Source organism: Sminthopsis crassicaudata, chromosome 2 (genome assembly GCF_048593235.1).
Source record: "Sminthopsis crassicaudata isolate SCR6 chromosome 2, ASM4859323v1, whole genome shotgun sequence".
Classification (NCBI taxonomy): Eukaryota; Metazoa; Chordata; class Mammalia; order Dasyuromorphia; family Dasyuridae; genus Sminthopsis; species Sminthopsis crassicaudata.
Genome location: NC_133618.1, coordinates 510,313,699 through 510,385,787, shown reverse-complemented (window position 1 = coordinate 510,385,787; position 72,089 = coordinate 510,313,699). Strand labels below are relative to the sequence as shown.

The 72,089-nt window shown below is 34.9% G+C and overlaps 2 protein-coding genes across 2 annotated transcripts; both read left to right on the top strand.

Annotated features, from left to right (window-relative positions):
- Positions 1–28,303: 28,303 nt before the first annotated feature.
- On the top strand, positions 28,304–32,140 carry LCN9 (lipocalin 9). The gene is made up of 6 exons (XM_074285192.1): positions 28,304–28,399; positions 28,925–29,058; positions 29,469–29,542; positions 30,699–30,813; positions 31,786–31,883; positions 32,115–32,140. The coding sequence occupies exons 1-6, from the start codon at positions 28,304–28,306 to the stop codon at positions 32,138–32,140; spliced, it is 543 nt and encodes a 180-aa protein (XP_074141293.1).
- A 9,362-nt stretch (positions 32,141–41,502) lies between these two features.
- LOC141553653 (uncharacterized) lies at positions 41,503–70,701 on the top strand. Its single transcript, XM_074285191.1, has 8 exons — positions 41,503–41,595; positions 42,537–42,628; positions 45,203–45,389; positions 51,714–51,857; positions 52,519–52,652; positions 54,789–54,997; positions 68,239–68,345; positions 70,114–70,701. Exons 1-8 carry the CDS (start codon positions 41,579–41,581, stop codon positions 70,178–70,180), a joined length of 957 nt encoding a protein of 318 aa, XP_074141292.1. The 5' UTR covers positions 41,503–41,578; the 3' UTR covers positions 70,181–70,701.
- The last annotated feature ends 1,388 nt before the right edge of the window (positions 70,702–72,089 follow it).

Genomic DNA, 72,089 nt, shown 5'->3' with positions numbered 1-72,089 from the left:
TTTTATCTATAAAATGAGCTGGGGAAGGAAATGGCAAATTATCCCAGTATCTTTGCCAAAAAAATCCCAAAATGTGGTTATAAAGAGTAAAACATAACTGAAACGACCAAACAACAACTACTAAGCTAAACAGAATTGTGAATTTAGTCTAATTTGAGAAGTACAAAGCAAAATAATCCCATTATTGTAAGGCCTAAAAAAATATGGGTAAATTTTGTGAGTGGTTTGGATTCTAGATTGAAATTTAAATTATTTCTATAGAAATGAAAGTGTTCTTATTTTATTTTTTTGTTATTCTAAACTTGACAAATACTGGCCAACTTGAACATTTCCACATATAAAAAGTAGAAAAAGTGAATTGCATTTGAAAATCTGAATTCAAATAACATCTAATTTTGTTTCCTTTTTAAAGATATATAACAAAATCAGTTTCAAAGATTACTGTTTGTGTTGCCCTCTAAAGCTATATATATATATATTTTTTTTCCCCTCTTCTTTTAAAAGCTTCATTGATGCTCCTTTCCATTTGTCTTTTTTAATCATTACCATAGCCTCAGTGTTCCCACTTATTTTTTCATACTCACAAAATTTAAACCATCTCTTGTAATAAACAAATATAAGTAAAAAAGTAAATCCACATGTTGCCATATGTGAAAATGTGTGTCATAATCTCCACTTTGTTTCTAATGTTTTGTATTGAGATGGGAAGCATGTTTCATTATCAGTTTCCTGAAATAATCCCCAAAATTCCTCAGAATTCTCAAGTTTTTCATAGTTTCTTTTCTTTATAATAATATATATCATAATACTTCAATTACTCCCCTGGTTCTCACTTTCATTCCTAGGTTTCTCTAAACCAATTCTTTTTTTTTTTTCATTTTGTACTAATATTCCATTACCTTCAAAATTTGCCAAGCCTTTTTCTAACTGATTAGACCCTTGCTTAGTTGTCACTTCTTTCTAGGAAAAAAAAATGAAGCTACAAATATTTTGTACATATGGGTCCTTCCCATTTTTCTTATAATTTTGGACTATATAAATCATAGTAGTATTTGTGGATATACTTAATGACTTTTGGAGCACAAAACTAAATTATTTTTTATTTTAAATTATTTGTTATTTTAATCATCTTTGTCAATCTGATGTGTAGAAATGGAACCTCAAAGATGTTTTAATTTTAATTTTCCTTATTAGTGATGATTTGGAGCATTTTTCTATAAAATTCTTGATGGCTTTTATTTCTTCTTTAAAGAATTGCCTAGTTAAGTCCTTTGATCATTTATCAATTGGGAATGACTCTTGTTCTTACACATTTAATTCCTTCTTATTCTATATTGGATATTAGCCCTTTGCAAAATAACTTTGCTGCAAAACTTTTTTCTTCTTCAGTTAAAGTTTTTTGCTGCATTGATTTTGTTTGAGAAAAAGCTAAAGTTTATATAATCAAATTTCAACATTTTCCATCTGATGATACTTTGTGTAGTTAAGAACTCTTCTGTTAGATGTGTTTTTAAATTTTAATCCACTACAAAAGCATAAGATTACAATACTAACATTTATTTCCAGGAAAAATGGCAAATGTGTTCGGCTCTTCCTGGCAGGTTACAAGTAAGACAAAGAGAATCGATATGTATCAACATGTAAGTATAAATAAGAATATATGATCTTTTCTAAAAATCTCTTACTGTCTCTGATTCTCAGCTTTTCCATACATAAAAGAAGTTTTTTAGATTAAATGACCTCTGAGATTCCTTCTAATATTAATATTCTGTGATTCTGGAGGGATAGAAATAGGGATGACTTTGAAAAGGGATTATGATCAGAAGAGTTGTTTGACAGGAATATCAGAGGAGTGATGAGGCAAAACTATCTAGGAAAGACCTTTTGCAAAGAAATAGCTCCAAACACTCTACTAGCCTTTTCTCTTATTTCAATGCTATAAAGAATTCTAACCTTTGTGCACTGGTGATTTTCATAGACTCGGGGGCAAACATTTTCTACTTCACCCATGTGAAGCCCGATGAATATATTATGGTGACCTTATATAATTACAAAGAGAATATTGTAACTTTATTATTAGTGCTCTATAGTATGTATTCTATGCTCCTTTCTCCAATACTCCTCTTCCTTATTCCAAAAGAAAAGGTGAGTAATAAAAGAAAAGAAAGCAGATAGATTTGGAAGTGTCCAAAAGTACATCCAGTATCATATTCAATGTTTAAGATTAGGAGAAACATCTCCTAGGACAGGAAGCTGGTAGATCTGATAACTTTGCCTTCTAAAGGCAGTTCTGAGCCTTGTATGTCCCATGTGTCTTTTCAAAAAGACCCTGCCCTACCTAAATGAAAGAAAACAAAGAGACAGGTTATCAATTATCTCATTTTGTGGCATAAGGAAAAATATTCATTTCTTCATTCATCAACAAATTTCACAAATATTTTTAAGACTTTGCAATGTATTATTACATTCTTAGACACTAAGTTATATAAAAAAATTTCCCTCATGGATATCAGTCCACAAAGGATGCCAAGACATAACAACCACTGAGATGTCTTAAGAAAATATAGAAGGCTAGTTGTCTGGACATGGAGAAGGTGGAAAATCTGGGAAATTCAGGTGCCATATTCCCAGGGATTAGCTATATGATGTCTTATGTCTGGGCAGAAAGGAGGGGAAAATATCTTCTATTGGGTATGGAGATCAGGTAAGGATAAACTGAGGTCAGCCCCAGAATGAACAATGAAAGATAACATATGAACAAAGTGTTGGGAGAGGAGAGTTCAGAAAAAAAAAAAAAGAAAGATCATCTGATCATCTCTATTTGAGGACATCAGATTAGTCTTTATTGGGGAGACAGGACTTGAAGATAGAGTTGATAGAGGTGATATGGTCAGAGATTATAGGAAAAACATTATAAGGGAAGGAATAATAAACTAAGTGGAAATTTTTTAAAATCTCTTCCACAACCATGCTGCTCTTAATGCATTATTGACATTTCAAAAGCAATGAATTTTCTGCCAGTGATTAGTCAGATTTCACACTACCTCTCCTCCCATTTCCTAGCCTCATTTCCATCAAGGGAAGAACTGATGTTCCCTCCTTCAGAAAATTAGGAAGTTGGACTAGATGATCACTAAGATGCCTTATGGTTCTAATGTTATGACCATTGCAATACAGTGAATTCTCTTCTAATGAACTGGGATGAGGAGTGAGCTATAGGTTTTCTCTTGGAGTAATTTCCCCTTTTCCTCTTCTTGGGGTCAGCTAGAAGATTAGTCTGACCTCCAGTCTCTCCTGATCTTATCTCCAGAACCAATAGAAGATATTATCCCTCCTCCTTTTTATCAAAGGATAAGAGACCATATTAATTTGTCCCTGGGTGTGTGACAGCTGAATTACTTAAATTATCCACTTTCCCCATGTCCAGCCAGTCAGCCCATCCCCTTTATATTATTTAGTGAGAGAGATTTAGCATACATTTCAATTTTCATCTTACCTACAGCCCACCACCTAGATGTGAGAGAAGAAATCAAAAAGAAATTTGAGGAACTTTGTTTAAACAATAAACTTAATGAGGAAAATATTGCATACTTCATCAGATATGGTAAGTCTCTAAATTTGTATCTCTTCCTTCTTTTAAACTGTAACTGGAAAAATTCTATGGGATTAAAAGAGTTTCAACTTAGTTTCCCTTATCCTAAAACAGAGAATTATATTTTTTCTCCTCTTGGATGGTGACAAAAATAGGCAATATAGTCTTAAAATCTGAGATTATTAGTACTCTGCTCTATTTCCACAGATCAATGTGAGAAACTCGCCCCATAAGGAAGCTCCCACTGGCCTGCAGGTCTGTTACAGTTAAACATGGAACTATTTCTTGAAATTGTGGCTCTTTGGAGATCTAGAGATAAGAGCCCTGAGATTCAACTGTGTAAATTGGTATCAATGTGAATCAGTATGAGACTTCACTAAGTCTCAGGAACTATGAGATCTTAGCTGTGTTTGGGTTCTATCTATCTTGAAATATTCCTCCAAAGCAAATGTTTAAAGTGAAAAAATCAGAAAGAGTAACATTTCTTCCCTTCAGGGATATATTTTAATCGTCCCCTCTTAATAATAACCATCCTTCTTGCTCCTTTCTTGTTACCCTCTCCTTTTGGATTGTCCCTTCCTCTTTATTTTCTTTTCTCCAAAAAAATTGTGGTATGGCAGACTGTTGAGACTGTCAAGTGGGCTGATGGGGATTTGGGTAAGATTGTTGAGGAGCTTTAGAGCTAGGAACTGTGAAGAGGATATTGGAGCTCAGGGAAGAGAATTGGGTCTAAATTTGGAATTTTAAGAGTCAATTACCATTACCAATTACAATTTACCATACTAGCATACATAACATGCACTTATCATATTTCCAATTATCATTAACATTACCATTTCCATTTATCTTCCTGAAGATACTTAACACAATTTCTCAATTTGGGGGAATGATGGAATATGGATCTTTATTCTATTGGCTTTCTACTCTCATCATTATCCTCCATCATCAGTGAAATTCATGTTAACCACCACCAAACCCATATGACAATGCTTTCTGACAATAATTCCCTTCTCTATCTCTTCCTAGGAACTTTCTCCTGGGCCGAAGTCATATCCAGCATATGAATTCCTCACCTAGCTCTCAAATACTTTCACTTCTTTTTCATGAATAATCCTATAATTACATTGTATAATCAGTTCTCCATCATTGTCCCATTAGATCACCCAACATGAATGATCCATGTCTTTCTGGGATGCTCAATTGCTTCCCTAAAAGAAGTGGTCACTCAGATAACCAAAGTTCTGTTGAATTTCCAGTTTCTCTGATCTCCAAGGGAATGCTTACCTTTCTGCTCATATTTCCTACCAAAGACAGGATCTTAAAAGAGAAGTTCCTTGCAAATGTCCAATAAATGATTTATCTTGTGCAACAGAGTTCTATGTCCATTTTAAAAGCTATAGGAAGGTAATGTCAGGGCAGAAAGAGGAGGAGTCTTTATTCTTTGGGAACACCTAGTTACCTCAATTCACTTTTAAAAGCCTGAAAACATGAAGAGAAACTCCTCAGGTATTTTTGTACTATGTTGAAAGAATCATTCCTCAGTTTTAACAGTGAAAAGGTCTTTCCTGGAGGGTTTAAGGTCACAGAGGGACAACTTCAGAAACTTTTTGTCCCATAGCTCCAGCCCTTAGCTTCTATTTCTGCTTTATAACGGGTGACAGTTTTTCTTAACACTGACTTTTCAGCAAATTCTTCAACCTAGCAACTAAATGAAAATATGCCTCCATTATATATTCTTTCCTGGATATAAATGATAAGATCCCATTTCCCAAAAAAAAAGAAGAAATGGGGTTAAATAGGAATAAGAAGTCTAAATCTTTAAGATCAATGATATTATTCCCCAATGGACTAGTTAGTCAAAACATATGAAGAATGGTACTAAAAAGAGTTGTAAGCTGTTTTTAAAAAGCATAAAATATTGACCTAAATAAATAATATTAAGGGAAATGAAAACAAAAGCAATCCTCAACAACCCAACTCACAACTAACAAATTAACAAAGATGACAAATGATGAAAATAATCAATGTTAAAGGGGAGTAGAAAGAATGGCATACTGATATTCTATTGGTAGAGTTGTAAAGTGGTCCAACCATTCTGGAGATCATATTGAAATTATGCTGAATGATTTTATGTCAATATCCTTTGACCCAGAAGTCCCACTACTAGAGATATCACCCCTCCCCACCCCTCCAGAAGATAAAAGACATAAAAGTTCCATATACATGAAAATACTTAGGGCAGACTTTTTTCTTAGTAACAAAGAAGTGGGAACAAAATTGATTCTCATCAATTAAAGAATGTTTAAACAAATTATGAAACAAGGAATTCAATTAAATATTGTTGTGCTATAAGAAATAATGTGCATAAAGAAATCAGAAACACCTGAGAAAACTTTTATGGATTGATGCAGAATAATAAAAATAGAATTAGGAAGTCAATATAGGCAATTATCACAACAATGTAAATAAGAAAAAATTAATGAAACTGACTCCTCTATAATTATAATGAACAAATTTATTTGAGAAGGAAAAAAATGAGCAAAAACCAGAAAAGATCCCTAACCATAGAAAGTTACTATGGTAATAGGGAAGACCAAACTCAGACGAGGACAAAATGTTCACAGAGAAAATATTAAAGAAGATATTGGTCTCAAGCCAAAAATGCTTCTTGGAAGGGCTCATAAAAGATTTTAAAAGGTAAATAACAGAGGTAAAAGAAAAAAATGAGAAAAGAAATGACAGGTATGCAAAAGAGAGAAAAAGCTTAGAAAAGGAAAGAAAAAAATTGAAGAAAACAATTCCTTAAAAAATACAATTGGAAAATTAAAAAAAAAAAAAGAAATCCACTGAAGAAATCAATTTTTTAAAAATTACAATAGGCCAAATGTGAAAAAAAATCCAATGAAGAAAACAACTCATGGAAAAGTAGAATTAATTAAATGGAAAAACATTTACAAAAGGTAACTGAAGAAAATCACACATTGAAAATTAGAATGGGGCAAATGGAAGCTAATGATTCTGATTCTGATGTGATATCAAAGAAAAAGACATTAAGAGGGAGAATAAGGATTATACTGGGAGAAGAGGAAAGAAGAGATATAATGGGACAAATTATATCATATGAAGAGGCATAAAAGACCTATTATAGTAGAGGGAAAGAAGGGAGAAGGATGAGCATTGTCTAAAGTTTTGGCTCAAAGAATGAATAACTTTTTTCCTTTTTGTTATTAAAGTTTTTTATTATCAAAACATATGCATAGATAATTTTCAACATTCATTCTTGCAAAATCTTGTGTTTCAAAATTTTCCCTCCCTTCCCCCCACTCTCTCCCCTAGACAGCAAACACTTCAACATATATTAAATATGTTCAATTTTTCTATACTTATTTCCACAATTATCATGCTATACAAGAAAAATCAGATGAAAAAGCAAAAAAAAAAAAAAAAAAAAAAAGAGAGAAAGAAAACAAAATGCAAGTAAATAACAACAAAAAAGGTGAAAACACAATGTTGTGATCCACACCCAGTCCCCACAGTCCTCTCTCTGGGTGCAGACGGCTCTCTTCATCACCACAAAACCATTGGAACTGGCCTAAATTACCTCATTTTTAAAAAATTTTTATAATTATAACATTATCTTTGACAGTACATATGCATAGGTAATTTTTTTTTACAACATTATCCCTTGTATTCCCTTCTGTTCCAAGTTTTTCCCCTCCTTCCCTCCACCCCCTCCCCTAGATGGCAGGCATTCCCATACATATTAAATATCTTATAGTATATCCTAGGTATTACCTCATTGTTAAAAAAGAGCCACATCTATCAGAATGGATCATCATATAAATCTTGTTGTTGTCATGTGCAATGATCTCCTAGTTCTACTCACTTCACTTAGTATCAGATCATATAAGTTTCTCCAAACCTCTCTGAAATCATCCTGCTGATTGTTTCTTACAGAACAATAATATTCCATAACATTCATATACCATAACTTATTCAGCCATGGAATAAATGATTTAATCATTTAATTGGGTATGGAAATTTATTTTACCCTATAAATAAGTAGGAAGAAAAAGGGGAAAGAAAAGGAAGGGAGTGAATAGAAGGGAAGGCAGAAACACTAGGAGAAAGGTTAAAAGAAGGGGGAATAGGTGAAAGAATGGAGGGCAGGCAGAGGGTCGGGTGGGTTAGAAACAAAATACTACTAAAGAGGGACAGGGTGGATAAAGAGAACAAAGTATACACAAGAGAGGAAAATAGAATGGAGGGAAATATAGAGCTAGTAATCTTAGCTGTGAATGTGAGTGGGATAAACTCTCCCATAAAATGGAAGCAAAAAACAGAGTGGATTAGAAAACAAAATCATACAATATGTTGATTACAAGAAACACATTTGAAATATAGAATTACATATGAAGAAAAGTAAAAAGGCTGGGGCAGAATTCATTATCCTTTAACTGAAACAAAAAAAGTAGGGGTAGCAATTCTTATCTCAGATAAAACAAAAGTAAAAATAGATCTAATTAGAAGAGATAAGGAAATAAACCACTTCTTGTTAAAGGGTACCATAAATATATACACCAAATGGCAAAGTATCAAAATTCTTAGAGAAGATATTAGCCAGTTACAGAAAGAAATAGACAGAAAAACTATATTAGTGGAAGACTTCAACCTTCCCCTTCCAAATACCAAATTACTATAAACCTTGATTACTGTATCATGTATATCTAAACTATTCCACTGATTGACCACTCTATTTCTTAGCCAGTACCAAATGGTTTTGATGACTATTGCATTATAATAAAATTTTAGATCTGATATTGCTAAGCCAAATATTCTCTGTATTTTTTTTCATTAATTTATTCCCTTGATATTCTTAACCTTTTATTCTTTCAAATGAATTTTGTTATTATTTTTTCTAGCTCTATAAAATAACTTTTGGCAATATGATTGGTATATCACTAAACAAGTAGACCAAGTTAGGTAGAATTGTCCTTTTTATTATGTTAGCTTGGCCTACCCATGAGCAACTGATATTTTTCCAGTTGTTTATATCTGACTTCATTTGTATGAGATGTGTTTTGTAATTGTGTTCATATAGTTCCTAGGTTTCTCTTTGCAGGTAGACAAATATGTTATTTGTCTACAGTTTTTTAAAATGGAATTTCTCTTTCTATCTCTTGATGTCAGTAATATAGAAATACTAATGATTTATGAGTTTATTTTATAGCCTGAAACTTTGCTTAAGCTGCTAATTGTTTTGAGAAGGTTTTAGATAATTTTCTAGGATTTTCTAAGTATATCATCATATTATCTGCAAAGAGTAATAGTTTATCTCTTCATTACGTATTCTAATTCCTATTACAATATTACAATAGTGATGATAATGGACATTCTTGTTTTACCCCTGATTTTATTGGGAATGCATTTAGCTTCTTTCCATTACAAATAATGCTTGCTAAAATAGATAAATTTGATTCTATTAAGTTAAAAAGGTTTTATACAAACAAGACCAATGCAGACAAGATTAGAAGGGAAGCAAAAAGCTGAGAAAAAATTTTTTCACACCCAAGGGCTTTGATAAAGGCCTCGATTCTAAAATATATAGGGAACTGACTCAAATTTAAGAATACAAGCCATTCTCCAATTGATAAATGATCCAAGGATATGAACAGACAATTTTCAGATAAAGAAATTAAAATCATTTCTAGTCATATGAAAAAATGCTCTAAATCACTATTGATCAGAGAAATGCAAATTAAGAAAATGCTAAGGTACCAGTACACACTTGTCAGATTGGCTATGATTACAGAAAAATATAATAATAAATGTTGGAGGGAATGTAGGAAAACTGAAACACTAATACATTGTGAGTGGAATTATGAAATGATCCAGTCTTTCTGGAAAGCAATATGGGACTATGTCCAAAGGGCTATCAAACTGTGTATACCCTTTGATTCAGTAGCATCTTAATTTGGCTTGTAGCCCAATGATATAATCAAAAAGGGAAAAGGACCCACATGTGCAAAAATGTTTTTAGCAGCCCATTTTGTAATGGCAAGGAACTGGAAACTGAGTGGATACCCATCAGCTAGAGAATGGTTGAATAATTATTGTATATGAATGCTATGGGATATTATTGGTCTATTAAGAAACTATCAGCAGGATAAGTTCAGAAAGGCTTGGAAAGACTTACATGAACTTATGCTAAGTGAAGTGAGTAGAACCAAGAGAACATTGTAAACAGCAACAACAAAATTATGCAATGCTCAATTTTGATGGACGTGGCTCTTTTCAATAATGAAATGATTCAAGGAAATTACAATAGACTTGTGATGAAAAGTGCAAGCCACATCCAGAGAGAAAACTATGGAGACTAAATGTGGATAAAAGCATAGTATCTTCACCTTTGTTGTTGCTTGCTTGCTTTTTGTTTTCTTTCTCATTTTTTTTCTTTTTTGATCTGGTTTTTCTTGTACATCATGATAATTGTGAAAATATGTATAGTAGAATTGTACATATTTATCATATATTGAGTTACTTGTTGTCTAGGGAAGAGAGTGGGTGGAAAGGGAGAGAGAAAAAATCGAACACAAGATTTTGAAAAAGTGAATGTTGAAAACTATGTACATATTTTTGAAAATAAAAAGTTATTATTTTAAAAAGCCAAATAATGCTTGCTGTTGCTTATTATTTTAAAACTCTCTTTATTCCTGTGCATTCTAATGTTTTTAATAAGAATCGGTGCTGTATTTTATCAGAGACTTTTTCTGCATCGATTGAGATTATCATATGATTTCTGTTGGTTTTGTTATTCATATGATTGATTATGACAATAGTTTTCCTGATATTTAACTGGTCCTACATTCCTGGTATAAATCCCACTAGCTCATACTATATTATTCTGCTGATAAATTGTTATAATCTCTTTGCTTTTTGCATCAATATTCATTAGGGAGATTGGTTTGTAATTTTCTTTCTCTGTTTTTGCTCTTCCTGGTTTAGATATCACTACCATATTTGTGTCATAAAAGTAATTTGACAGGATTCCTTTTCTTATTTTTCCAAAGTGTTTACATAGGATTTGAATTAATTGTTCTTTAAATGTTTGGTAGAATACACTTGTAAATTCATGTGGCCGGGCAGAGCCAAGATGGCAGAGAAGCTAGATGGAACTTTCTAAGCTCTCTAATTCCCTTTCTACCAACTATTTAATTCAACCTCAAAAACAGCACTTGACTGGTAAAACCCACGAAGATTGAAATATAAGAATTTGCCAGTGGAAGAGAATCTGGAATATCACCAGAAAAAGTTTGACCTGAGGTGGCCAGAGTAGACCAGCATAGAGCAGGGATAGAAACAGGAACAGGCCGGCCTGTGCAGTTGGAAGGCTTACATAGAGCTCTCTGCCTTAGCCTGACTGCTTTGCTTTGGTGGTGGAGTAGTGGACCAGCAGAGAAGTTGGAGCCTGGGGTAGAAGGTACTCTGAGGGATGCCAAAGCCTGAGAAGATCTGGCTGCACTCACCCAGGGCCGGAAGTGACTCAGCACAGAGCATAGCACAGCTATTTGAGGCATTTTGCAGTAAGGGGCTCATGGTGGGGGGCAGTCACATACAGCAGGGGCACAGCCTGGGGCAGCCTCTCATCTGTACAGTGAGGAGTTTGGTGGGGGATAGTGGAATTTCCCCAGCTCAACTGCACTCCCCAGGCAGAGACACTTCCAGTTCGGTAAGGGACAGGACACCTGCAAACACTCAAAGCAGGCTTTTTTTGGGGGGGGAGGGGGCAGTGATACCTTTGCTCCTTAACCTCTAGCCCCAAGGCAGTCACTAATCCTCACAGCAGGGCTCCTAGCAAGGCACTTACACAGCCCAGCCTGTGATACCCAGGTATAATCACTTCCCCAGGAGCTGTTCCCAGAGCCTTCCTGAAGCTCAGTGTTCCTTGCAGCCCATTGAGAGGGCAGATACTGTTGATAAATGCATCCTCCCTTTGCAGAGGAAGCTGGTAATCTCCTTGCCCTGAGGGCAGACCCTGAAGGATTTTTTTTTTAAATGAGCAAAAAAATGAAGAAAAGGATTAACAGCTTCTATGCAGAAAAAGAGTAGGTTTCCAACCCTAAGGAGACTAATAGCAGACAACCTGCAGACAATACTCCAAATAATGCTCTCTTAGAAGAAACTATTAAAAATCTGAAGAGAGAATTAGAAGAAAAATAGGGAAAGGAAAGAGAAGCTATGCTAGAGAATAACAATGTCCTGAAATGTGAATTAGAAGAGGTAAACAACTTCCTGAAATGGGAATTGGAAAAGGTAAAGAATTCACAGGAAGTGCAGGGAAACAGAATTAAGGAGTTGGAAAAGGTAAAGAAATCACAGGAAAGTAGGATCTGTGAATTAGAAAAGATAAAGAATTCCCAAGAAAGTAGGATTTGTAAATTGGGGAAAGAAAATAACTCACTAAAAAACAAATTTAGTGAAATGGAAAAAAATTCCATAGAGCAAAACAACTCATTTAAAAACTCAATTGGACACATACAAAAAGAAGTTTAAAAAAGCCAATGAAGAAAATAACTCATTAAAAATCAGAACTGAACAAATAGAAATGAATGATTCACTGAGACACCAAGAATCAGTCAAGCAAAACCAAAAAAAAATGAAAATCTGGAGAAAAATGTCAGCTATCTATTTGCCAAAACGACAGACCTGGAAAATAGATCTAGGAGAAACAATCTGAGGATTATTAGACTTCCCAAAAATTATTATGATTTTCATCATAAAAAGAGCCTAAGTACTATTTTACAGGAAGTCATCAAAGAGAACTGCAAAGAGGTAACACAATCAGAAGGTAAAATAGGCATCGAAAGAATTCATTGAACACCTTCTGAAAAAGACCCTAAAAAAAAAAAAAAAAAAAAAACACTCCACGGAATATTGTGGCCAAACTTCAAAACTATCAGACTAAGGAAAAAATATTACAAGCACCCAGGAAATAACAATTTAAATATCGAGGTGCCGCAATAAGGGTCACTCAAGATTTGACTGCATCCACACTAAAGGATCGAAGGGCCTGGAATCAGATATTCCGAAAGGCAAAAGAACTTGGAATGCAACTAAGAATAAACTACCCAGCTAAGCTGAGAATTTTCTTCCATGGAAGAAGATGGATATTCAATGAAACAGATGAATTTCATTTGTTTCTAAGGAAAAAAACAGATCTAAACAAAGTTTGATCTCCAACCAAGAGAAGCAGAAAAAAGGTAAAAGGATCTCTTGAGAACTATATTTCTGATATGGATATACATAAAGTCCACATGTATAATTAGATTTTACTGATATAACATAAAAAAGGGAAATAGAAATGGAAATGGGATAGTATCAGAAAAAGGAAAAGGGGAAATATAAAAAAAGGGAAACTACATCCTATGAAGAGGCAAAAAAACCTATCAGATCTGAGGGAATTTAGAGAGGGAGAGGAACATTGTGTGAATCTTACTCTAATCAGAGTTGGCTCAAAGAGAAAATAATTGACATATTTGTTTTTCAGAGAATTATCTTTAACCTCACTAAAAAGTGGGAAAGAAAAAGGGAAAAAGAAAATAATAATAATTTTATTAATAAGTAATAAGGGAAAGGTACAAAAACGGGGAAGGGATCTAAAGGGAGGAGAGAGGGATACTAAAGAGGGAGGACTGTGTGATGCAAGTGGGGCCCATAAGTTTAATACTTGGGAAGGGGTTCAGGAGGGAAAGGGGAAAAAAAGCATAATCTGGGGATAATATGATGGCAGGAAATACAGAATTAGTAATTTTAACTGTAAATGTGAATGAGATGAACTCTCCCATCAAGTGGAGGCAGATAGAAGACTGGATCAAAAGTGAGAACCCTATAATATGTTCTTTACAGGAAACACATTTAAAGCAGGGAGATACATACAGAGTAAAGGTAAAAGGTTGGAGCAGAATCTATTATGTTTCAGGTGAAGTCAAAAAAGCAGAGGTAGCTATCCTTATCTCAGATCAAGAAAAAGCAAAAATTGATCAAGAGATAAGGAAGAAAACTATAACCTGCTAAAGAGTAACATAGACAATGAAGCAATATCAATACTAAACATATATGCACCAAGTGATATACCATCTAACTTCCTAAAGGAGAAGTTAAGAGAATTGCAACAAGAAATAGACAGCAAAACTATAATAGTGGGAGATCTCAACCTTGCACTCTCAGAATTGGATAAATCAAACCACAAAACAAATAAGGAAGAAATTAAATAGGTAAATAGAATATTAGAAAAATTAGGTATGATAGATCTTTGGAGAAAACTGAGTGGTGATAGAAAGGAGTATACTTTGTTCTCAGCAATTCATGGAACCTTTACAAAAATTGACCATATATTAGGACATAAAGATGTCAAAATTAAACATAGGAAGGCAGAAATAGTAAATGCTTTCTTTTCAGATCATAATGCAATAAAACTGCATTCAACAAAAAGTTAGGAGTAAATAGACCAAAAAAGTAATTGGAAACTAAATAATCTCATCTTAAAGAATGATTGGCTGAAGGGGGGGCGGAGCCAAGATGGTGGAGAAGATACACGCAATTCTGTAAGCTCCTTTCTTCCCTCACTACCAACTAGATAAAATCAGCCTCAGAAATAGCGATGGACTGATAGAATCCACAAGGACTGGAAGCACGACTTACCAGCTGAAGAGAATCTGGAGTTTCAACAGGAAACCTGTGGAGGAGGAAGGAATTTATAACCAGAGGAGAACTAGAGATCATTATTGATCACAAAATAGAAGATTTTGATTACATCAAACTAAAAAGTTTCTGTACAAACAATACTAGTGCAAACAAGATTAGAAGGAAAGTAACAAATTGGGAAAACATTTTTAAAGTTAAAGGTTCTGACAAAGGTCTCATTTCCAAAATATATAGAGAACTGACCCTAATTTATAAGAAATCAAACCATTCTCTAATTGATAAATGGTCAAAGGATATGAACAGACAATTCTCAGATGATGAAATTGAAACTATATCCACTCATATGAAAGAGTATTCCAAATCACTACTGATCAGAGAAATGCAAATTAAGACAACTCTGAGATACCACTACACACCTGTCAGATTGGCTAAGATGACAGGAACAAATAATGATGAATTTGGAGGGGATGTGGAAAAACTGGGACACTAATACATTGTTGGTGGAGCTGTGAAAGAATCCAACCATTCTGGAGAGCAATTTGGAACTATGCCCAAAAAGTTATCAAACTGTGCATACCCTTTGATCCAGCATTGCTGCTATTGGGCTTATATTCCAAAGAAATACTGAGGAGGGGAAAGGGACCTGTATGTGCCAAAATGTTTGTGGCAGCTCTTTTCGTAGTGGCTAGAAACTGGAAGATGAATGGATGTCCATCAATTGGAGAATGGTTGGGTAAATTATGGTATATCAAAGTTATGGAATATTATTGCTCTGTAAGAAATGACCAGCAGGATGAATACAGAGAGGCTTGGAGAGGCTTGCATGAACTGATGCTGAGTGAAATGAATAGAACCAGAAGATCGCTGTACACTTCAATGTTGTATGAAGATGTATTCTGATGGAAGTGGATATCTTCAACATAAAGAAGATCCAACTCACTTCCAGTTGATCAATGATGGACAGAAATAACTACACCCAGAGAAGGAACACTGGGAAGTGAATGTAAATTGTTAGCACTACTGTCTATCTACCCAGGTTACTTATACCTTCGGAATCTAATACTTAATGTGCAACAAGAAAATGGTATTTACACACATATATTGTATCTAGGTTTTACTGTAACACATGTAAAATGTATGGGATTGCCTGCCATCGGGGGGAGGGAATGGAGGGAGGGGAGGATAATTTGGAAAAATGAATACAAGGGATAATATTATTTAAAAAATTACTCATGCATATATACTGTGAAAAAAAATTCCAAATTAAAAAAAAAAGAATGATTGGGTGAAACAGCAAATTATAGACACAATTAATAAATTCACTCGAGGATAATGACAATGATGAGACAATACACCAAAATTTGTGGGATGCAGCTAAAGCAGTATTAAGAGGAAATTTTATATCTTTAGAGGCTTACTTGAAGAAAATAGAGAAAGAGAATATCAATGAATTGGGCTTGCAACTTAAAAAGCTAGAAAAAGAAGAAATTAAAAACCCCCAATCAAATACTAAACTTGAAATTCTAAAATTAAAAGGAGAAATTAATAATATTGAAAGTAAAAAAAAACTATTGAATTAATAAATACAACTAACAGTTGGTTCTATGAAAATAAACCAATAAAATAGATAAACCTTTGGCAAATCTGATCAGAAAAAGGAAAGAGGAAAATCAAATTGTTAGTCTTAAAAATGAAAAGGGGGAACTTTACACCAATGAAGAGGAAATTAGAGCAATAATAAGGAGTTACTTTGCCCAACTTTATGCCAATAAATTTGATAACCTAAGGGAAATGGGTGACTACCTTCAAAAAGATAGGCTTCCCAGATTAACAGAGGAGGAAGTAAATTGCTTAAATAGTCCCATTTCAGAAAAAGAAATAGAACAAGCTATTAATCAACTCCCTAAGAAAAAATCCCCAGGGCCAGATGGATTTACATGTGAATTCTACCAAACATTTAAAGAACAATTAGCCCTAATGCTATATAAACTATTTGAAAAAATAGGGAATGAAAGAGTCTTACCAAATTCCTTTTATGACACAAGCAGGTAGGTTGAAAACTGAGAAAGAAAACTATAGACCAATCTCCTTAATGAATATTGATGCTAAAATCTTAAATAAGATATTAGCAAAAAGACTATAGAAAACCATCCCTAGAATAATACACCATGATCAAGTAGGATTTATACCAGGAATGCAGGGCTCATTCAATATTAGGAAAACTATTAGTATAATTGACCATATTAATAATCAAATTAACAAAAACCATATGATCATCTCAATAGATGCAGAAAAAGCATTTGATAAAACATAACCTCCATTCCTACTAAAAACACTTGAGACTATAAGAATAAAGGGACTATTCCTTAAAGTAGTCAGGAGCATATATTTAAAACCATCAGTAAGCATCATATGTAATGGGGATAAACTGGAACCTTTTCCAGTAAGATCAGGAGTGAAACAAGGTTGCCCACTATCACCATTGCTATTCAATATTGTATTAGAAATGCTAGCCTCAGCAATAAGAGTCGAGAAAGAGATTAAAGGAATTAGAGTAGATAATGAGGAAATCAAACTGTCACTCTTTGCTGATGATATGATAGTATACTTAGAGAACCCCAGAGATTCTAATAAAAAGTTGTTAGAAATAATTCACAATTTTAGCAAAGTTGCTGGATACAAAATAAATCCATATAAATCCTCAGTATTTTTATACATTACCAACAAAATCCAACAGCAAGACATACAAAAAGAAATTCCATTCAAAACAGCTGTCAAGAGTGTAAAATATTTGGGAATCCATCTACCAAAGAAAAGTCAGGAATTATGTGATCAAAATTACGAAACACTTGCCACAAAAATAAAGTCAGATTTAAATAATTAGAAAGATATTAAGTGCTCTTGGATAGGCCGAGTGAATATAATAAAGATGACAATACTCCCTAAACTAATCTATTTATTTAGTGCTATACCAATCAGACTCCTAAGAAACTGTTTTAATGAGCTAGAAAAAATAACAGCAAAATTCATATGGAAGAACAAAAGGTCGAGAATTTCAAGGGAATTAATGAAAAAAAAATCAAATGAAGGTGGTCTAGCTGTACCTGATCTAAAGCTATAATATAAAGCAGCAGTCACCAAAACCATTTGGTATTGGCTAAAAAATAGACTAATTGATCAGTGGAATAGGTTAGGTTCATAGGACAAGATAGTGAATAAAAATAGCAATTTAGTGTTTGACAAACCCAAAGATCCCAAGTTTTGGGATAAGAATTCATTATTTGACAAAAGCTGCTGGGAAAACTGGAAATTAGTATGGCAGAAATTAGCTATGGACCCATACTTAACATCATATACCAAGATAAGATCAAAATAGGTCCATGATTTAGGCATAAATAGATTAGCGGAACATAGGATAGTTTACCTCTCAGACTTGTGGAGGAGGAAGGAATTTGTGACTAAAGGAGAACTAGAGATCATTATTGATCACAAAATAGAAAATTTTTATTACATCAAATTAAAAAGCTTTTATACAAACAAAACTAATGCAAACAAGATTAGAAGGAAAGTAACAAATTGGGAAAATATTTTTAAAGTTAAAGGTTCTGATAAAGGCCTCATTTCCAAAATATATAGAGAACTGACTCTAATTTATAAGAAATCAAACCATTCTCCAATTGATAAATGGTCAAAGGATATGAACAGACAATTTTCAGATGATGAAATTGAAACTATTTCCACTCATATGAAAGAGTATTCCAAATCACTACTGATCAGAGAAATACAAATTAAGACAGCTCTGAGATACCACTACACACCTGTCACAATGGCTAAGATGACAGGAGAAAATAATGAAATGAGTGTGGCAATGGAGAACAAAGAATATTCCAACTCTTCTACTTCAACCAGTAATCTGAAGAGAATCAATGCAAGAGCTGCCAGAACTGAAAAAGGAAGCCAGGGAGACTGTGTCATCTGAGGTAAGTCAAATTTCAGTAATAACTAAAATATGGAAAGAGTGGAAGAGTAGGATAAAGGGTAGCTTATTGCATATGGAACAGATTCTGTACATTACAGTTGGTAGAAAAGGTTAGGAGCAAGCAGGAGGTAGAAGTTTCCTTGTGCTAGCCTAGATGGAAATTCTTTCTTTGGGGCAAATGGAAGATACCTAGCTTCCCTCTTGCCACCTTCCCTCAAAGAACATGCTGCACCCAGCAGGAAATGGAAAGCACAAGGAACAGTCAGAATAATTTTTGACTCTTCTCACCTGCGGAGGCTGGTATGAGGTAGCACCTCTATTGTGCAACATTAATTTCCTTCTGTTTCAACTTCCTTTCCTCCTCAGCATATTGCCCTCTCCTAAAACTCCTTTAAGATTATTAAAATGGAACATAACTATCCAAAGATCTTCAAACATTTTAACTCTTCTTGGTAACCCTTAAAAATTTCAGAATTCTGAAAAAGAATTTTTTCATTATCTCCTATTAACATATAAATAATTAATCTCCACCTACTCCCCCTCAATTATATAAATATATTTACTTTTTTAAAGTTATTTTGACACCTGCATTTTCTTTATCTACTCAGATCTGATTTATTCATCAAAAATGTTCAGAAATCCTCTATTTTTAAGGGCCTATTTTTTTCTCCCTATAGAATTAAACTTGGTTTTGCTATGTAGAATTATATGTAGGGGAAATGGTAGAATGGAAAGTGCCAAGAAAATTATTAGTGGAAAGGTACCTTGAAATGTTCCTGGCACTGCTTTATTTAATCCTTTTGGCCAATACAATCAGAAGAACAGCAAAGTTATATAAATGTTATAAAGATCCTCGGATGAGAACATATGACCTAAGTAGATTTAAAGCTGAGAAAATATTTTATGTTAAAGAGGAACTTTTGTAACAAAGCAAGAGCTTTGAAAACCTAAGACTTTCCTGCTCCAGTATAAGTTCTTACATTTGTGTTCCAAGATTATGTAATTAAAGACAATTTAGGACATTTGATTGAACAGAGAAACATTGGGTAAGACTGAGGAGCTGGAAAGAAAGTAGTTCTAAGAGGTTCTTAAGGTTGGGGTGAGGAGCAGGGTGAGAGACTAAGCAAGGATCTGGTAGAGAAAGAAAAGCAACAAAAGAATTAGGCATAAGAGTCTCTCATGGCTTCCACTTTTGCTACCATATAGGTCACCATATAAACTTACATATACAAGAATTTTGTCAGACTGCCCTAGCCAGCAAGAGACATCATACTTCTTGGTGATTTTTTTCTAAGATGCATCTTATAATCTTTATGCATAGATTTGGCCAAGTTACTCTTCTGTTCAAATACCTTTAACAAATTTTTATTGCCTACTCTGTAAAGTTCAAACTCCTATATTGGACACTCATGATCTTCCACAATCCAACATCACCCTACCTAACTGCCATCACTGACTTGCTTAGGCCCTAAGCTCTGGTTCTATCTATATTACATTGCCATCCCACTCCCTGCACTTCTCACAACTCTCTTTTTCCTATGTGGGAACTAGGCTGAGAAAGACAGCTAATATTTATTAAGCACTTACTGTATACAAGACACTAAAATTGGTACTGAAATTAAAAAGACAAAGGCAAAACAATTCCTGCCTTCAAGAAATTTGAATTCTAGTCAAGTATGCATTATGAATTAACCAAATATTATCAATCAATTAATTAATCAATATCATATAAATATAAACTTCTGTTTAGTAGTTTAAAGTTCTTCATTAATTGGCCTCAACTTACTGCAATTACTTCTTTTATATACACTACAATCCAGCCAAATTGACCTTACTATATAAGAATACAGGGCACTCCATCTCCTGTCTCTATGCCTTTGCATTGACTGCTTCCTTTGTGTGTGTGTGTGTGTATGTGTGTGTGTTCGTGTGTGTGTTTGCATGTGCACGCATGCCCATGTTTGTAAATTCTTAATCATGGAGATTAACAATTGCTACAAATCGATCTTGATTAATTATTTTGTCAGTTGTCTTGATTTAAGAAAGTAATAAAGTGTTACTAGTGCAGATTAAATTTAAAATTTCATTGAACATACTCCCCTTCCCCCCATTCCTTCAAAGTCTGTTTAAGCATTTTCCAGTACACTTCTGGATCTAACTAGCAGGGCCTGATCCCTCCTCCCTCCCTCTCTCCCTCTCTCCCTCTCTCTCTCTCTCTCTCTCTCTCTCTCTCTCTCTCTCTCTCTCTCTCTCTCTCTCTCTCTCTTACAAAATAATTAATCAATATCGATTTGTAGCAATTGTTAATCTCCATGATAGAAAAGCTCATACTGAAAATTTAACAATCAGCAATCATGAACCATTTCGAGTTGGCTCCAGCATGTTCCTATTTAGAACTGTTGGCTAAACATAACTAAGTACCTAAGGATACTGAGCAAAATAAGAATTTAACTAGGGGAGAGCAGGCATTCAAAGTTGTAAAATTGGAAGACAGAAAGAGAATCAGTAAACAACAAAGTTGCAACATGCAAAACAGATAATGCTCAAATTCAATATGCCCTATTTTAACAATTGCCTGCACAACCCATAGGGTAATGTCACATCCAGTATTTGAAGACAAAAAAATTTTATTTAAGGATTTATTACTCCTCTGTCCTGGTCATTTGGTCCAATCATTCTGGATGGTATAATCAGGATATAGGACAAGAAAAGCAGAGCAAAGCACAAGGAGTCTGTCCGCTGACGTATACTGTTATCAGGTCCAGTTTTGCATCATATATTCTTGACCTATGTTTGATAACTGACCAGGCAAGTATGTGTTGTCCATGTAGGTAAATGTGTTCCCATGGATCTGCCCAGGTGTGTCTCATAGGAAGGCATGAATAGATATCTTCATAGTCTCCTTCACTCACTCTTCTCCAAGAGACTTTGATTTATTCCAGAAGGAGAACAGGAGATTAATGAGGCTGGCCACTCTACTCTCCTCACATAAAGAGTGCTGGATTAGAATTATATATTCATTCCCTAAATACTGTTAGTTTAGGAGAAATATTTTTCAGTTTCAGGTCACTCTTTTCAGCATTATTCCTTTAGAAGAAAGATAGTGTTCTAAGTTTTATAGCCAAAGTCTTGACTATCTTACCATCAAATGCCAGTTACACAAAGACACATAATCAATAGCAAATAACCCTGATTATACAAAAATCATAGAAGCTATATAGAGTAGAATGTTCAAGACAATACAGAGAGTAAAGAAGTTCTCTCAGGTCAATAAAAAGAAAAGGAAAGAGAGAAAAAGTGAGAGAGAGAAAAAAAGAAGAGAAGAGAAGAGAAGAGAAGAGAAGAGAAGAGAAGAGAAGAGAAGAGAAGAGAAGAGAAGAGAAGAGAAGAGAAGAGAAGAGAAGAGAAGAGAAGAGAAGAGAAGAGAAGAGAAGAAAGGAGACAGACAGACACAGAGAGAGAGACAGAGAAACAAAAAGACATACAGAGAAGGGGAGGGAGAGAAGGAAAAGGAGGAGGAGGAAGGAAGGGAGGGAGGAAGGGAAGAAAGGAAGAAGGAAAGGAAGGAGGGGGAGAGAGAGAGAGAGCATGACAAATTGTGAACAAGGTCATATTAGAGATTTTAAAGGGGGAGGGAAAGTGTGTCATCTCCTTTAAATGCCAGCTTCTTCCAGGAGTCTTTCATCCCTTTCTTCTGGAACCTCTCCCTGAAGAAATTCTGGAACAACATATTTTTTAGATTGAAGCTGTAAGTCAGAAGAAAAATTAACTCTTCTATTTCAAGCTCTTACCAACTTGGCCCCTCATGTAGGCATGGAGCATTGAGTAATGAATTTCTACAGTGATGAGAGTCTTATACTATTTGGTGTTCAAATCTCTGCTTACATTTGTAAATAATAGATAGATAAATAAAGAATATTTGTTTGTATAATAATAAAATATTTTAACAGCTGACATTTACATAGAATTTATTATTTGCCAGACACTATGCATACGTGTTGTATAAATATTATTTCATTTGTATGTATGTATGTATTATATATGTATACTTTTCAGTAGTTAGCAAAGTGCCTAGCATTTAGTAAAGGGCTTTAGAATGAGTGAATTTATTAACTAATATTGATTATGAGCTAGACACTATAATAACTAGAGACCTAGGGACAAATGTGACACTGTCCTTAAAAATCTCCTCAAGGAGCTTATATTTTATAGGGGACAACAACACATATATATATAAGTACATAAAAATAAGTGTTTAGGTATATATATAAGCACTTATCTTGTGTGTTTATACATCACACATATACATGTATAGTATTTGTGTGTTATATGTACATGTGTCTTGTGCATATGTGTGTTATTATATGTACACATGTGTATATATTATATTATATGTATGTTGAATACACACGTGTATGAATAGGAAGAAGTTCATCCTAACTTTCCCACAGCTACTCCAAAAAAGATCAATAAAAACCACCAGACCAAGTAGTGATTGAGAGGTTTCAGAATCAATGTGTAAAGCAAATATAGGTGAAATCTCTTATACACAAATTCATAATAATCTGAAGTATCTAACCCTATGCCCATGTTGCAAAGCATGTGGAAGTTCCATTAGCTATGACTTACCAGGAATACTCCCCCTCCATGACACGCAAGAATCTTAGTTACCTCCTCCAGAAAACTGAGGGCTTGAACAAGATGATCCTCAAAGTCTCTTATTGGCTATGTTGTTGCTACTGATTCTATGCAATAATTTCTTCCTAATGACAAAAAAATGGGAAGAGATAGGGAAGGCCAAGGAAGCAAGATGAATTGTTAGGTATTTTTACATTCTATCCTATCATTGTCACACAGAAGATATGGACCGATTCCTGCCCTAACCTTAAGCCTTCATCTCCATAACCAGTTAGAAAACTCGTTTCATCTTTTCTGACTGTATTATAAATGCTAAACCAATCCCAGGGCACATGGCAGCTCCCAGCCACATCATCATTTATTCTGTCATACACTTATCCATGTATTATATTTTCATCCTTGACTCTAGGCTAGGCCAAAGTAGAGAAGGGGGGAATCAAGCAAAAAATTTTGGACCATAGTAAAAGCCTAAGACTTAACAAGGAAAGCCTTACTAACATGCCACAGGTGAATTACAACTCTTCCTTCTCTCCAAGTTCTTTCTAGGAATAGAGTTCCATGGGACAGAAACATAAACACAACTATCTCCATTCCTCTTTGTCTTAAGTGGAAAGAATTTTCCTCTGTAATGATGGCAAATTCTATTCATCAGATCACACTTTGTCTCCACATATGTATATAAGTAAATGAAAAAGTTAGAGAGGACCCAATGGCTTTCAACTGTGTGATATTGAACCTTGAGACTATTCCTAGAGATCCTTACCTCTTTAAAAATCCAAGATTAATTGTCCTGGTGTACAGCTATATAAGTAATAGATAAGAATCAAGAAGCTGTGAGTCTTTAGCATTTTGGGAGGTTCCAGTTAAACCATTTTCAAATAGTCTTGCAAAGCAAGTACTTCAAGTGGGGGGAGTTAGCTTAGGGCAATTTTAATTTTTCTTTTATTCTACAAACCATCCTCCAGTGTCCCTTTCCTTCTCCCTTTCTTGATATAGTCCTTTTTTCTTTTCTTATCTTCTTCTAACAGTTAATTTGTAAAGGTTGAGATGGAGAGTACAATGGACTCAGGTGAAAGATTTAAGAAAATGTCTGGAAGGGCTAAGTAATGGGCCTATGGAATTTAAATTATATAGATAATGGGATGGATAAGAGTTTAGAAGGAGATCCAGTGTAAAAGATCAAATGGGAGAATGTATGAAAGAATAAGGAATAGAGAAGGGGATGAGGTTGAAGAATCATAGAATTTGAAAGTTGAAAAGTATATTGGCAGCTATGAACCAAACCATAAAAGGAAAGCATCCTCATAATAAGAACCTCATTAAGTGATCATGCAGACTGCTTGAAGACTCCAAAAAGGGGAATATGAAGAGTGTCATGAGATAGGAATTGTATGAAGATATAGAGAAATTGGAAGGGGGAGCTAGGTAGTGCAGTATATAGAACACTGGGGCTGGAATATGGAAAACCTGAGTTCAAATCCAGCCTTAAATTTCAATTACAAAGAAATTCCAGTTACAAAGAAGGAAATTTGTATTTATGTAAAACATTTGTATCTGATGTTCTATAACCAAATGATTATGCTTAAAGTGGGAGTTGAGAATCCTTATAAGAAGAGGTTGAAGGAGTTCAAGAAATTACTGCTCAGGCTCTAAGAATATGTTACTTAAAAAAATGAAACTTCATTATAAAAAGAAGAAAGTAAAAAAGATCTAAAGGGATCAATGAAAGACTTGACCTTTAATAAAAAGTTGGGAAGAGATAGATTAAAAAATAGATTGAAGGTTAGAATAGTGAATATTAGAAAGGGGAATAACAATCGGAGAGGATCATAAACTGCAGGGTGACTGAGCTATTTCTACACACATTATGCCAATAGTTTGTCAGAAAATCTTCTACCAAATCAGGAAAGGTTTCATATTCATTACTAGGACATTTACTGACTACTATTGCCCAAGTTTCTATATAGTTATCTAGTTCTAGGGCAATCTTTTTTATCCATGTCCTGCTATTCCTTAGTCAATCTTTGTCCTACTTTCCCTAATACCATGTAGGAAACAGATAAAGGAGACTTCAAGGTCATTGATACTTTTATACCAAGCTAGATATTAGATGTGAGGAAATAAATTTTGTATTTAATTTTTTTTTAAGTAATGGAGTTGAAAAGGAAAATATTGGATTCACCAAAGCTTTTGGGAGAACCAAATGCCATAATGGATGTAAAACACTTTGTAAATATTTAAGTGCTATAAAATGCCAGTTATTATTAACATTTTTATTATTATTATCCTTAAAGCAATATACGAATTCCAGTCACTAGTCTTCCAATCTGGCAACAACTTCATTCCTTGAGCCCTCTGCTGAGCTCTTGATACAAGGATATGTTAGTAAATGTTTAATAACTTCTGTGTAAGACAAATATATATATATACACACTTTTAAGTTTAATTGACTGTGCATGTGTGTGTATGTATGTATGTACAAGGGTAGCTGTATTATATTATGTATATATGTATACATATACAAATGAGGAAACTGAGGCAAACAGGATTAAATGACTTGCTTGGGGTCACACAGCTAGTAAATATCTGACGTCAAATTTAAAAATGAGTCTTCCTGACTCCAGGTCCAGCACTGTATCCACTATGCCACCTGGTTCCCCTGAGATATGGCAATAGAGATAGAAATGGAAATAGAGATTTTCAAAAGACCTGGATTCAAATGCTGGCTCTGCTATTTACTATCTGGATCAGTCCCTTACCTTTTCTGATCCCCAATTTCTTCACCCACAAAGTATAGCAATTAGACTAAATGTTGTCAAAGGTCCCTTCCAATTCCAAATGGTATGACTCCAGAGATGAAAGAAGTTGGCAACCTGCTATTGATCTGAATCCAGGAACAAAAGATCAATAAATCAAAGATTATCTTTCCTCTCCAGCATCTACATCATAATACCCCACATCCATCCTTATCCCCTTGTTGAGATTTCTCCTTCAAATAGTGAAGTGTGTGTCTTAAATTTATGAGGATTGGGAGAAATCAGAACTGGGGAGGAGAAGGAAGGAAAGAAGTAGCATAGATAACTAGACTCTACGACTGATTCTGATTATTCTGCTAAAAGTTTAGAAGGGGACAGAAACAACAATAATAATATTGCTTCTCTACCTTGTTGAGATTTACAAATAATTTCTTCCCTTGAGATGGCTAAAATAAATATTATTATATCTTCTTTACAGATGATGAGATGAAAGCATGATTCTTTCCAAGGATTTCCTTAGTTAATATTGGAAAGAGATCAGTCAGTTTGTACTCTGCCTAGGGCTAGCAGAAGACACAAGGAGCAGTAACATGTGTTTTTCTCAGCCAATGGCCTAAACTGTGAAGCACTTTTTTTTTTTAAGTAAGTTGATTTATCAGCACGGAACCTACTCACCAATACTTCCATGGATTTGTGATTTTAGTCAAAGGTAACACCACTTTAGAATATAACCTTGCTTGTGAAATCTTACAAGATGATAAAAAATAATGAGCATTTTAATGTCATAAAACAATGAGAAGCATTGGAGGGGAAAACAAGATTAAAGAAAGGTTGGCAAGAAATCCAACTAAACAAAGTCATCTCAAGGGTATTTGAGAATAAAAGTGGAAAGAGAACAGCAAACAAAAGAAAAATGGATTTGTCTACAATAATAAACTCTTTACCCCATCAAAGATGATGGTGCCATCATTTTGGGACTCTGATATCATGGTCCTTGATAAACTGCTGGAGCCAATAAGTATTTATTAAGCACTTACTGTATGCCAAACAGACTGCCAAGGTCTAAAAACATAAATACAAATAAATAGAAAGATAGACTTTGACATTAGGGAGCTTACATTCTAATGGAGAAAGATAACTCCTGAAAAAAAGAGAAGGGGGAAGAAAGGTGGGGGGATGTTAGAGAGAAGACAGTGGAGAGGGAAATCTAAAGATTCTAGAGTGAAGTAGAAAAAGGAATGAACCAATGGACACAGGTATGCTCAACTAGTTCAACTTAAAATGAAGATACTGTGTGGAAACAGAGGAAGTAATCACAGAGATAGTGATAGTCCTAGCTGTAAATGGCAACAGGGAACATAAAGCACTTGAACCAGGATTCAGGGAGATCTGAGTTCAAATGTGACTTAGACACTTTTTAACTGTGTGATCCTGGGCAAGTTCATTAACCTCTGTCTCTCTCAGTTTCCTCATTTGTAAATAATAATTTGTAAAAAAAAATAAAATAAAATAATTTGTTAAATAAAATAAAATAACCTGCCTCTCAGGACTGTAAAGATAAGACAATATTTGCAAAATTGTTTGCAAATTGTAAATTGTAAAGCACCATATAAATTGTTCTTGTTTGTTTGCTTATTATTATTTTTCATGGGTCATAGTGGAGAAAGTCCAGAGAATCAAGAGTGAAGCTGGAATGGGATATGGAATGAACTTGCTAAAAGACCCTATATGGCAAATTGCTTTTCCTTTAAATAGACTATTTGCTTCCCAAAAAGTTATATTGGAGTTCCTTGAGTTCTTGAATATGTCCTAAGCCCATATGTCCAAGCTTTAATATTTTGTTACCCTCCTTCACTCTAGGAATAATTTCTAAAAAGTAGGAAAGAGGAGACTCCAAACTGGAAACCAGAAGCTTGGACATGACTTCATTGACATTCGCTTTCCCTGGTTCCACAAGCCTCTTCTCACTGTCGGAACAGTGGTTCTTTTATCAGGAAAGATAGATGAACCTCAGATCCAACTAGCCGGTCAAAAATTCTGGGAAGGACAAAGGAGGCAGAAGAGGGACCATGAATCTAGCCCTATTGTCTGCACACTGGGCTTGTTCTCAGGTTCTCTGATAAAGTCCAGAAAACTGAATTCATTCCCCAACTCTTAAATGATCACCTCCAGAATATCAAAGGATCTAACATTTCCATAGAAATTTCCATAGAAACTAACTCTCCCAAAGAATATAGATAATATCCTGGATCTCTGCTGGAACCAAGAGGCAAATAGATATGGCAATTGGATCATCAAGACTCTAAAGGGGATGTTTGCCTAATGCAGGAAGCAGGCCTATCATAATATGGCTCGTCATTCTTTAAAATTAGCATTTGAAAAAGGTATTATTATTAATACCAATGAAGACATAACCTCTAGTGTCCTTGGAACACTTGGCAAATAGATAATAGTTGGCTTCTTTATAGGTAATTCCAAGAGGATTTGAACTTCCTCTTTGTCAAAAATACCTCCCCACGCTAATCCTGCCTGGGCCAGAAGACAGTATAAAGACACAGAAGCTAAGTGGATGAGACACTGACTGAAACTACTATCAGAATTCTGACTGCCGTGGAAGTCCAAGAAACAACCACCATGAAGATGACTCTTCTGCTGAGTTTGGGGCTCGTTCTAATCTCTGCCCTCCATGCCCATGGCTTAGAATATGATAAAAATGCAGATTGGAAAGAGGTACCAGAGGAAATGGGGAACCTGGGTGGATTATTTCTTTACAGATAGCTAAGAAAGTAAAGCTTCTCTCATTGATTAAGACCAGGACAAGCCTTGAAGGAGAATTGGGGGGGAGGGGGAAGATTCTTTTAAGGAGATTACAGGAGAAAAAGAAGGCTCCCATATTTGACCTGGCAGTCATAATGTCATCTCCTCTATAAAGATTTCCTTAATCTCCCCATTGACAATAATCTTTCCATCCCTTGAGCTCATAGTATCTTACATTTCTTTTCTATATTTATGTTTATTATAGTCATTTATGTTACCTATCTTATTTCCTGTACTAAAGTAAGAGCTCTTTGAGGAAAGAACTGTCATCCATCTTTGTGTAACACTTCAAAACCAGACAGTCTTTACATAGTCAAGGCTTAATAAATGCTTATTGAATGATAAATAGTGAAATGTGAATGAATTCTGTATTCTAGATTTCTGCAGATTGAGGGCAAGGATAAAAAGGGAGTTTCTTTTAAACTTTTTTTCCATCAGTTTTCAGGAGATTGGCTGTCCATTTCCTTGGCTGCAACTGATGGCGACAGGATAAAAGAAGGAGGTGACATGAAGTTTTTTATAAACAAAATAAAACCGCATGAAGATAATGTTGAATTCCACCTATTTCTTAAGTAAGTAAAGGGGAAAAAATTTCAGATACTGGTCACAGACACTCTACCTGTCACAAACATATACATGTAAAAAAAAAAAAAAAAGAAAAGAAAAACAGACACAGGGAATAAGAGTCTTTGACCTATGCATTTAGGTACGTATTTGAACTAGGATACAAAGGATCTATTCTAAAGGAGCTGAAATGGCGGAAGCGGGGTTTGAGAGTAGGAATTGTACAGAATGGAGGATTTCAGGAGGCAAAGAGTAGGGAATATAAGAGACACACAAATCTCTTAATCCTTTGATGAAGTCCAGTAAAGTCAATAAGACTAGAAAGAATCCACATTCCACCAGTTAGTGGAGACTGAAGTCTAAAATTTTTTGTTCCAAAGAATTGTTTTGTTATTGTTTGTTGTTTTTTCTATTTCAGGGAAGATGAAAAGTGTGTACCATATACAATAGTTGCTAATAAAGAAGAAAACAGTAATGTGCTATATGTGCAATGTAAGTATAAAACAAACATTCTTATGGAAGTTCATCTCCTTCCAATGACAGAAAAATATTGGAATCCAATAATTAAATCTACTCCAATTTGGTTGAACTAAATCAAAAAGAAAACTCCATGAGCCTACAAGTGAGGACTTGAGAGAGTTAGCAGGCTTAATTAGAGAATTAGAATGAAATTGAGAGATCACAGAGACTGAATCTCTCCCAAAAGTACCATTCATTTCAGGAGTTTTTAAAAAGATAACATTCATTTTTCTCCAGGGCTACTACAAAAATATTACACATAGTAAGCTATAATAAATGTTTTGAATGGAATTGAAGGAAGATAGATTATTTTACTTGGGGGTGGGGAGGACAGCGTCTGTATTCCAAGAATATTGTATTATTTGAGGGAATATGGGATTGGTTATATATATTGCTTAAGAGGTTCTATGTAATGTCATAGAAAATCAGAAGACCCAGATTCTAACCCTAACTCTGCTTTGTTATATAATGGGAAAAATCTGCAGTTGAGTTTAAATGTTGTCTCTGACACTTAGTAGATACAGTCCAGTTAGAACACTGTCTCTACAGTCAAAAGACTTTGAGTTTATATGCTCCTCCTTCAGTTTCTTAGCCCTGTATCCCTGAGCAAGTCACTTAGCCTATTAAGTAGTAGATTGAAGAAGTTGGATAAGATAGCCTTGGAGATCTTTTCTGCCTCTCAAATTGTGATCCTCAGATTTCTGGTCCTCGGTTTCCCCATCCGTGAAATAGAACTAAGAACTCCTGCAGTGGTTCTCTCCTAGGACTATTAAGTGACTTTGCAAACCATGAAGCATGATGTAATTGAATTGTTATTATTTTCAATCTTAGGGAAGTCACAACTTCTGTGTCTTCAGGTTTTCCATCTACAAGATAAGGAAGGATGATACTTTCCTTACCTATCTCCCAAAATCTTGCAAAAATCAGTAGGAATAACATGGAGTTTCATAACATTTTGAAGAGTATTGTTAATCTTTATGAAAGGGTAAAGTACAATTATTACAATTGACAAGAAATTAGTTCTGGTACTGTTACCAAGCTAGCTCAGGAAGCACCATAGTATATGCCAATTCTCTTTGTTTCTTGACTCTTTGGGAATTCTGATCTTACTCTTCTGATGATTTCACAGATGAAGGGGAAAATTCGATCTACATCCATAGCCATGATGGAAATAAAGCTTTTATCTTAATTACAAAGAACATTCAAGATGGAAAAGAGACTACGATAATAGAACTTTATGGCAAGTGTGCCCCAAATGCATTCCCTACTTCCACACCATAGCCTTCCCTTGTGATCAAAAGAAAAAGTCATAATGTAGTAGAAAAAGTTTTGAATTAGACATCAGGGCACCTGATACTCTTGGTTTTAGCTCCTGCTGAGCCTCACATTTCCTGCCTGGATCAATGTTTTCCCTCCCATAGAGTAGGGATAAAGCCCCCTGGTTGTCTACCTTTAGGGGCTGTAATGATAGATTAAGGTAAAAGATATTTTTGTAAACTACTAAGTACTGTACAAATATAACCAATTGTTGCTTTGGATCTGGGAAGGAAAGGTTTTTAACAGCACAAAAACATGCAAAAAATAACAATGATAATATCATACATTTATTCATAAACTCGCTTGCAAATGTAAGTGCTTTTCTACCTCTTTGATCTCTTTTCTTCCCCTGTGCTTGGCTGTACTCTTTGTCTTTCTGTTTTTGTTTAATTTCTTCTTTCTATTTCCCTTTTTCTTCTCCCTTTCCCTCCCCTACTAACTCTTCCTCTCACAACACAAATCTGTCTCCTTGCCTAACTTACTAGATTTTTGATTCTGACAGTTTCAGCTTTACTTATCCAAAAAAATTACCCAGGGCAGAAAGCAATGGGAGGGAAATGGAACTGATTCTAGTTAGAACATTATAAGTCATTTACTCGCAGTCATACTTATTAGAAATTGTAGTCTCCTTAAGAATTGTTTAAAAGACATTATTTTATCACCTTTCTTCTCTGACTTTTACACTACTGAATCATTATAAATAACACACCCAATGCTAGGGCATATTGTAGCTCTAGCTTCCTCAAAGATGCTTCATGAGTCATTCAGATCTAAAATTACAATTCTAACTTTTTCCTCCTCTTTTCATATGGGAAGCCATCCCCTTCTGATTTATTCAAAAGGATTATTGAGATAAACTCCACAGTCACATTCTCATTCTTCACCCCAATTCTAGGAAGGACCACTGATGTAAGTGAAAAAATGATAGCAAAGTATGAAAAAGCTTGCAAACTTTCTGGAATCCCTAAGGATAATATCATTGACATGACTAAAGATGGTAAGTTTTGTTTACTTTTCTGTCCCCTTTTCTTCCTTGACTAGAAAGAGGAATTTCATAGGATAAAAATGAAAGACTGGACTAAATTGTTTCTCTTCTAGCTCAATATCTATAAGGATAAATCCTATGACAATGCAATTCAAAAGCCCTTGTCCTAACTCAGAAAGCATTGTATTCTTGTCTGAGTCGTGGTGTTTAATGATCATTCATATCTGCTGTTTTACTCCACAGATGAATGCTACAGAAATAAGGAATAGTAAAGTTATTTCCAGCCTACAGGTTTGTAATTTCTGACTTTGGGTCTGTAGAGTGGGATTTTGTGTCCTGAGGTCCAGCTTTGTGATTGGTGGATAGCTGTGAAGCATGAATGGGATACCCCATTAAATCATCCAGTGAACATCCAGGGGAGGAGTCTTTCTCACCAGGAACACTTGATGGGTTTGGGGAAAGTATTGAGTGTGTCCTGAACACTGTCCCTTACTCCTTCACTCACCTACTTCTATCCCCCAGTGTCTTCCCATTCTTTCCCCTGGTCTTTACCTTTAGTAGTAATTCAGTGCCTTATAGAGTATCCATTATGTGTCCAACAATGTATTAAAACAGCAAGATTCCTCTCCCCAAAGAGCTTATAATCTGATAAGGAAGATGAGACACAAGGAAAAAACGTAGGAGACATATAACATAGATGAATATAAGGAGACAGCATCAGCAATTACAAAGAAATATTTAGAGACCAAGAGAGTTAATCAAAGAAAGTTCCCTGGAGAAATGAAATTTGAAGGAAGAGAGGCCTATAGTTGGAGAAGGTAGTATTCAAACAAATTCAGTAGTGAGGCAGAAAAGTCAAAAGTAGCATTTTATCTCTTTATTTCAGGGCTCATTGTTTCCCTGGTCACCTCCCTGGATCACTTTTCCCACACATATGTAGGCAGACAATGTTACAGCTAAGCATACTTAGTCAAATGGAAAACTTATTGGGAGAAAGGACAGGGACAGGAGGTGGAGTTGGATAGTACAATCAGAAAAACAAGGCATTTTTTTAAAAGTAGGATCTTCCCCTTTAGGCACTTTTCCAAAGTAGAAAGGTAACAGCAAAGGCCTAAGTCTCTGGAAACCTCCCAGTTAATTGTCTCTAGAGAAAAATCAGTTGGCTAGCTTTGGAGATAATACACCTACCACCACACACACAATTTCTCCAGGTTTTTTCTGTCTGACAATGATTGACAGTCTTTGTCCTAGACTGGATTGACATAATCCTACTTAAACTCACTCCCTTAAACTCCTGTTTTGTTTTTAGTTTTTCCCTCCATACTTACCTTTTAATAGTGATCAGAGCACTGAATTTGGAGTCAAAGAGACCTTAATTCCAGTCTCACTACTAAAACTTATAAGTTATATGACCATGAACAAGTCAATTAACCTCTCTGAGCTATTTTGCCATCTAAAATACAGGCATAAAGATATATTTTGTATCAACTTCCCAGGATTGTTTTGAGGATCAAATGAGATTTTGCATGCAAAACACTTGGAAAAATTTAAATCGCCATATAAATGTCAGTTATTGTTATAACTGAGACGCCTGATGACTAATTCACTATCACTCTCCACAGTAAAACCCAAGATGTACTTCTCTGATCTGCTGGACTTCACCTTGGCTTCAGAAAAATCATCTATTAGTCCACAGATAATCAAATCATCTATATGACTTCTAGTATCTCACTCTTCTTCCTCAGTCATCCATCCTTTTGTGTCTACGCTGGTTCCTGGATGATACTTTTTCCTATATATGCTCAATAAATGATTTAATTTATTTTATGTGTGTCCTTGGAGTTTAAAAGAACTAGAAGTAAGGGGAGGTATTATAAAAGAAGGGGTATCAAAAGGTAGAAGAGTGGTTGCATTTCTCTCCTGATGTGATCACAACGGTCTATATTGCTAAGCTTTAAATATCTTGAGGTTTACAAAGCACTTTCCTTGTAAGGCAAGTAGTGAAAGTAACATCAGGTGAGGAAATTGAGGCCAAAAAAAAAAAAAAGTGTTATAGTTTATAGAGAGGAGAGGGGAGGAGAAGAGAGGGGAGGGGAGGAGAGGGAAAGAGAAAGAAGGGAAGAAAGAAAATTATCTAATGTCCAGGAGAGGGCAGCATATCCTAGCATAACCAGGAAAATTCTAAGGAAAATCAAAATCCCTTACTGGCAAGAATTAGACAAACACTTAAGTTTTTAGAGTTGAAAAGAACTTTTAAAAATCATCTAATCCAGCTTGCTGATTTTACACAAAGGGAAACTGAGAGCCAGAACTGGAAAGGGACTTCTCTAAGGAAATAAGAGTGGCAGAGAAGAAAACAAAGAGTATGGGCTTGAATGTTCTTTCTTCTACATTGAACTGGTCCTACATACTGTAACCTTTCTTAAATGAGGAGCAGAGAAAGAAAGAGAATAAATATTTATGCTTCACATAAAAGATCCAGAACACTCTTGTATTTTTGAAAGAGGACACATTAAGTACATAATTCTCAGCTGTTCCTCTTTCACAGAAATTTCTCACAAACATGTTCAAGAAGTCTGGCTCTGTGAAAGTACCTTGAAATATCCTAGAAAAATTATTGTGATAAACTCAAGGATTCTTCTTTATTCCCTGTTTCTCCTCTCCCAAATTGTACCATATCTTGAATTCTGATTATCTTATTAGACTACACAATTTGCTCATAAGAAACAATATTATTTGGGGGAAATATGATCAGAAAAGAACATATGATTTTGTCACAAAACAAGAATGACCACCCAAGTGACACATTGATATCTACAAGATTTTGGACAATCTCTGTGGTATATTAGGCCTTGATCCAAATGCCACCTGTGCAATGAAATTAATGTGTGACCATAGGAAATTAGGTATCCCTGACCTTCCATTTCTTCCCCTCTAAAATAGGCATAATAAAATTTGAACTACTTACCTCCTAGAGTTGTTGAAATAGTGCTATGGATACTTTAAAGTACTATATAAAATAAAATAAAGTACTATATAAAATAAAAGTGTTGTTATAATAAGAGAAACTGAGGAAGAATTCCAGTGCTTTGGGAGATTTTATGGAAAGAGATGGACAATAATTAGATACGCATGAGGGATTGAATCTTCATTGGTAGAGAGAATATATACCTATATCAATGATTCAATTAATCAATAACCTTTATTTTGCACCTACTATGTGCCCAATACTGTACTAATTGCTGGGGATGGAAAAAGAGGCAAAAGACAGTACGCTGTCCTCAATGAGGACATCATGAGGGAATCATCAAGCAAAAAATATATACAATCTATATATAGAAAAAATAGGAAAAAATTAAAATAGGGAAGGCAAAAGAATTAAGGGGACTTAGAAAAGCCTTTTTGTTGAAAACAGAAATTGAAATGGAACTTGAAGGCCAGGGAAGGTAGTGGGTCAAGGTGAAGAGAAAGTACATTGCAGGCATTGGGAACAATCAGTTAAAATGTTTGGAGTCAAGATATGGAGTATCTTGTTGGAGAAAACTTAAGGAGACCACTGTCACTGAAAAGAAAAGCATATGATAAAAAGAGAATAAGTATAAGAAGACTAGAAAGGTAGGAGATGGGGCTAGACTATGAAGGGATTTGAACACCAAATAGAGGTGCTCCTGGAAGCAATAGGTAGCTGCTAGAATTTATCGGAGGATGGAGAAAGAGTCACATGGACCTGTACTTTATTTTTTAAAGTTATTTTAATATTCAATTTTTTTTCATTTTGAGTTCCAATTTACCTGCCTCCAGTTGCTGCTTTTCCCACCTATTTAGAAAGTAAGCACTATGATATAAATTATACATGTGAAATCATATAAAACATTTTCACATTAGTCATGTTGCAAAAAAAAGAATAAAAATAAAGCGAAAAATTATTATGTCTATTACATAATAATTATTATTATATTATTTATTATTTAATAAGGTAAAATAATAGAGATGGCAATCTATTGAAGGAGACAGGATAGGATGAACTCCCTAGTACAATGAAGGGATGGAAATTGAGAAGATATAGGAATTCGTGCCTTTTTATTCCTTTACTCCCCAAGCATCTCTTCCTACCTAATGTTCAACAGACTTGTAGGCAATGTGGTCCAGTATCCCTAGAAGAAAAAAAATTGAAGTCTGACCTAGTTTCTACTGCTCTCAGGATGTCTTTGTTAATGTCAAGCCTTTCAGGGTCATAGTTATTCCATCTATAAAATGTCAATGACAAATCCTTCTCTGGATACTTTATAGGACAGTTAAGAAGAACATAAAGGACTTGCTTGACATTTAACTAAAACAGCTTAAATAATTGTTTTTAATTTTTTTTTCTTTTTTAAAAATATCATCTAGTATAAAGCAAAATAAAAGACCTTGAGAAAGGTGGGGAAAGGGAAAAGTTAAACACAGGAAGAAGTATGAGTCACTAAGAACACTATCTTTACTTAGGTCCGGTATTTGTTCATGCCTAAGTGTTTATATATTTCTTGGTGAATGTAGTTAATCTGAGTAAATTTGATTGCTGTGAGGAATGTCATTTCTCAACTGGAGGCCAGAACAACTCATTCATTCACTTTAAGGAGAGAAGACATAACTGATGAGCTTGAAATGTAGAAAGAATAAATCCCCATAGTAGGAGAAGGAGTGAAGTATTGAGGAACTGGGAGAATAATGATCCACATATTCTGAAACTTAAGGGCCTTTAGCTTTTCTAGCAGCTGTCCCAGGCCCAAGGCAACGGGGAAGGAAGAAGAGGCAGGTGTACACTATTTAGGGCCATGACAAGCCCTAGCATGTGAAAGATGTCTCAACATAATTTCAGGGTTTTACTGACTTTTGTTAGAAGAGAAAGATTTATATAACAAGCCTACTGATTAAAATAAAATGAAAGAAGTAAAAAGAAATCAGAAACTATCCTATCACTTTTTTCAAGATCTAAAGATCATGAAAAATATCTACTATTGAAGATCACAGATTTAGTGGTAGGCTGGACTTTAGAGAATCAATTGTCCAATTTTCAGAATGACCACTGCTTTTTACACATTACTAGCAAATCACTGTACCTACTCTCTTCCACCCAACATATACTTTATAGTTAGGGAAACCTAGAACAAGGGAAATCAAATTGCTTCCCCAAGATCACATAGGTAGTAAATAACAGGCCCAGGTTTTGGATCAAAGTCCTTGAACTTTAAGATTTCTCTATACTCAGCCGCAGTTCTTCAAAAGGGAAAAGGTTTGAAGTTTGTGGGTATGGAACAAAAAGAAGTAAGAAAAGCATCCGAAGCTTTTCTCTTCTCCAACCACAATGACTCCCCATCAGAGACATGAACAAGAGCCACCACTGGAGAAAAATTACCAATAAAATAAAATTATATTTCATCAAGAACAGCCCAGTTATTGCAAGGTGTTGAAACCTAAATCCAAAAGAGTCAGAATGATGCCCCAGGAAGATGACCAGCTTTGATGAATTATATTTACAGGAGGAACTGTATGCCCTATCATGCTGAGTCTGTTATTAATACTTATATTCCATCAGTAGGGAAGGATCATTTTCACATGATTCCCAAACTCTCCATTTTATAAATTCAGCTGTTCTAAAGTTATAGGTTTCACCCTTTATGATTGATTGTGGAAAAAAAGGAAAGAGATAAGGACATAGATGGAAAGACAAACATTGGGGAAGGAAGAAAGAGATGGGAAAATGAAGATAGAGACTAGAAAGTGAGGTTCCAAAAGAGAAGCAAAAATTGAGGTAGTCAAAAAAAATGAGAAAAACAGAAATAATGCAATTGAGCTTAAAACTAAGCTTGTTTCTTCTTTATTACAAGTGAATGCTCTAGGTGTTGAGGGACATAATTGTACTAAAAGCAAGAAACATCAATATAAATCTAAAAATAAATTGTTAGTTAAGCATTTACTTGTTCCCATTGTATACTCCAAACTCTACTTTGAAGGGTATAAGAGAAGAGAAAAACATAAGATCAAAGGTTCACAGAGAACTGAAAGGCACTTGGGAAGCCATCTGTTACTCCCTTTCACTTTATAGATAAGGAAACTAAAACCAAGGGAAGGTAAATTACTTGCACAAGTGACACAAAATGAATGTCAAAGGCAGTATTTAAATACCTGTTCTTCTGATCCAAGAGCCATTATTTTTTCCACTGGACCATAAAGCTTATACCTGACTATAAGGAGCCTAAGCTACCTTTTGGGGCTTAGTTTACCTACCTATCAAATATGGGATTGCAACTAAATGGGTACCTCCAAGACCTTTTCTGCTTAAGGTTTCTGAATCCATGCACTAGCTAGAACATTATTATATATTCTAAGCCATTTTCAGCTCCAAATAGATTCCTTTTCACTTGCTGATGCTTCTTTATAAATTCCAAGTTCATTAACAATCCATATCTTCTTCCTCTATCTCCTTCTTCCTCCTCCTCTCCTCTCCCCATTTTGAGCTCCCCAAGTTTAAGAATCTTATTTCTTGCTTCACAGAATGTCAGTCATAAGGGAAATTGAGAGGCAGTGTGACACAGAGGGTAGAGTATTGGACATAAAGTCAAGAAGAATTGAGTTCAAATCCCAAACCTGACACAATAGATCTAGTTCAAGATTAGATGCCCACAAACAGGTCTTTAAGAGAATGACTTGTAAATTATCAATCTATATCAGTGGAACGAGTTTCCATAGTGGAAACTCTATATTTTTTATTGTGCCACAGTTCCCTTTAATTGTCTTGCCTCAGTTTCCCTAATTGTCCTGCCTCAGAACAATCCCTTACTTATTCTTCCTCATTCCCCCTGGTTGTAACACCACCCTTCCCTCTTAATCATTAGAATTGATATAATTTAGGGCTGGCTATGCTAAGATTATAAACTGTATATGTTTGATCCAGATAAGGAGAAAGTCCTTCTATATTATACATCATGACCCTAGCCCTTCTTTATTTATCAGAATGTCCATTGCCTCCCCCACTTCTGTCATTGTTCTTCTTGATTCCAACTTATCAGAATGTTTGGTGCCTTCCCCTATCCTGTCAGAACTGGATCAATGGTGCTTTTACACTGCCCCTGCCTCAGTCTACCCCGGTTGCTTGGAACCACATGTATATATAAACTTCATGGGAAGCACACATTAGCTGCTAGATGCTGGATTTTTGGAAACAAAAGTCTCATTCAGCCCTAGGACCAAACCATGGAACCATTTGGTCCCAGCACAATCTCTCCCTCTCAAATAAAATATTAAAAACTCTCTAATCTCTATCTTGCCTCAGTTTCTCCAGCATTATATGATTAAAGCATACACACAAACACATACACACATAAAACACACACACACAGCCTTAGATATCTAATGCTCCTTATTTTATAAGAGGGAAACTGAGACACAAAAATATTAAGTGACTTGTACATGGTTACCTAGAGAATAACTAGTAGAGCTAGAATTCAAATCCAGATCCCCTGACTTCAAAATCAGTGATCTGTCCACTATACTATAATGCATCACCCCTGTTCTACAATACCTAATAATGCATTGAAATGGTGACTTGTACATGGGTAAATAAAGGAAAATCCCCTTTCCCAGTGGTCAAGGACATGCTCTATATCTGATCTAGCTATTAGAGAAAGAAGAGATTAGATTGCTGACATGGCTTTCTTTCCCTCCCACAGAAATGACAGAACTCCAACAGAAATTCCATCTTCTGTCTTCACAGAAACAGTCACTTCAGAGAAATTAGCAATGATTGAATTCATCAGGACTGACTGACCAAAGACAAGCAGTCTAATGATTCCTTTAAGTAGGTTGGATTTCTTTTTATTTAATCAGACTCAGATAGAATAAGAGTCTACTTTCTCAGTTCCCCTGATTCCAAGAGCCAAGCCTTTGGGTGGCACAGTGAATGGAACATTGGGCCTGAAGTCAAGAAGACCTAAGTTCGACTCCAGTCTCAGACACCTACTAGCTCTGTGTGACCCTGGGAAAGTCACCTAACTTCTGTTTGCCTCAGTGTTCTCATCTGTAAAATGGAGATACAAATAGTACTTTCCTACCAGGTTGCTGTGAGAATCAACAAGCTAAAAATTGTGAAGCACTGAACATGGTATCTAGCAAACAGTAAGCACTATATAAATGTTGTTGTTGTTACTAGCTGCATGACTCTGGGCAAATGATTTAATCTCTGTGTGTTTGTTTCCTTAACTATAAAATGGGAACAATAATAGCATCTACCTCACAGGGATGTTGGAAGGATCAACTGAGATATTTATTAAGCACTTAGCATAGTACAGAGCACAAAGCAGTTGCTTAATAACTGTTTATCCTCCCTGATTTCTCTTCGCAGTTCTGTCCTTTAGTATTATGCAGATCTATGATTGGAAAATCACAGATCCATTGGCAAGAGTCAATCGAATATAAATTCTTTTGATTGAGACTATTGTTTTCTTTGTTCCTTTAGGTGATTATGAAGGGGAAGAGAAATAGAATTTTATGGGTGTGTTCATATTTGTATTCCTTATTCTTACGCACAATGTCTAGCACATTGTGGAAATTTAATAACTGAATAAATGAACCATAATTAATCAAATCATGTATAGAGCCTGAACCCTGGAATGAAGGTTTTTAAAGCAAAATGTCTTGCTAATGTATAACAGAAAATTCTCTGGGAGAGAAAAGAGGGAGGGTTTTATTTAGAAATGAAAATCACATAAAAACAAGATATTAATAAATTTCTGAAAGAAAAAAAATTATCTTCTGAGCACTTTGAAGTGCATGATATGAATATACCTTACTTATAGTTTAGTTCATCTATAGTTTAGCAAATATTTTGATGCCCTGTCTCCCACTCTTCTTGTGGGGAATGTGGAGAGATATAATGACACAATAATGCAATCAGAGATAGAGATATGAATTAAAATAGCAATTTTACTTGGAATAATCTCAAAATCCATATCTATCTTTTGAAGTCCCTCATTTCCTATAAGAATGAATCCAGATCCCACATTCTCCATGAGAAACTTTCTCATACATCTTTGGGTGAAAGCAATCTCTTTAGAGTCATATTTCCTGTTGACCATTGCCTGAATCGTCTCTCTAAACTTTTTGAATTCTTTCCTAAGCCCAGGTCTTCTGACTGGACACCCCAAGATCTGTGCTGACCTATAACTAAAAGCTCATCACCATGTTTTATTAATCATGCAGATCCCTTCCCCAGTGATGGGAGACACGGCCCCTGAGGACCAATCTACCTTCAGTTCACACATTTACAATCACAAAAGAATAGAAAGATTGACTTGTTGTTACTAATCATCTGGGCCATTACATTATTATGAGGTGCATCCAGTTTGTGCAGGGGGGGGAGTGGATAAAGAAACCTGAAACTCCTGCGGAGCCTCAAACAGCAGTGGATCTGGTCGTAGTGGGCAAATTCCTTTCTCTAACTATTCCAGGACCTTGGGGAGTCTTCTAACTCGAAGTTGGAAGTGTGAAACAACTGGCATTCCAGCACAAACTCTTGTGGCTAGGCCCCCTCTCCAGAAGCTGGGATGGCGTTCCTATTTTGGGATTCTGTTTTCTTCTATAAAAGGCGAACAGACTCCCATCAGTAGTACTAGCCGATCCAAGCTCATTTCTTTGCTCTTTGCTGTAAGCGGTGTCTGGGAGAGCTTGAGATGGGGGTGCTAAAAGGGTGAGTACTGGAAACTTAAATGCAGATGAGAGAAAGAAATTATACCTTTATTATTCAGGCTTTAGCTCTATCCTAATCTTTCTTCTGCCTCTGCAGTGGAATAGGTGGCTCTTGGAGTCCAGACTGTTTCATATTACCTTGATATCAGATTTAGTACTAGAAGGGAACTTAAAGCTTATCTAATAAGTTGTTTAGAGACAGTGCTGCAGAGAGGTCAGAATACTAACCTTGGAGTCAGAAAGATCTCAACCCTGATATTTCCTAGCTAGATGATCATGAACAAGTCAGTGAGTTTTTGTTTTCTCAGCTGGGAAATGGGATAATGATGCCCCCATGCTCCACATCTCATGATTGTGTGTGTTTCTAATGGGATAATGTGTGGGAAGTGCTCTCCAAAATGTAAAGCACTATATATACTACTTTGATGAAACCCATCATTTTTATGTGAGAAAAGTGAAATGTGGAGTGATTTACCCTCATATAGTTAGACTTCCCCATTCCTATTGTCTTCTAATTTAAATTCAGCAACTCAATGAATCCAAAATTTCCAAGGACCTAAAAATTCTGACCCTTTTTTCTGAGGCAAAAATAGTTAAAGGGACTAGAATAATTCAAAAAGACAAGAAAAACAGAAGCTCTCTCCTATCCCTATCCTCCCCTCCCCCCCAAAAAAAATGCCTAAAGCACCTGAAAGTGCCATATGAATATAAATTACCTAAAGTCTATTTCTATAAAACTATTAGAAGCATAAATATATTAAATATTCTCTGACACAACAAATCATATAGATGATGGAACTGGATTTTTCACTCTATTTTTGCTGTGGGAGTTGTAGATGGAACCAGAGCAATTGTTCTTTCCCAGCCCCTCTCACAACAGTCAGGGGCCCACTTCATTCCATTAGACTTGTGAGAAAATGGCATGTTGTCTGTTTGCTACAGGGAGCAACAACCAGCACAAGAAACACAGCTCCCTCAGAAGATACAGCAAGGGACAACCCAGATTGGCCAACAGATGGATCTGCTGTTTGCTGGTAGGATTTTCTGTCTAATGCACATTTTAAATTGTACATAAACTTTAGAGACCTTAGAATAAGCCCACAGTCGCCAATGGGTTATTTGCAAACACCTAGATTATATATAAGAATACCGTATTTATTGTTTCTTCACTTCAAATATTTCCTTTAATAATCCAGTACAGAGATAGCAAATAGAGTAAATCCTTCTCTGTAGGTTACCCAGTAAAAATGTATAATATGATTCATCAAGCATATTTACTCCTTTGAATTTAAGTTTTCCTTAATCTTAAAGCCTTCCTTCCAAAACTACCCTCCTTGTATCATTGTTTACATGATGTTTCCCTATTAAACTATTCAGAGCTCTTACCCTTAAAATCCAACTCAAAGACCAATGCTGCTTATTGATGTGAAATCACATTCCTCATTGAACAATGGTCACATTTCTGAAGCATCTATCTTATTTCCCTTGCAACTATAGGAGTTGTCAGATTTGCTCAACCCTATTGGCTATCCTGTGAGAACCTAAAAAATTCTTAGTAAATATTCACTAAAAAGGGTGTTCTTTGGTTTTCATTTGGAGAATACTTTGAGAGGTTGACTTTTTATTGTCCCAGAAAAATTAAAACATTTGTAGGGGAATTATCCTTTAGCCATCCTTTGGACAGAAGTATTTTTCTTGATACTTAAAAAAGAAGAAGAAATTCAACTGAGCAGAAATTTTAGTTCTCATTATTGTTGTTATGGATGATTCTGATGATAATGGCAATAATAATGTTCATAATTCTATCCTAAATAGTTGAAAATTTCTTCATGAACCATTCAGAGTAGGTAACAATAATAATGATACTTGATAATAACAATAATAATGTCACATAATAATAACACCCAATAATAACAATAACAATTATACATTTATGTAGCACTTTAAGGTTCCAGAGCACTTTCCCTACAACATCATTGTTAGAAAAGTATTTGCATGTGTTACATTTCCTGTTTGACAGATAAGGAAATTGAAGTTCAGTAAGAATGTTACTTGACCATAATTGCAAGGTTTAGTATAGAAGTATCTGTTGGCAGTTAAAATAGTAGACCTCAGGAGATAAGCTTTTTGGTAAAAGGAATAAAGCTGGACTTGAAAAAGGGCGACCTAGATTCAAATTCCAAATCTAATCTAGACTATGTGTAAGTAAGGCATGATCTTTCAGAGATTATTTCCTTATCTGCAAAATAAGGGGGAAAACATTGATACCATTATCTCAGAGCATTATTTTGAGAAAGAATTTGGGAAAATATAATGGACAAAGAGAGCTATTATAATTTGGGGATATTACTTTGGCAGTTGAGTAGATGGTATAGAGAAAGAAGTGACTGGGACAGGCAGACCAAAGAAACTATTGCAATAGTCCAGTTATTAGGACGTGAAATTGGCTGGTGGTTCTGTGAAAGGAGAAAAGGAGATGGGAGAGAGAGAGATGCCATGAGGATAGAGCTGAAAGGACTCGTCTTCTGTTTTGAATATGACTTCAATACCTAAAGCCCAGCTGTCTCTGTAGAACTGAAAAGAGTGACCTCAGAGGACAATGGAGAAGTGTATGGTGATGTGAACAGGATGAACCAGAGAATGAATAAGAAATTTCAAAGGGTAGGAGTAAAGGACATCATCAGGGTTATATGTGATAGAAGATGAGCTGATTATAAGACAAGGATATAAAATATTTTTCAATGTCAGAGAAAAATGAAGGGACTTCCAGAATATTGATTGGACTCCCATGGACCAAAGCTGAGCAGCCTGGGCAGAAACGAATAAGTTGTGATCTGTATTATTGGAGGAGATATCTTCATTGATGAGATCATAGATTCATTAGAGTATTTGAATATTATCCTTTGAAACTTTTCCTGAAGATTTTTTTTCTCTTACAGTAAATTAAGTGTGAATGAATCTCTTTAATTTGGAAAGCAGACGTTTCCTCTTGTAGCATAAGAGAGAGCTCTGCATTTAGAATAAGAGGGATTGGACTCAACTCCCAGTTCTCTCCCATACTTATAAGCGACTTTAGGTATTTGTTTCCTCATAAGTCAAATGAGAAAGTTGTGCTAGATGTCCTTTTTTTTTTTTAAGTTTAGTTTATAGTCTATGATCCCATATTCTGTTTTGTTTTGTTTTAATCAGATTTTAAAAGACTTTAAAAGCTACATAGGACTTGGAGAGAAATTGGGTATAACATACCTCAACAATCAACTAATTCAGTATTAGTAAATTCTCTGTGTTTGTTTGATGGGTTAAGGAATCAGTAAAGCAATTGTTTTCCTATCTTGATACCTTTGCAAAGGTCACTCCCCTCCCACCATCATGTCTGGAATACACTCCTTCTTCAATTCTACCTCTGAATCCCTGTGTTCTTTCCAAACTCATTTGCCCTTAGGGGGAAGGGCTATTCTTTTTATCTCCATTGCCTGCAATAGAGTAAGCACTAAATAAAAATTTACTAATTGACTAAAGTAAACAATAATAGACTCTCTCATTCTACATCACCCCTTTACTTTTTTCTCCCTGTATTCCATTAATACAATTACCCTTTTTATTTCCAGTTGGAGGATGTCATTTGGCTAGTGATATCATCAGCGGAGTGGAGTGTTACAACCCACTGTCCCATGAATGGAAATTGCTGGGTCCTTCATGCAAGCACCGATGTGGTACAGGGGTGGCTGCCTTGAATGGCTGTATTTATGCAGTTGGGGGTTATGATGGAACTACTTGCCTTAGCAGTGTGGAAAGGTAATGAGCTCCTCTGTGGATGTGGAAAAAGAAGAGAAAGAAATGTGTGGATTTTGTTTTATATGTTTTTGCTAATATAGCTCATTGGTCTGTTGGTCTCTAACTCATTGTTGTCAATCTTAGCTTACAAATCAAACTCAACCCTGGCTGTCACATGTAATTTGACTAGCCAAGAGAAAACTCCCCAGCCTCAAACAGAAACCTTTCACACCAGAAAAAATGTGAAATTGACAACCTAATCTAAATTTTGAGTCACACATTCTTGAAATAGTGACACAGAAAACTCTCAAGTTATCAGGTTCTCAAGACAGGGAAGAAGACAAGTTATTCTAGCCTTTATCTACCAAAGGGTTCAAAGGTCCAATGATATACCTTCTTGAATTACTGGGAAAGAGAGTTTTGAGAGGTTCCAGAATGGAATAGAGATGGATACCAATTGTAGTTTTGTATCAGAAAGAAGTACCTGGCACAGTCAAGACAAGCAAGTTAACCATAACTGTATTTTATGCTTCTTAGCAAATGTGGGGCAGGAAGATGAAAATAAAGGGAATTAGAGGAAAGTAAGTAGGTTTAAAATAGATACTGGTCCTTTTTAATACCAACCACAATTAATTTTAAGTCTTGAAAATAAGACTATTAAAATTATTCTTCACACTAGATATATGATCATATACATTTAGAGATAAAAGGAATACCAGAGAGTATCAACCCTTCCATTTTAAAGAGAAAAAAACTGAGGCCCAAAGAATGAAAGTGACATGTCCAAAATCACACATGTAACAAATAACAAAGATGAGATGTGAATCCAAATCTCCCCAACTCCAAACCTACATTACATTCCTCTCAGAGTCAGATTTTCCTTCCCCGTTGTTCACATGGGTGTAATCTAATCTCTAAATCTCATTAAAATTGCTGCTAAGCATTTATTTAAAATATATCTAGCAATGCATACAGATTCTGAGATGGAGGAGAGGGAGAAGAGTGATTATGGAGGCTAAAAGATGGATTTTCCCTGAGCATCATTAAATAAGGTAACAGGCATTCATTATCTGTTATTATGGGACTGTCAATCATGTTTAAGAAATATTTCCCAGTGACTACTATGTGCAAGAAGATATAGGAAAATCATATGTTAAACCTAGCTAGACATATGACCCATAGAAAAGGAATCAAATGCTCTAAATCTTTCTCGTGAAGACTGACATCATCATGATCATATTCATTATAACTTGCATTTATATAGAGCCTACCAAATGCCAGGCACTGTATGTGTTAAGCACTTTACATACATTGTCTCAATTGATTCTCACAATGTTGGTGCTGCTTACATTTTACAGTTGAGAAAACTGGGCACACAAAGGTTAATGATTTGTTCACAGTCATACAGGTTGGAGATGACCTAACATCTTCAATCCACTGAGCCACCTCTCTGCCTTTAATAGCCCTAATAACAGCTCTGATGAATAGTTGCCATTTTTAATTAAAATATCACTTCATTCTGTTATGTTTGAGAACTCTAGTTTAGCAGAAACTTATTCCAAGAAGGAATGACATTTTAGGAAGGCAATCTTTCTGTGGCATTTTAAAATCCCATATGCTTTAAATGCTGCTGATTTGAGGTCTTCTTTCATTATCATAAACTAGTTTGTGTTTCATAAGCACTCTTAGCTTTAACTAGATGTTTGCAAGTGTGTGTGGCTAGTTATAAGCAGACCTAGTGAAAGAATGTGGATGGCTGTGTCAACCATCCTGCTGCTAGAGAATCAATTCAAAGAGAATATCCTACTGATGATGGTTTAGAAAGGCTATTTTTCTTTCGAATGTATGTAAACACACTTTGAAAACTGTAAAGGACAACATGATATCATTGTTGATTTTAGCCTCTCCTCTGATGCATGCTTGTGGGTTATTTGGAAAGAAATTAAAACAAACACCAGCATTTATTAAACACCTGCTATGTTCAAAAGACCCAATCGTTACTGGAGATACAGGAATAGGTCCAACACATCTCAAGGAATTTATAGTATAATGAAAAGAACAAACACACAAATAACTATGATTCAAGGGATAGTGAAATAAATGCAACAGGAAGATTTAGTCAAAGTATTCACAGAAATTTAAAGTTAGAGACATAATTTTCAATGGGCTTAGGAAAAAGGTATGGGAGAGTCAAGAAAAACATGGTGTCATAATTAGACCCTTAAGGAAGGGATTAACTTCAAAAAAAAGTCCACTTCTGCTGTAATGTAGAGTGCAAAATATATGAAAGGGGAAGTAAAGTGTTACAGTGGAACATGTGCCAGACAGGAAAACTTAGACCTTTTTAGGTCTTAGTTTTCTCAACAATAAAACGAGTGAGATGACCTCTCAGGTATCTTTTGGTTCCAAATCTATGATACTATGAATATTATGTAACAGGTAAATTGAAGACAAATTCCTTGAATAACTCAATTGGAATTTTATTTTTTATTCAGGAGCCCAGAGAGCTATGTCCTGCTTGTTTGTTTTTTTCTTGGTATTTATTTGATAAATCTTATTTTGCTATCACTTTTCTCCACCTCTCTCTAACATCTCCATTTCTACTGAGGGTATCACAATCTTAGACATCCAGATTTGAAATCTTAGAGTCACTTTCAACCCTCCCAAGTCCTTATTCCTCATATGCAAAATAGAGAGCCAAGTCTTGTGGATTCTGTTTCTATAATATCTCTGACATTCATACCCTTCTTTCCACTTACAGTCATTTCCTAAGTGCAGATGGTCATTATCTTTCATATATACTATTGAAATAACCTTATAATGGGTCTCCGTGATTTAAGCCTTTCTCTTCTTTAAATCAACAGCTGCCAAATTAAAATTCCTAAAACACAAGACAGATCCTGCCACTCCCCAGCAGAATGCATGAAAGAGAATAATGCTCAAGAAACCTAGAAAGGGAGACTGGAACTATATTGTGAAGGTTTTTAAAATACTAAATGAGGGGAGAATTCTGGGAAGGTGGCAGGGTAGGTTGGTAAATTTCAAGCTCTCCTGACTTCTCCCACAAATAGAACAAATTTGTGCATCAGGGTAAACATAGACTGGTGAAAAATCAAGAAGACTTGGGACAGAACTAGTGTCCTCCAGATAAAACCTAAGAAGATCTGAAGACCCTGGGCTGGGGATTAACTTGTCTGAAGCACAAATACCTCCTGGCTAGCTCTGCAGAAACTTCAAGTGGGGATGCCTTGGCTTATCTGGGTGTGGCTGAGTTTCAGCAGGAATCACAGAGACTTTCACCTCCTGGACAGTTTGTGGAGCAGGGGTTTGAGTCCTGGAAGACAGAGTGAACTTTGGCTGATTGGGAACAACAGGCTCAGATGAGTTGAAGAGCCCACCCTGGGTGAGAAAGAAGCAGCACCTGATAAGTGTAGAGGCAGTGTGGGGCAAGAATGCTGCTGACTGTGGGCCTTTGCAGGAGGCTGGAGCTCTTAGTTTGGGATTTCTGATCAGAGGAGAGAGCTGAAGGGAAGCACCTCACAATTTGAGGTGCTTACACTAATACCTCTTACTAAAAAAAAAAAAATGAATGGACAAAGAAGAAAGAACCCCACCATTGAAATATATTACGGGAATAGGGAAGACCAGGATTCATCTTCAGAAGAGGACACTGAAGTAAAAAAAGCTTCTACCCCAAAAAGTAATTTAAAATGGCTCCCTGCCCAGAGAGAATTTATAGAATTAAAAAGAAAATTCAAAAGTAAAATGAGAAACATTGAGGAAAACTAAAAATAATAATAATAAAGATCATCCAATAAAAATAAGAAGCTTATTTTTAAAAAGTTAGCCAACTAGAAAAAAAAGTAGAGTCTCAAAGATGAAAATAATGCTTTGAAAATTAGAACTGGGCAAGAGGAAGCCAGGGAAGCTATGAGAGACCAAGAAATAACAAAAGAGATTATAAAGAATGAAAAAAAAGAACAGAATATGAAACATTTTATAAGAAAAACAACAGATCTGGAAAACAGATCAAGAAGAGAAAATTGGATTGCTTGAAAGTTCTGACCCGAAAGGGAACCTTGACACAATAATGCAGGAAATAATCCAAAAATATGGATAGAACATGAGGTGAAAGTAGAAATAGAAAAAATCCACCAATTACCACCACACACCTGTGTGTGTGGAAAGCACACAGGAATATTATTTCCAAATTTCAAAACCCCCAGATCAAAGAGAAAATTTTGCAAGAAACAAGAAAAAAGCAATTTAAATACACTGGAGCAACAATTACAATTATACAAGACTTATCAGTAATTAAAAAATTACAGGTCCTGAAGTAGTATCTACAACAATCAAACCTAGTTCTGTGGTCAAAAATATTTCCAGCAAAATTATTTATAATTCTAAATGAGAAAAAAAAATGAATATTAAATGAACTTGCAAATTTTCAGGACTTTCTATCAACCAAATCTGACCTTAACAGAAAATTCAACATATAAGAGCCAATATAAAAGATCAATTTTAAGAAAATTAACACGGAAAAACTGTTTAAACATGAATACATTATTTATGTTTTTATATATGTGTATATATATGTATATGAATAATATATATGTATGTATATAAGATTCACATCAACAATAGGGTAGCTCAAAAGAAAGAATGGCAGTTAAGGTAAAAATAGCAATTATATTATAATTATATGTTATTATAATGTTATACAAATTATGCATCTTATACATTATACAATTATTATGTTATTCAAATGAGGTACAAAGAAAGAATAGACACAGGCATTAGAGAGGGGGAGGAGGGCTCATAGTTCTGAAAATCTACTCACATTGGGAATGGATTCAATAGACAACTCTACATATATATATATCATGAAGGGTAAAGTACCCTCCAAAATCTATAAAGAAATAAGGGGGAAGAGATGGGTGGATGGAGAAGCAAAGGATGAAGGAAGAAGACAAGGAAGGAATCCTTAAGTGGGGGGAGATTAAGTAATAGCAAGGAGCATAATTTAATTAAAGGATCAGCTGGAGTAGGAAAAACGTATGCATGTGGGGTGGGCTTGGATGTGAGTATGTATATGTATCTATTTATGTGTACATAAATATATCTTTTCTTAAATGTAACTTGGTTGGGAGTGATGGTAATGAAAGGGAGAAAAAAAGAATAAAGTAAATAAGGTGCTCAGCAGAGAACCAAAGAACAATTTACAAGGAAGTAAAGAAAAACTGGTTATTCACGAATATAATTTCTTTCACTAATAAATACATAACTTATATATATAATATATAATATAATAATATTGTATATAAATTTGTTATATATAAATTAATATATAACATATTATTTATATATGTATTTACATATATTTACTAATAAATAAATACATATATATATATATATATATATATATACTTTTTTGATCTGGTAATTTGTTGTTATATATTTTGAATCCCTCTGATGTTCTGCTTTTTTTGTTTTATTTATTTGTTTCATTTTTCTTTTCTGTTGTCTCTTTTTCTTACTGATTTTTTTTTCAAATAAAAATGCAACAATAAATAAATAAGTTGATGAGATTTTTAAAAATACTAAATGGAAGAGTTCATATTGTATCCTTGGTTCTAAGAAACTGTCACAATATGGCTCAGTACCCTTTCCATGTTTATTGAACATTGTTTCCAGAATCTTACATTCCAGCCAAATCGGCCTACTTCCTACTATTTGTACACAGTAGCCCATCTCCCATTTCATGTGTTTGCAGACTATCTCCCCTACATCTAGAATGCTCACCCTCTTTGCCCCACCTCTTTCTTCAAAGCTCAGTCCCAGTGCCACCTTCAACATAAAGCCTTTACTACTGATCCCCTTGGTGATTATTATCTCCCCTCCTAATTCAAAAATAAATTAGCATTTGCTTTTTTTTTTTTTTTTTTTTTACTGAAGCAATTGGGATTAAGTGATTTGCCCATGGTCACACAGCTAGGAATTGTTAAGTGTCTGAGGGCAGATTTGAACTCAGGTTCTTCTACTTCAGGGCTGGTAAGCATTTGCTTTTTATAAATTTTATTTTTACTTGACTGTGTACAGATTGTTCCTTCTGACTTTCATGCCCCTCCCAATAGAATTTAAGCGCCACAGAGACTATGATTTTTGTCTTTGTTTTCCCAATAGTTATTATAGTATCTGGTTCATAGCAGATACTTAACAAATGATGAATGAATGAATGAATAATGCAGTTATTCTAGATCATGGTCTGTAAATCTAAATAAAAGCATGAATAAGAAAGATTTTAACATAAACAAGGGTTCTTGTGTTTCTTCTCTCCCACTCTAGATATGATCCTACGATCAATGAATGGAGAAATGATGTGGCCCCACTGGCAGAAAGCAAACGAGGTGCAGGGGTCACTGAGTTAGGTGGTTTCCTGTATTGTGTGGGAGGTCACAACGGACTGACCTGCCTCAGTTCTGTGGAAAGGTATGGCCATCTGAGAAAACAGACTGACCAACAGGAGATAGGTTTGGTGATAACTTCTTGTATATAACTTCCTCAGCTTACCTTTGTAGGAAAACGTGTGGGGATCAGCCCAGTCTGGGTTCTCATAATGTAAGACTGTTGCCTAGTGGTTTGAACACTAAGATAGGCTTAAAGGAGCCCCAACACCTGAATCAGCTGAATCCCACTACCTGAATTATCTTCGGTCTCTGGTTACAGAATTCTGGAGCTCTGAATAACCACAAGAGTTCATCTAGTCCAACCCATACCTGAAACATGAATCATCACAATAGCTATGATAACCCCTATGAACAGTTATTTGTAGGGTATAGTAGATTAATGAAGACTTATTTGAAAGCCCCATATCTATAATATTGACTTTGTGATACTAAAAAATCTGGTCAACCTCTTAAAGTTTGGGCAGCTCTCAAAATTATAAACTATGGCACTTATTTGCATTGATAGAGAGATTTTTCTCACTAGAAGCTCCATATATTAATGAAATCACAATCAGGCCAAAAATTTTGCCCTTCTGAGTAACTGTAAAAAAAAAACAATTGTTTGCAGGCCCATGATTTATAGGTCATAAACCACAGGCAAATGTCTATAGTATTTCACATTGAGTCAATTATTCTGGTTTCAGGTACGATCCCAAGGAGAACAGGTGGTGCAAGGTAGCCCCTCTGACTTATCGAAGATCAGGTTTGGGTGTGGCTGCCCTGGATGGCTACCTTTATGCCATTGGGGGCTCAGATGGCCACACTCCATTACGATCAGGTAACTAATATAAATGTATACTTTCATACAAAATTGAACTTGAGGATTTTTTTCACCTGGGGCAAAATCATTTGCTGAGACATGGATCATGGCAGAGCCACAAAGGACAGATTGGCCATAAGTAGTTGTTCTGGAGAGTGTGCTGGGCCTTCACTCCTATAGATTTGGAGGAACAGTAGGGGAATTAAAAGAAGGTTGTCACGGTGATAAGATTCTAGAGTGGCAGGCCAATGATAATTGTCCTGTATGGGGAATTGCAAGGATGGTGATCACCTTGCCATCTGATGTTGGCAAACTGGATCAAAGCCCATTCTGCCCTATGCTAGTTCCAGTTCTCCCTGATGCAACTTTCCAAAGTAAAACTATGGCAGGGAGTACAAGGACAAGAAGAGATTAGAATGATCATAGACTATTAGATTTGGAAGGAGCTTTAGACATCATATTTCTACTCCACCTCCTAATTTTAGTTGAAGAAACTGAAATCTATGCTGTTTTCAATAGAGAAATCAGGAAATGCAGCAGTATATACTAGGCATGTTTCAGGTGCTACCAATAGGGACTGTTTCCTCCCTTACAAAGAGGTCTTCTCCTTCTTTACAAAGATAATTCCTTTCTGTATCCAAAGGGGCTCTATTCTGCTTTCTAAGTGAGAGTCAAGGAAGATTATTGTATACATAAATTTACACACAGGCAATCCTATGATTGATGGAGTCTTGTAATCAATTAAGCAGTCTTTATTAAGCACCTATAAAGTATTGTGCATTCTGTTATATAAATATATAAACCAAAAGGTACCTTTCAGACTATACATTGTAAAGAAAGTAACAATATGAAATTATAGGAAGCTCACCAGGAACTTCCCACACAATTCCAGATAAGAATATGTGTGTTTATGTGTGTATAAAGTGTAGAGCTCATTAAGATTTACAAAAGAATTCCCCAAAAGGCTAAAACAGTACCTTACAGATTTTCCCCGGGAGGAAATGCTCTACTGATGCAAAGAATTTCTGGAGCACTAAGAAGTGCTCCAGCATATGTCTGAATCAGAATGTGATTCTGGGTCTTCCTTAAAGACCAGTTCTCTAGTCACTCTACCACAAAGAAAAACATGTCTTACTTCACACAGCTTTTAATTTACACAGAAGGTGGCAAACAAAACTACTGTTTCCTTTGTTTCTTTAAATCCCCCCCAAAAAAACTAGAACAATGCCTGGCACTTAGTAAATGCTTGATAAATGATTCTTAAATTTAATTAAACTTAAGGAATTTATTTACCATAAAGACAAATAAGCTGACAAATTAAGAATCAATAAGCATTTATTATGAATGTATGAATATTATGTATGAAATATTATGCTAAGCACTAAGGATACAAAGAAAGACAAAATCACTGCTCTTAAGGAATGCATGAGTATAATGGGAGAGGCAATATGCAAAGAACAATGTATAAGCAAAATTTATACAAGAAAAATTGGAGCTAATGACAGAGGGAAAGGATTAAAATTAAGGAGGACCCAAAAAGTCTTTTTTACCAAGGCAATTGGGGTTGTGACTTGCCCAGGGTCACACATCTAGGAAGTGTTAAGTGTCTGAGATCAAATTTGAACTCAGGTCTTCCTAACTTCAGGGCTGGTACTCTCTCCACTGAACCACCTAGCTGTCCCAAAAAGTCCCAAAAAGAGGGTATACAGGAGATATGTTTTGGAGGTAGAAATAACAGGATTTGGAAACTAACTGGATACAGAGAATGAGAGCAAGACGATGAGAATGATATTTAGGTTCCAAACCTGGGTGCCTGGCAAGATGGATAGTAATAGGGAGATTAAGAAAAGGGGGGAGGAGAATGAGCTTAGTTTTAGACATATTGAGTTTAAGGTTTCTATAAAACTGAGAACATGAATCGTTTCCATATAGTTTCAGCTAAATTCTAGATGAGGGAAGCTGAGGCTGTCTGGAGATTTCCAAATCTGTGAGGAGCCGCACTAACCTTCCCCCACATGGCTCCCTTTATTGTGAGATGAGAGGCCTGGGATGATAGGAGCTCTTGTGCTCTTTTCCATCCCTCTGTCTGGCCTTTGAACAAGCTCTTGGCACCTACTGACTGTGCCCTAAGACTGCAGTGTCTTCTCTCCTTAGTGGAACGCTATGACCCCACAGAGGATGTGTGGAATCCCTGTGCCTCCCTGAGAGTCTGCAGGGAAACCTTCGGCTGTGCGGTGTACCAGGGGAAGATCTACGTGGCAGGTGGCCGGGATGAGCTCACAGAGCTGGGCAGTGCCGAGCGCTTTGATCCCAGCTCCAATGAGTGGCTGCCAATGATGCCCATGAGGTCAAAGAGGAACAAGGTAAGGGGAGAGCGGGACAAAGAGGGGGAGAAGATGCATCCACCTGATGATGCCTGGCTAATTAGAACACGACTGTTCATGAATTGTTTCCTTTCTGAGACGAGCCACTTGGACTTGAAGGGAGAAAAACTCAGACTATGTATGTCTCTTACCCTTGCAAACATTTTGACTCTGACAGAGTGGAAGGAAGAGAGAATGTGACTGGCATGGCATGCCATAGCAGGGGGCTGGGAAGAGAGGGAGGAATGTTCCATCTAACACTCTGTGTGACATGGGGTCAGTCACCTCGCTTCTCTGCACATATTTTATTCATCTATCAACTGGGGATGATACCACTTGCACTTCCTACATCATGGGTTTGATGTGATGTAAATGTTTTCTTTTAAATTGAGTTGCTATTATTTCCAACAGAAGGTAAGTCATTGAACCGCTCTGACTTAAGGTTTGCTGGAACCCGTTCCAACTAGAGAAATGATACATTTTCATACAAACATTTACACCTCAGAAACTGGCAAATGCTAAAATCAAAGCTTGATTTATGGTTTTATTGATTAGACTAGGTTTAAGTGATGGAGAAAATGCTTAAAATGCAAATTAAACTTAAAACTGTGTGGTGGGCACATTCTCCCCCCCCAAAAAAAAAGTCAATGAAATAATATATTTGCCTGTAAGCCTCTATTTCCTTACTTATAAAAATGAGAACAAGCTATTTGCATTACCTGCCTCACAGATCTGTTATGAGGAAAGCAATTCAAAAATCTTAAGACGCGATATGAATATGATCATCAGCATTCTCACTACTGAAGACATTGTAAAGTTTGGGTAATGTTTAGTTCTTACCCTCATAGATTTTACATTCTAAAAGCAGATGTATACACAGGTAACTGAAATGAAACAACATATGTTACCAGTGATTTAGCCACCTTTTGTATCCATTTCAATCAAACTTTCCAAAAATGGGACTAAATGAAATCCCAGGAGCAACAAGACAGAAGTTCCAATGCCCAGCTCTGACAATGCAAAGGGTGAAGTTAAAATTGTGCCATTCCTTCTATAGTACAAAAGCTTAATTTCCTGTTCCTAAAAATATGAACATAATCAGTAGTGTTCTTTATTTCTAGGGAAGCTGCCTGCTCATTCTGTTTTTAAAGTGCCACCTTCAGAGCACAATCTCACAATTATGGCTCTAGCTGAAATCTATAATTTGATTCAAGAAAGAATCCCTGAGGTAGAGGTGGGAAGAGGCTTTCACAAAAAAGGTTCTCCCTCCCCATGGTTCCTTTTAGTTCCTGCCTGAGCCAAGGGCTGAAAAGCCAGTCTCTTCCTGGCTTGACACCGACAGCATTGTTCTTCTTCCTTCATTGCCTTTTCCTTTTCACTCCCCATGTCAAGAAGGTCCTTTTCATTAACATATCCATCACTGTCTTTTGAAATCCTGAAAGCAAAGGAGGCTGCTTTTCAGGAGGCTCTCACAATGGGCAGGATTCTACAAGGCAGTCATCATCATCTCATCATTATGATTATCATCAGGAATATAACTGAAAGTTGTCCTGGAGAAATGCCAGTTTGGTTTCTGATTTCAATCCCTTGGCATCCCCAGGGAGGATAATTTTTCTCATGCATAGCTCTAGTTATGTTACCCCTCTCCTCAAATATGGCTTCCCTATTATCCACTGAGTAAGTTTGAACTGCTTCTCTTAGCATTTAAGGTCAAGCACAGTCTTGTACAACTCTAACATTCTACTTTTATTTTAATTTTTCCCTCATAACAAGCATAAACTTGCTTTCTGGAAACTTTCATCCATTTTGATTCTAATTCTAATCTCTAGGTTTAAGAAGAAGTTTATTCTTCTTCCATGATAAAACCAATCAATTATTTGAAGTTTTCTTTCAAGTACTTCCTAAATATTTCTTTCTTCCAGGCAGAACATCCTTTCCCCGTCACCCCCAGATAATTTCCATATAGAATAACTGGAAAGGTACTTCACTATCTTGTCATACTTCCCCAACCTTGTACTTGGGTGATTCATTTTTTGAACAAAGGTGTGAGATTTTATATTTATCTTTATAAAATGTTGTCTCATTAAATTCAATTCAGTGGAAATATTTTTGAATTCTTTCATTCAGTTTTGGCAATCCCCATTCAGCTTTGGACCATGTGAACATTTGATAAATATGTCATCCATGCCTTTATCCAAGTAATGATGAAAAACTCTGGTTTTGTTGTTGTTTTTGTTGTTAAAACATAAGGCAAAATACAGATTCGTTAGAACTCAAACAAAGATATCTTTCGAAGTTAAATTTGAACATTAATAACTCCATTCAGATAGTCCCAAATCTGTCTAATTGTACTATGCTCTAGCTCAGGTCTTCTTAAATTTTTTTCTACTTGCTACTTCTTTTCACCCAAGAAATTGTTACATGACCCCAGGTATATAATATATAAAATAAATATAAAAATCCAGCATATGCTGATTTTGCAATCCCCACATTCAATTACAAAACCTCATATGGGGTCACAAACCACAGTTTAAGAAGCTGGACTCTAGTTCACATCTTTCCAAATCTTTTTTCAGAAAAAAACTCATGAAAGGTTTTTTCAAATGCTTTGTTAAAATTCTAAAACTATGTATGTATATATGCAATATACATGCACACATGTTTTAACACATGCATGTAACATATACACACATTACATATAATGGATGTGTATATTATGTGTGTAGCATTGTGTAATATGACAACCTGGCATGTATATTATAGGTCTTCTCTTGATTTATCAGTTTGGTAATCCAATCAAAAAAGGAAATAAGATAACTAACATAACTTTGTCATGCTGCTTCATTCCTGATTGATCACTAACTATCCCTTTAATAATGCAATTTAGAATTTTGCCAGAAATCAAAATCAAGTTAATTGACCTATAGTTTTTGGATTTTTTTCTTCCTTTTCTTCAAAAGAAAAATATTTGGAAGTAGATGCTCATCATTTGGGAAATAACTGAATAAGTTATGGTATATGAAGGTAATGGAATATTGTTCTATAAAAAAAATGATGAACAAGCTGATTTTAGAAAGGTCTGGAAATATTCACATGAACTGATGCAGAACTAAACAAGCAGAATCAGGAATATATCGTACACAGTAACAAGAAGATTGTGTGATGATAAACTATGAAAGTCCTGGTTCTTCTCAGTGATTCAGTGATCCAAGGCAATCCCAATAAACTCTGGATTCTGCAACCAGAAAAAGAACTATGGAGATTCAATATACATCAGCACATTATATGTTCACTTCTTTTTTCTGGGTTTTTTTCCTCTCCTGTGGTTCTTCCCTTTTGTTCTGATATTTCTTTCTCAAAAGATTCATAAAGAAGTATGTATTTTAAAAGTTAATATACATGTATAACCAGAAAAATAAAACAATAAAGAGGGGAAAAAACAAATTAAAAAATGAAGACATTTGCTCTTCCCTAATCTTGAAGTATCTTTCCCATTATCCATGATTTCTGAAATTCTATTAACTGCAGCTCAGAAATCCTGTGCTAGCTCTCTTAGTACCTTAGGATTTAATTTACTTAGTTCAGATTATTAGAACCCTTCAAGGATAATTAAGTGCTTTATTACTGTTTCCTTACTTAAGTTTCATATCAATCCCCTAAAAGCTATATTGATTCTATATTTCTGGTACTTTTCTAATTTAATTGATATCCATCCTTTCACACTACATTTCCCATCAACACTTTTAAAAATTGTTGTATATATTTCACTAAATATTTCCCAAATGCAAATGCAAAAAAATTCAACAATCATTTTTAAAATTTTTGAGTTCAAAATTTTCTCCCACCAAACCCAGTCCTTGATAATGCAAGCAATTTCCTATAATGTAACACCATACATGTGAAGTATTTCCATATTAGCCATGTTGAAAAAAACCAAAACAATAAAAGTAAATAAAGCTTTTAAAAAATATGCTTCAATCTGCATTCAGAGTTCAATAGTTTTCTCTCTGGAAGTAAATAGCATTTTCCCCTGATTGGTATTTTTAATTGTTTTAGATCATTATCTTGATCAGAATTGATGTCTTTCATAGTTGATTATCCTTAGAATATCACTAAAACGTTATACAATGTTCTTTTGATTCTACTCACTTCTCTTTTTATGAGTTCATATACTTATATGAATTCCCAAGTTTTTCTGAAACTATTCCCATAGTCTTTTCTTTTAGTAAAACATCATAACTGTTCAGCCATTTCGCAATTGATGGGCATTCCTTTAATTTCTAATTCTTTGCCACCACAAAGAGTAGCTACAAATATTTTCATACAAATAGGTCTTTTTCCCCTTTTCTTTGATGTCTTTGTTATACAGACCTAGAAAGTATACACAATTTTATAGCCAAATAGTTACAAATTGTTTTCTCCACCAACAGTGCATTAATGTCCCAATATTTCTATATCCACTCCACCATTTGTCATTTTCTCTATGTTGTTAGCTAATCTGATAGGTGTGAGGTGATATATTGCAGTTATTTTGACTTGCATTTCTCTAATTAGTAGTGATTTTGAGATTTTTTCCATATGACTACTGATAGCTTTGATCTCTTCTTCTGAAAACTATCTATTCATATTCTTTGACCATTTATCAACTAGGGAATAGCTCTTATTTCTAGAAATTTGGCACAGTTCCATATATTTTTAAGAAATGAGGCCTTTATTAGAGAAAATTGCTATTAAAAATTTTCCGATTTTCCTATTATAATTTTGGCAGCATTAGTTTTATTTGTGCAAATGCTTTTTAGTTTCATGTAATCAAAATTATCCATTTTACTTCCCATAACCATCTGTATTACTTGTTTGGACACAAATTCTTCCCTTTTCCATGGACCTATAATACTCCCCTAATTTGTTTATATCACCCTTTATGTCTAAATCATGTATCCATTTTGACTTTATTTTGGTATATACAGTGTTAGAAGTTGATCTATGCCTAGTTTCTGCCTGCGTGCTTTCCAATTTTCCCAGTAATTTTTGTCAAATAGTGAGTCCTTGATTCAAAATCTTGGATCTTTGGGTTTATCAAATACTAGATTACTGTGATTATTTATTTCTTTTTTTAAATAGTATTTTTTCCAAATACATGCAAAGATAGTTTTCAACATACACCTTTGCAAAATTTTGTGTTCCAAATTTTTCTCCCTCCCCCTCTTTCTTCCCCTTCCCCTAGACAGCAAGCAATCTGATACAGATTTAACATGTTCAGTGCTTCTTAACATATTTTCATATTCATCAAGTTGCTGGTCATTTACTTCTATATATTATGTACTTAATCTGTTTCACTGATCCATAACTCTATTTCTTAACCAGTAACACTTTATTTTGATGATTACCAAGTTGTAATATAGTTTGAAATCTAGAACTGCTAGCTGGCCTTCCTTGACAATATTTTTCATTGCTGTTCTTAATCTTTTATTTTTCCAGATAAATTTTGTTATTTTTTCTAGCTCTATAAAATAATTCTTTGGGAATTTGATTGGTATGGTGTTAAATAAGAAAATTAACTTAGGTGGTTTCATCATTTTTATTAAATCAGCTGGACCTACCCATGGCCAATTAATATTTCTCAATTGATTAGATCTATTTTTATTTGTGTGAAAAATTGTTTTGTATCTGTGTTCATATAATCCCTGGGTTTACCTTACCAGGTAGGCTGCCAACTATTTTATAGTGTCTACAATTATTTTAAATAGAATTGTTTTCTCCATTTCTGGTTGCTGGAATTTTTTAGTAGTTTATATAAATACTAGTGATTTATGGGGGTTTATATCTTTCAACTTTGCTGAAGATGTCAATTGTTTCAATTAATTTTGGGGGTGATTTTTACCCCAGCTTCTTTTTTTTAATTAATTTTTATAATTATAACATTTTCTTTGACAGTACATATGCATAGGTAAATTTTTATTTTTACAACATTATCCCTTGTACTCCCTTCTGTTCCGAGTTTTTCCCCTCCTTCCCTCCACCCCCTCTCCTAGATGGCAGGCATTCCCATACATATTAAAAACTTATAGTATATCCTAGGTACAATATATATGTGCAGAACCGCATTTTGTTGCTGTTGTTGCAAAGGAAGGATTGTATTTGCAAGATAAAAATAATCTGGGAAGAGAAACAAAACAAACAAACAAAAAAAAAAACAATGCTCTCAGTTTACACTCATTTCCCAGTGTTCCTTTTCTGAGTGTAGCTGATGCTGTCCATCATTGATCAATTGGAACTGGATTAGCTCTTCTCTATGTTGAAGATATCCACTTCCATCAGAATACATCCTCATACAGTATCATTGTTGAAGTGTATAATGATCCCCTAGTTCTACTTGTTTCACTCAGCATCAGTTGATATAAGTCTCTCCAAGCCTCTCTGTATTCCTCCAGTTGGTCATTTCTTACAGAACAATAATATTCCATAACATTCATATACCATAATTTACCCAACCATTCTCCAATTGATGGGCATCCATTCATCTTCCAGGTTCTAGCCACTATGAAAAGGGCTGCCACAAACATTTTGGCACATACAGGTACCTTTCCCTTCTTTAGTATTTCCTTGGCATGTAAGCCCAGTAGTAGCACTGCTGGGTCAAAGGGTATGCACATTTTGATAACTTTTGGGGCATAATTCCAGATTGCTCTCCAGAATGGTTGGATTCTTTCACAACTCCACCAACAATGCATCAGTGTCCCAGTTTTCCCACAGCCCCTCCAACATTCATCGTTATTAGTTCCTGTCATCTTAGCCAATCTGACAGGTGTGTAATGATATCTCAGAGTTGTCTTAATTTGCATTTCTCTGATCAATAGTGATTTGGAACACTCTTTCATATGAGTGGAAATAGTTTCAATTTCATCATCTGAAAATTGTCTGTTCATATCCTTTGACCATTTATCAATTGGAGAATGGCTTGATTTCTTATAAATTAAAGTCAATTCTCTGTATATTTTGGAGATGAGGCCTTTATCAGAACCTTTAACTGTAAAAATGTTTTCCCAATTTGTTACTTCCCTTCTAATCTTGTTTGCATTAGTTTTGTTTGTGCAGAAACTTTTTAACTTGGTGTAATCAAAATTTTCTATTTTGTGATCAATAATGGTCTCTAGTTCTCCCTTGGACACAAACTCCTTCCTCCTCCACAAGTCTGAGAGGTAAACCATCCCATGTTCCTCCGATTTATTTATGATTTCATTCTTTATGCCTAAATCTCGGACCCATTTTGATCTTATCTTAGTATGTGGTGTTAAATGTGGGTCCATGCCTAGTTTCTGCCATACTAATTTCCAGTTTTCCCAGCAGTTTTTGTCAAATAATGAATTCTTATCCCAAAAGTTGGGATCTTTGGGTTTATCAAACACTAGATTGCTATTTTTATTCACTATCTTGCCCTGTGAACCTAACCTATGCCACAGATCAACTAATCTATTTCTTAGCCAATACCAAATGGTTTTGGTGACTGTTGCTTTATAATACAGTTCTAGATCAGGTACAGCTAGACCACCTTCATTTAATTTTTTTTTCATTACTTCCCTTGAAATTCACGACCTTTTGTTGTTCCATATGAATTCTGTTGTTATTTTTTCTAGGTCATTAAAATAGTTTCTTGGGAGTCTGATTGGTATAGCACTAAATAAATAGATTAGTTTAGGGAGTATTGTCGTCTTAATTATATTCGCTGGGCCTATCCAAGAGCACTGAATGTCTTTCCAATTATTTAAATCTGACTTTATTTTTGTGGCAAGTGTTTTGTAATTTTGCTCATATAATTCCTGACTCTCCTTTGGTAAATATATTCCCAAATATTTTATACTATCGACCATTATTTTGAATGGAATTTCTCTTTATATCTCTTGCTGTTGGATTGTGTTGGTAATGTATAAAAATGCTGAGGATTTATGTGGATTTATTTTGTATCCTGCAACTTTGCTAAAATTCTGAATTATTTCTAATAGCTTTTTAGCAGAGTCTTTGGGGTTCTCTTAAGTATACCATAATGTCATCTGCAAAGAGTGATAATTTGATTTCCTCATTTCCTATTCTAATTCCTTGAATCTCTTTCTCGGCTCTTATTGCGGAGGCTAGAGTTTCTAGTACTATATTGAATAGTAATGGTGATAGTGGGCAACTTTGTTTCACTCCTGATCTTACAGGGAAAGGTTCTAGTTTATCGCCATTATATATGATGTTTACTAAAGGTTTTAAATATATGCTCGTTATTATTTTAAGGAATAGTCCATTTATTCCTATACTCTCAAGCGTTTTTAGTGGAATGGATGTTGGATTTTATCAAATGCTTTTTCTGCATCTATTGAGATGATCATATGGTTTTTATTAATTTGATTATTAATATTCACCCCAGCTTCTTAAACTATGGGTTACAACCCCAAATGTAGTCTTATAACTGAATATGGAGGTCATGAAATTACCTTATCAGTAAATGTTTGATTTGTATCCTATTTTATATACCTCTAAACCTATGATCACATAAAAATTTCTCAGGCAAAAAGAGTTTCAAATGGAAAAAGTTTAAGAAGCCCTGCTCTAGGGTTCCCTAAGTTTAACAATATCATATACAAAGAATCATAGTTTTGGTTTTGGTTTTGTTTTTTGTTTTTTTGTTGCCTATTCTTTTTTTTCCTTGTCTTGTTGCTATAGCTAGCATTGCTAATGCAATATTGAATGAAAGTAGCAATAAAGTAGCATAGTTGTTTTACTCTTGATCTTATTGGGAAGAATTAAAGTTAACTCCTCTACAGATAATGCTTACTGTTGGATTTTTTTATGGATACTACTTATCATTTTAAGAAAGGTACCATCAATATCTATTCTTTCTATTGTTTAATAGGAATATCTAATTGGAATGTTTTATTTTGTCAAAGGTCTTTTCTGTACATATTGATATAATTATATGATTTTTGTTGTTGTTATTGATATGGTCGATTTTGCTAACAATTTTCTAAAATTGAAGCAATCTACTTTTCTAATATAAATGCCACTTGGTCATAGCATATGATTTTTGTGATATATTTCCCCAATTTCCTTACTAGTATTTTATTTAAATTTTTTGCATTGATATTCAATGAATAAATTAGTCTACAGTTTTCTTTTTCTGTTGTCCCTCTTCCTGGTTTAGGTATCAACACTATATTTATATTGGAAAAAAAGAATTTGGTATGACTCCTTTACTTATTTAGAAAAATAGTTTATGAGGGTGGACCACAACATAACACTCTCACTGTTTTTGTTGTTGTTCACTTGCATTTTGTTTTCTTATTCATTTTCTTTCATTTTTGATCTGATTTTTCTTGTGCAGGAAGATAATTATATAAATATGTTTACCTATATTGGATTTAACATATATTTTAATGTATAACATATATCAGATTGCTTACCATCTAGAAGAGTGAAGGGGGGAAGGAGGGGAAAATTTGGAACACAAGGCTATGCAAGGGTCAATGTTGAAAAATTATCCGTGCATATGTTGTGACAATAAAAAGCTTTAATAAAAATAAAAAAAGAAAAATAGTTTATGTGGTATTAGAATTAGTTATTCTTTATATATTTAGTAGAATTCATCTGAAAATCCATCTGCCTCTAGGGCTTTTTTCTTAAGGGCTCATTGATGGCTTGTACAATTTCTTTTTCTAAGATAGAGTTATTTAAGTAGTGTATTTAGTCTTTGGCTAATCAGGACAATTTATATTCTTGTAATTTTCAATTTCACTTAGTCATTTTTCCTGCCATACAATTAGGCAAGATAATTCCTAATAATTGCTTTAATTTCACCTTCATTGGTATGAATTCATCCTTTTTAATTTTGATCGTAGTAATTTGGTTTTCTTCTTTCTTTTTTAAATGAAATTAACCAATGATTTATCTATTTGATTGGGGATTTTTTTTATGAAACCAGCTTCTAACTTTTATTTGTGATTCCAATTGTTTTGGTACTTTCACTTTTTACAATTTCTCTTTTGATTTTCAGGATTTCCATTTTGATGTTTAATTGGGGATTTTTAATTTGTTTTTTTTTTAGTTGCATACCCAATTCATTGAGCTATCTTTCTCCTTCACTGGTGCACATATTTACAGATATAAACTTTCCCCCAAGTATTGCTTTAGTTGTATTTCATAAAACTTGGAATGCTATCTCATTGTTATCATTCTCTTTAGTGAAATTATTATTTCTATGATGTGTTTTTTTTTTACTTACTCATTCTTTAGGAGATTATTTAGTTTTCAACTAACTTTTAATCAATACTTTCATGGCCCCTTTTCAAATGTGATTTTGTTGCACTATGCTCTGAAAAGGTTGGAGTTAATATTTCTGCTTTTTTATGTTTGGTTTTAAGATTTGTAAGCTTTAAAACATGTTAATTTTTATGAAAATAACATTTACAGCTGAGAAAAAAAAGATGTATTTATTTCTATTAACAACTTTTCTCCAGAGGTCTAACATAGTTAATTTTTCCAAGATTCTATGCAACTCTTTGACTTCTTTATTAATTTATTTTATGATTACATTTCTCTGAGAGGGGTAAGTTGAGGCCTCGTAGTAGTATAGCTTTATTATTTCCTTCTTTAACTCACTCAACTTTTCCTTCAAGAGTTTGGATGTGATGCCATGGGTGCATCCATGTTTCGAATTATTATTTCATTGTCCATAGTTCCTTTTAGCAAGATTTATTCCTAATTTTAGCTTTTGTTTTGAAATCAAGATTGCTATTGTTGTTGTTCAATTAGGTCTGACACTTGTGATCTATAGACCATAATGTCCATGGGGTTTTCTTGGCAAAGATATTCAAGTGGTTTGCCATTTCCTTCTCCAGTGGACTAAGAGATTAAATGACTTGTTCAGGGTGACAAAGCTAATAAGTAACTGAGGCTGTATTTGAACTCAGGTCTTCCTGATTCCAGGTCCTGGGCTCTATCCACTTGGAAGCTGGGCTAAATGATCATTGCTAGCTTTATATCCCATGATCCTATAAAGTAAAGATTGGGCCTTCTGGAGGTGATCCACCTCAGCTCTAATCTCTAGTTTAGGTCCCCAACTAAAGCTGTCTGAGAAAATATCTTTCCTGGTCTTTCATTTTTATTCAGTCTTTTTCAACCACATCTGACTTTTTATGACACCATTTGGGGTTTTCTTGGCAAAGATACCAGAGTAGTTGCCATTTCCTTCTCCAACTTATTTGACAGATGAGGAAACTGAGGCAAACAGGGTTAAGTGACTTCTCCAGGGTCTCACAGCTAGGTCTGAGGTTTTACAGGAAGAGGAGTCTCCCTAAACCTAGGTCAGGCGCTCTCTCCGCTATGACACTGTCCCTAACAGTTGCTACTCCACTGAAGTGTAACAGATTCTGCTCCAGCCCTTCATAAGATTTTCTGTATGTTTACGTCAAGTGTGTTGCATGTTGCTGGACTTTGGCTTCTTGGGAAAGGTCTGGTTACTGCTCTCCAGGTTTATACTCTGGTCCTTACCCAGGAAAGGTCCCTAATTCCTTGGGACTGGGACTGATCCTCTTCCCCCAGACTTCCATTCTCTCCTGATTAAAAATGTTCCGTCCTACTCTTGAACAGCATAGACAATGGACTGGCTGGTGCCCTGTCATGCATCCAGTGCTAACACAGGGGTCTCCTGTAGTTTCTTTCTAACTAATCATCAGGTCCCCTTACTATAAGTCTCTAGCTTGAAAGCTCCCTAAACTGCTGCTGGTTCTGTCATCACCACCTAGTACCACCATTGATGTTTCTTCTACAAGGGCTCTGAACCAGCCTCCTCCTTCATAAGACTGAGTCTATTTCTGAACTCCTAAATCCCTGGAAATCTGTACCTCATCAACACTTTTCAAGGAGAAAACTATTTTTAGTCTAAAGATCAAATCTCTTTGACACATAGAGCCAAAATTTAAATTAAGCATTTCTTCCCTTTCTCTTGTCAGTTATCATTATCCTATCCACCCTTCCCCCACAAAGCAGTCTTAGCTGCTCTTTGATATTGTTCTTCCAAACATAGCTTTTTAAAACCTTTTTGAAAATTGCCTTAGTTAGCTTTGCCCAATTACCAGACTCCGCTCATTCTGAGCTTTAGCCCTTCTGATTCTGATGACTGTATCATCATTTTTTTATACTTCTTTAGTACCATTGCTTTTTCTCCACAATCTTTTAAAAACCTAAGTTGACTAACTTCTCTATTTTAAACAATTTCCTTTTTTTTTCTTTTACATGAGAATCATTTCTTTGTATGTCATCAGAACCTCACTGAGCACTCATCACTTCTGCAAGTTTTTACTCATGGTAACATATTTATCATTCCTTTGAATCTTTTGAAATCTGCTTTTACAAAATGTTGGTGAGAAAGATCCATAAGAGAATTTCGTCTTATCAATTCTTCAAGCTACTGCAGGATGAAATTACAGTTTCATTAATCCTGCTCTCATTTGGTCATTAAGAGAGAAGGAAATTCAGCAAATGTCTGGATAACTGAAATGCCTCACCAAAAGTATTACATGCCTCTACTATTCTTGTGATTTGTTTTCCTAAACTCTTCACCTACTTTTAATGTGGTATATGATAATAATAATAATATAATCTTGTTTTTATCTCCATTGATCTTCACCCAAATGTTCTTTCCACCATGTGTGCTCATTTGCATTTTTCTATTATGTTACATGAGTACATCTTCCTAACAGATGCTACCCTACATTTTTTCTTTTTAAAGAAACCATACTCTTCCAGAATTATATTGTAGTCATGGTTCTCATCCCATTAACTCTCAGTGATACCTAAGAAGTTAAAAATAACCTTTTTAATTTAGGATCTCTAGTTCATCTAGTTTGTTAAATATATCTCAGGAATTAGGGTATAGATACCTGAGGCCATGGATCTTTTTTGTGGATTCCTGTCTTGTATCTTATCACCTATGAACTTCTAGGCACCTCTATTGCTATTATCTAACTACAGTATAATTACTCTTTATAGTTTCTAGATTAGTTGACATACATAGCTCTCCCTCTCTTTTCTTACCAAGACTTTTCAAGTAGAAAATTATATAATAGAAGAAGCAGGATTCAATATTTGATGTTCTGAGTCTAAGCCCAAGTTCAGAACTCTTTCCATTCTGCTTTTAACCCTCTCCTCCTACAGTATCTCTTGACATGAGATATACTAAGTGACTATCCTGGACTTTTTCTTAGGTAAGCCTAGTAGGAGCAAATGGATACCTCCTGGCAGTTGGAGGCTTTGATGGAATAGTACACTTGGCAACAGTGGAGGCTTTTGACTTTGAAGCCAATCAATGGAGGTAAGTCAAGGCAAACTCATGAGACAGATCATTTCCAAGCTTCATTGCCCATACACTCTGAAACCAAGACAAGCTTTCAGATTTTGAATGTTGGCATCAGTTTAGGAAGGTTTATATTTTTCTCCCTAACACTAGTGAATTACTAGGACTTTTATAATCCTTTCCATACTCCTAATATCAAAATCATAAAAATCCATTTTTAAAACAAGTCTGTGATTTACAATAGCCTCTTCCTCATTGAGCTGAGATAAGATAATCAATTTTCACTCCTATATTCCATCCAGATAATTAAGTGGTATGAGAGAAATACAAATACACTATAATCTTAACAATATGATTCCTTCTCATCTCAATGATTTTGGTTCAGCATACCATACATGGACATTTTCATTTTCATATAACTTAGCTTATATTTTCACATGGACATATCCATTCTATCTAAATAAAATGAGAGAAGGAATGATCAAATAAGATATTATGTGTAAAGTGCTTAGCATAGTCCCTAGCACAGAGTAGATGCTATATAAATGATTATTCCTTTCCCTTTCCCTAAACTCATAGAGGTATTTGAGCAAAATGAAATGGTACATATTTCCCTTTGAAAAAGATCACTTAGCCGTGTAAGTGTTAAGTCACCTGATCTTGGGACAAAAGAAAATAACCACAAGATAAAATCTTTAAAAATAAAAAAATAAAAAAGTTCTAGTTTTTTGTGTAGTTCATAGTATCATAAATTTATAGTTGTAGGAGGTTTCAAGTCATTTATTCCAATCCCTTTATGTAAAAAAAAAAATTGGAAATGTTAAGTGACTTGCTCGAAGTCACATGTAATGAGCAACAAAAACCAGATAGTCCTTTTATTAAATCCATGGCATGAAATTGGCTCCACCCAACTGAGCCCATGGATCTTATCCCCATGAAAATCAATTAGCCCCATTATTCTATTGACACAGGCTAACACTGACTAGAGATTAAGTACGAACCCAATCCTGTCTGACTGTTACAGAAAAAAAATAAATGAAGTATTTCTTAAGCCCTTACAATGCTAAGTAAATGTACTTATTATGGGAAGGACCAAGTGAAACAATGTGAGTGTCCTATATCTCAATGACAAGACAAAAATATATTTATTTGAGGAAAATGACCATTACTTTACTATAGGCTAGGGATTCTTAACCTAGCATCCATAAACTTTTTTTTTCACATTTTGACAATTGTATTTCAATATAATTGGCTTCTGTGGTAGTCGAACATTTTGTTTTATTCATTTAAAAAGCATTATTCTGATAATTAGTTCATAGGCTTCACCAGATTTTCACAAAGATCCATGGTGCAAAAAAAAAAAATGTTTAAGAAGACTTGATTTAAACCAACTAAGGACTCTGAGCAGAATCCCATCACAAGAGACATAAATAGGAATTTTTGTACCCAGGGAAAGAAACACAAAATGTGCCCTCATTTCATCATGAATTGCAACAGAAACCACAAGAAATAAAGGATGGGGAAAAGCAGGGTAAAGTTTTGAAGTAATGAGAAATCTGCTTCTTATTTTAATCTAATAATTCTTGCTAACTAGGTGCTAAGATCAATTGTTTCTATGTTTCTGAATAAACAAAAGTACTATTAACTGCACCCTAAATTTAGGCACCCTTTGGCAAAACTCTTTTGCCCAAGTTACATCTCTGTTCATCACTCATGTAAGCAAAATAAGGGATAGCATGAAACGAAATATATGTCGTTCTGAAGCAGGCCTGTTTCTGTGTTCCAGAGTATTTGGCAATATGAAGAATCGTCGTCCAGGAGGAGGTGTGGGTGTCCTGAAGATGATTATTTAGAATAACTAACACCCAAGCTGTTTGGAATGAAGAAAAGAAAGAATAAAAAAACCTTTTCAGAAGCCTCATCCACCCACAGGAGAAGCATGGAGAGAAGGTTCAGGAAAAACTTTGAGTTCCCTATGGTCAGATCTGTGAATACAGAGAAAATCAAAAATACAGCACATCCCAAGAGCATGTGATTAACCACATGACCTTTTCTCAAATGACTGTTAAGAAAGCATAGTTATATCATATTCAGCATCAGTCCTGGCCAAGACAGGTATTTCCCCCCAAAAAACCAACCTTCCAATAATACCTGTTGTTATGCAGCCTTATCTTCATTATATTCAGGCAGAATTATAGAATTCAGAAGATGATGGGACTTTAGAAATCATCTAATCTAGTGATTATCAATCTTGGAACCCCCTTAGACTCTTTTGAACCCCTGTGGACTACTTTGGAGAAATCATAGAGCTACTTTGAAAGTATTCATCTTACTAAATGATTCAATATAAAAAATAAGTAAACATACTTTTACAATAAAATGTCTCAAATATATAGGTACTATTTCCAAATATAAGTAGATGCAACTATGATTAATAATTATAAATTCATTAAAGTATTGTGAAATTCATAGAAGCTTTCTGTCTCTGTATTTTTTCAATCAACAGATAATACTTTGCCTATTATTATCTTGTGGAGAGTTTATAGAATTATTTGAAAGCTGTAAAGGAAAGGCAGCAGCAAATCCACCTTTGCTGATTACAGTTTAAAACATGATGTTTGCCTGTTACTGTCTGGGAATTATTTACAGTTTTGATCTAACTATGCCCTTGCATTTTTCCATTAGCACAAAGTAACAAGAGTTCACTAAGCATGGCTGGGATAAAAATGGATGCTTAAGAATACCACACCAGTTGCAGTTCCTAGGGTCCTTGGTCTAGTATATAGAAAATAGCCTTTACACAAGGATCTCCCATGATTGTACAGTCACTTCTTCAGCTTGATCTACAGAAGTTCAAAATTCATGGGATGTGAAAGGTCATCTAATGCAGTCCCTGTCTGAAAAATATTTCCTCATGCAACTTGCCCATTTAAGTCTATCCAGGCCAAGGCTGGATTAAAAAAAATGAATAAAAGTAGAAAAACAAATAAGATTGAAAGGAAACCCACACCTTCCCAATGCAGCTCCCTACATCTGTGGATGTTCTAAAAATTGTTAGGAAGTAGTTCTCCATACACCAAGCCTAAATTTGCCTCTTGGAAGCTTATAATCACAGTTGCAAAGCCTGTAAGGGATCTTGGAGGTCATTTAATCCAATCTACCCATTTTAAGTGTGAGGGAACTGAGGCTCAGAAAGATTACACAATTTGTTCAAGACAAGAAAGGAGCAAAGCCAGGATCCAAATGAGTTCCCTGACTTTAAATTCAATGCTGTCTCCACCATGTCCTGTTGCCTCCACCAATTCCTAGTCCTAATTTTAGAGACAAGCAGAAGAGAAATACTTCTTTCATCTGAAAATAGTTCAAATAGTTGAAGAAAAATTCTCTTAATTCATTTTTTCTCCCTAAATATTTTTTCCAAGTTAAACATTCCTCATATGGCATAATAACAAGATCTTCCATCATTCTGATTGCCTTCTAGTTTTTAAATGTCTTTCATAAAACATGGCACTAAAGCAGAGTGTTTGTTATGGCCATAAGGAGTATTTTTCATTAACGTATGTTTTTCATAATGCAGAGAACTTTGTTATATTTTAAGGAAAACATTTATTGAATATCTAATCATAAAAGATCAGTTTTATTCATTGGATGAATAAAAAACTAAAACTTGAGGAATTTTTTAAATAAACAAAAAAGCCTTAATTAAAAGTACTTTGTGAAGTTTTCCTTTTAATAGAATGCTTCCATTCATCCTAGTATACA

Excerpts from the sequence above, each read along its gene's own strand:
- LCN9 (XM_074285192.1), top strand. The coding sequence starts at position 28,304 with ATGAAGATGACTCTTCTGCTGAGTTTGGGGCTCGTTCTAATCTCTGCC. Across the intron at positions 29,543-30,698 it reads TAATGTGCTATATGTGCAAT|ATGAAGGGGAAAATTCGATC; the intron begins GTAAGTATAAAA and ends ATGATTTCACAG. Across the intron at positions 31,884-32,114 it reads CATTGACATGACTAAAGATG|ATGAATGCTACAGAAATAAG; the intron begins GTAAGTTTTGTT and ends TTTACTCCACAG.
- LOC141553653 (XM_074285191.1), top strand. Across the intron at positions 45,390-51,713 it reads TGCCTTAGCAGTGTGGAAAG|ATATGATCCTACGATCAATG; the intron begins GTAATGAGCTCC and ends CTCCCACTCTAG. Across the intron at positions 68,346-70,113 it reads TTTGAAGCCAATCAATGGAG|AGTATTTGGCAATATGAAGA; the intron begins GTAAGTCAAGGC and ends TCTGTGTTCCAG.